Source organism: Urocitellus parryii, chromosome 7 (assembly GCF_045843805.1).
Source record: "Urocitellus parryii isolate mUroPar1 chromosome 7, mUroPar1.hap1, whole genome shotgun sequence".
NCBI lineage: Eukaryota > Metazoa > Chordata > Mammalia > Rodentia > Sciuridae > Urocitellus > Urocitellus parryii.
The window spans coordinates 145,594,807-145,664,448 of record NC_135537.1 but is presented as its reverse complement, the minus strand read 5'-3'; the positions used below and the strand labels follow the sequence as shown (position 1 = coordinate 145,664,448).

At 56.9% G+C, this 69,642-nt stretch overlaps 1 protein-coding gene across 1 annotated transcript; it reads right to left on the bottom strand.

Annotated features, from left to right (window-relative positions):
• Positions 1–9,867: 9,867 nt before the first annotated feature.
• On the bottom strand, positions 9,868–59,025 carry Tmem132e (transmembrane protein 132E). Its single transcript, XM_077800434.1, has 9 exons — positions 58,959–59,025; positions 19,270–20,200; positions 18,316–18,462; positions 17,846–18,038; positions 17,006–17,149; positions 14,990–15,195; positions 12,779–13,067; positions 11,680–11,871; positions 9,868–10,917 (listed from the first exon to the last, which is right to left on the bottom strand). The coding sequence occupies exons 1-9, from the start codon at positions 59,023–59,025 to the stop codon at positions 9,868–9,870; spliced, it is 3,219 nt and encodes a 1,072-aa protein (XP_077656560.1).
• Between the last annotated feature and the right edge of the window lie 10,617 nt (positions 59,026–69,642).

Below are 69,642 nucleotides of genomic sequence, written 5' to 3'. Positions count from 1 at the left end.
TCCGGTGCCTCTGACAGCAGTGGAGTCCCCACCTGGGAGTCTCCCAGGCCAGGCGTCCTTCCCCGGCCCCAGCCTGGGTCCTGAGCCCTTGCTGGCAGTGGGCCCTCCTGAGCCGGGGACTGCCTCCGGCTTCCTCCGACTCAGGGCCAAAGGTGGGGAGTGGTGTGGGCCCCAGGAGCTTGCTGTGTCGGGTTGCCCCACCACCCTGAGAGGACGACGCCCCCGAGGGTGCACTCCACCACCCCTCCCTGTAAGTGGAAGAGGGTGGGGCCTCTGGCCCTGCTCCCGCACCCTAACAGCTCAGTGTGGATCTCGGGCAAACACACATATGAAGTTCCTTCTGGTGTGTGGGGGATACAGTGCTAAATAAAGCAAGGTCCCTGCTCCCGTGAGAGTGACACAGAACTAGCTAAATAGGAGGTCTCGGGGGCTGGCAGGTTCCTTGAGGACCCTGAAGCCAGCTGGAGGGATGGAAGGTGCTAGAATGGAGGGCTGCTGTCTCTGGTAGAGGGCTCAGTGGGGGGCGCTCGGGGGAGCAGAGCTGGGCAGAGCTCAGATCTCTGGCTCTTCCCACTTGTCCCCTGGTCCTGGGCAAAACGGACTCAGGGGCCCATGGCCTTATCTGGGTCTGGGAGGGGACAAGTAGGAGACAGCTTCCTGGATGTGCTTTGGGGACCCAGGGCCCTAGTTGGTGCATCTCCCTGGACACTCCAGGGTCAAGGACATAGTCCACCAGAAGAGACAAAGTCCCAAAGAAGAGGGCAATTGTAGATGAGGCTGTCTCTCCCTGGTCATATCCTGCTTTGGAAAGGGACCCCCCCCACACACCTGGCAGCCCCCGGAGGTCCCCAGCTCCTCTTCTCTCACCCAATGGCAGAGACCTCTCCCTCTGGAAGGGGCCAGGCTGGTGTGCCTGGAAGTCTCTGACCCAGTGATGGCCCTGCCTGGGGGCACTGAGATGCAGGTCCTGGAGGAGGAGAGGAACAGAAGGATGGAGTGGGGGAGGTGTCAGCTGTCCGGCTGGTTGTGTCCTCACCAGCCTGTGGACACAGCCCAGAGACAGGCCAGCAGGAGATAAGCCCCCTACCGCTGGCCTGGGCCTTATCTCAGCCCTGCAGATAGACATCTTCATCTAGCTGGATGCGGAGGCCCACAGTGACTCTTGGGGCTCTGTGCCAGGCTGAGGAGGGGGAGGGGCTGAGTGTGGTTCCCTGGTGTGTCTTGAAGGAAGGTCTGGTGCCTGACAGCTCTTGGAGAAGAATGTTCTAGGATAGGGAGCAGCTGAGGAGCAAGGAGAAGGAACCAGGTTCAGACCTGCTACCTCCACACTTGGGGGAGGGCCTGACCCTGTGAACAGAGTCCAGGGACCTACATTCCCTCATCGATGCTTCCCTGTCACCTGGACCAATGGGTGTCCACTCCCATTCACAAAAGATTCAGTTCAGGCACCTCACTTTAGGGTAATTCCAGGGACTAGGCACCATCAGGAAGGGTCTCTTGAAGAAGGTTTTAAAGGTCTCTCTCCCGGCCACCAGCTCACCTTCAGCCCTCTTTTGAGATGTCAAACAAATGGTTCCAGCTCTTCCTGCCCTGACCCAACAAATCATCAGTATCTTTCTTTTGGGGATTTCCAATGTCTTCTCAAATTCACTGAAGTGCCCCCGAGAAATTACTCAGGTCAGATGGAAGTCCTGCCCCTAAACCCCAAACCCAAACAAGCAACAGTAATTGGAGTAGCAGATGGGAGGGTCGGATCCGACCTCTAGGCCATGCGACTTTAGCAAATTTGTCTTTCTTTGGAAAATGATAGACGACTAGCTCATATTTGCTGAGGGGAGCTGGGGGCTGGCCATTTTCTGTTTTTCGTGTGTGGTGACTCATTTAATCCTTACAAGAATTCTAGAAGGTCGGTGAGGATTTCACTGACCAGGAGCCCAAGTTCAGGGAGAAATCAGTTTGGTTTCTTCTGTGGCCCAACCAGAGTGAGCCTGAGTCCCCCAGCTGCCTTTTCCTTCCCGCCACCTGTGGTAGGGCTCTCCATCTCCAGGATCTTGGTCCCTCTCCTCCCAGAAGACTTCTTGGCTGTCATGCAGAGAATATCCTCCCAGAGAACCAGGGGTTCCCCTGAATGAGGGATTCCGTCTCCAGGTTCCACCTCACCAGGCACCAGCCCCAAATAAATCATTTCATTAGAGTTAATCACATAGTCCCTTTAACTGAAAAGTGCTTCCGAATAGAGGGCTCTCTAGTCAGAGTTAATGAACAGATAAGAATCTTTGTAATTAACTCAGTGATGGCTTGCATGGTAATGGACGTTCTTCTAAAGCTGCAGGACTATTTGTTTATTGCTGTAAGTATAGGGTAGACATGCTCCTGGCCACCCTCTCTCTGACGAGCTCCTGTACACACAAGGACCCCTCAAGGTTATTTATGCACAGCCCCTCCTTGCAGAGACTATAACCCTCCTTGGTTATAGTACAGCTCAGAGGGCTGCCTGGCTTGGCTCCAGTCCCTCTCCATCGGGGCCACCCCTTCCTTTACTTGCAATGCTGGCTGCCACCCTGTGACTTGTGCTTTCCTATTATCTTTTCTGCACTGATTATACAGTCAGGTATGAGCAGCCTGTTTATTACTGCACTGGAGCTGTGGGGCTCCGTCTGCCCATGTGCGTGTGCGCATGTGCGGAGTGTGCGCACGCACTTGCGTGGGAGTCTGGTGGGGAGCGAAGAGGGTGCTCTGAGAGTTTGCGTTTGTGATACTTTCTGCATGCGTGCGAGGAGTGCGCGTGCCAGGAGCGTGTGTGCCAGGAGCGCGTGTGCCAGGAGCGCGCGGGCCTATGCTCCTCTTGCAGCAGAGCATTTTCTCATCTTCTGACAAAGCCTGCCCTTGGGCCACTGAAGGCCACAGGTGCTTTGTTATGTCTTCATGGAGTGGAGTTTTCTGGGGTGGAGGGTCACTGGAGAGTGCCTAGGGAAGCCACCCTGCTGGAATGTTCTTTCCTTTCCCTCCTTTCCTCTGTACCCAGGAGGCACTTCCGCCCCTTGGGCTACTCAGTGCAGCCCCCACTCCCTTGGTGGTGAGGTCTCCATGAGGATGAATCTGGAGCTGAGCCTGGGGGATGGGGACACACTTCAGAAGGAGGACCCCTACCTGGTGTGCAGGTGTGAGTGTGTGAGTGTGAGTGGGCTGTGTGGGCAGGGCGTGTGGAGACAGCCTGGGGACACTGTCCCAGCTTCCCGTCAGCACTGATGAATTGCATCCCACCAGGGGTGGGCTCAGCTCCCTCTGCCTCTAGGAGGGTGGAGTGCGTGCCAAGGTGGAGGCGGCTGGTAAATAATAAGGAGCAGCGGAGCAGGGGCGGGAGGAGGGATCCTTTCTCGCCACCTCCCACCATCTCGAACCTCCAAGGCTCCCTCCCTTCCTCCCTTCCTTTCTGCTCTAGGGGGGTCCTCTCAGGTGGAGTCACCCTTTCAGGACAGGAGCGGGGCTGCTCACCTCCACTGCAGTCCCAGGACCCGCGGGCTTTTCCTTTTCTCCCAGAATTCCTCCTGGTTGGCAGGCTCCCTCCTGGTGGGAGAAGTTCCTGGGAGCAGCCATCCAACAACTATTGGAAACACTTGTCATGGTGGAGGAAGAAAGTCGTTCTAGAATTGCAGGTGTGGGTGCGGGGGGGAGGGCCAATCTAGCCCCGCAGTGGGGCTCAGGGTGGGACCCTGACATCAGGGTAGAACGGGCTGGGCCTGATCTTCAGAGGACCTTCAGCTGCCTGCCTCACCCTGCCCGAGCTGGGATCCGGGGAAGGTGGCTCTGCACGCCAGCCCTGAGCAGGACCTGGAGGGGCTGTAGGATACCCCATTCCCCTGCTGGAAGCCACTCTGCAGATGGGGTCATGATTGGACTTCTGACTGGGCACATAGTCTCACAGAAAAGATGGGTCCTTCCCTGTGGGTACCTCCTTCTCCCTGGGAGCTGAGAAGGGCTGGGAGCCTCTCTGGGCTTCTCTCAGTCCTGGGCAGTAGTGGATCCCCCTCCAGGCCTGTAGAGGGTCACCTCTGCCCCCTCCCCAAGCCCCTCCTCCTCTCCACCAGGCCCCTCCTGGGCTCCAGCTCTCAGCCAGGCTAAATCCATCCCACCCCCTAATCCTCATCCCAGCCATCTGGTGGGCCCTTGCTAATGCCCCCTCAATGCGCTCTACACCACAGCCCCTGGTCCCTTTCAGAATCAACCAGGGCCTTCCACATCTGCTCTCACCCTCTGCTCGGGGGATCACGGAGCACATGTTTGTGTTTTTCTCTGGATGCATCATGTCACTTCCCCTGGGTGTGGTCAGGTCCCTGCAGGGGATTGTGTGTTCCCCATGGGCGGGGGTTTATCTCCCCCTGCAGACTGGAGACCTCTGTAGAAAAGGGCTTCCTCTTCCATCAGACTGGGGGCTCCCCTAGAGCGGAACCTGGGACCCAGGCCTCAGACGGGGAGCTCCCTGTGGGTAGGGGACAGGCAGCTTGGACTTTGAAGATGCCCTGTCTCTCTGGCACGCACCCAGGATCACCTCCCTCACCCTGCTTGCTCTTTCACAACACCCACTTACAACACGGCAACCCCAGCCCACAGGAGTGTAAAGCAGAGACTGGAGAAGCCTGCACCGCAGCTGAGGACCACCAAAGTCCCTTCCCGCCTGCCTCTGCCCACCCACAGCAGCTGTCTCTCCAAGAGGGTGGGGGATGGTGCAGGGTGTGAACGGGCAGGCCTTGGTGGGATCCAGGACTTCACACCTCCAAGTCCAAGAGCCATCAGGACTGAAGGCACTGGGGGGACCCCCTGGGCCCTGGACTCCAGTGGAGGGTCTCGTCTTGCTCCACACGTGGGTGATGTCGGGTTCACGGCCACACCAGCAGACACAGGCAGAGTGAGAATTCCTGCTGAGCCCCTGGACTCCCAGCCCAGTGCTCTGCCAGCACATCAGAACACCTCTCTGAGTCCCCAGACTTCCCTGCGGGGGGCCAGGGGAACAGTGGGAAAATCGTGGAACTTGGGGGGGGGGCATGTAGCCTGGTTCTGCATCGTGGCTCTGCTATGGATTTGCTGTGCGACTTGAGGCAAGTCATATAACTTTTCTGAACCTCAGTGTTGTCGTCTGTAAAACGGGCCTAATGATAGCCTCTACCTTAACTGGTTGTTGTGAAAGTCCATGAAAGGACGGAGACAAAGTGGTCTGCAGATGGTGAGGTCTCAGTAGACGTTGGTGACTTTGTAACACTCCTACTTTCTCTGTGCCTGGATCCGTGGCAAGGTTTAATAATTGCTCACTGAGCCAAAGTGGCAGGGATGGGGGCCTGGATGGCTTCAGCTTTGCAGTTTCTCTGGCTAAGTCCCAGGGGACAGCAGGAATCCTCAAGGGGAAGGTCAGGTGCAGGCTGACACCCAAGTCCCTATGCTGGGCATCTCTGCTGATGCCGCCAGCTGTCCAGACAAGCCCAGCCCCACTGCTTCTTAGAAAAATGTTGCAGGGTCTCTGCTTTGAGGGACTGCCTGATTGCCTGCTGTGACAGTCTGCTGGGATGAGGTCCCAGGGTCACTCAAGCCACGGCAAAGGCCAGTGTGTATGGTTGAGCCATTGTCCTCCATCTGCCCCAAGCATTATCTACCATCTGTACCTTAATTGGGGTCTTGCAGCCTGGCCCCCAGCGCAGGGCACATCCAATCCTTAGGACACTTCTCTAATCTCCCCCCAAGGCAAACTTCTCCAACCTCAGCCCCCTTCACTTGACAATGTCATCGGTTGCCTCAGAATGCAGTAGAGAGTAGGTGGGCCAGGTCATGTCTAAGCTGGAGACCTTGGGCAAATTCCTTGCCCTCTCTGTGCCTGTGTGTCCTCATCTATGATATAGGAGTAGACATCCCTATGTCCCTAGACTCTTGGTTAGAAATACAAGTATGGAAACAGTGGGGCTTTTGAAGGAAAGTCAGTGGATATTATCTAGTCGTGGTGATTTCTGTGTTTTCCAGATGGGGAAATGAGAGCTCAGAGTTGGTGATGTAATAGCTGGAGGTCACACAGCAAATACACTGTCAGATTCCAGAAGCCCCTGACAACCTGACTTGGGAAGTAAGAGTTTCCTTCTCTGGCCCATCTACTGTATTTGTAATCCTATCTGTCTCCCTGCCCCAGAAGTCATTTCTTAAGGGTGACACTGTGCCTGGTACATGGTAAGTGTTCAGTTCATCAAGACAGAGGTGGGGACCCTGGCCCAGGGTGGCACAGGTGGAGGCGATGATTCTGGTGGCCGCTCCCTCCCTCGGCCTGCCTTCCCCGCTCCGGCTGTCGGAGAACTCATTTTGCAGCGAGCTGATTCATAGACCCGGTTCCTGGTGTTCCCCGAGCAGCTGTCTGTCAATAACTGTTCTTTACAAGGTCCCTTGATTCGTTTTCAGAGTTGAAGACAAATTTTTAAAGAGGAGTTCAGTGCCAGGGCCATTCCAGAGGGGCTGTTAACTTAATGTCCCCCCTCATTCCCGCCAAGCCCGCTCCTGCTTGAACTTGGCCGGGGTCAAGGCATCGCTGTTTCTAGCAATTGCTCCTGAGTTCTTGCATGTGGACCCAGAGGGAGGGATGAAGAGAAAGGGACACAGATTACAGGACAAGGCAGCATGCATGTCGCTGGCCATGTTATCTAAGGTGTGCTGTGTGACTTTCGGCCAAAGGCTTTCCCTCTCTGGGCCCTCGTCTCTGGTTGGCGAAGGCACAGAAGCTGCCAAACGCTTCCCTCTGGCAGTGGCCTGGCCTCTGAAACTCATTTGTCAAGGAGGTGGCAGGTCTTCTCTCCTCCTGGCATCTCCACCTGGGATAAACCCTGGGCAAATTCTCCTGTTGAGTACCACTGTATGCACCAGCCCTGTTCCTGCTGCCTGGGTTCATGGCCCGAATGCCTTCTGCAGCACCCTCCTAGCGAGCACCCTGGCTCCTGCCGTCCTGTGTTCCTTCCCTCAGGGACAGGGATACTTCCCTGTAGCTGGACCTCAAGCCTGAGCCTGATTCCCAGATTCATGCTGGGCCCACCACACCTTCTCTCTCTCCTTCTCTCTTTTTGGTACTGGGAACAGAACCCAGGGATGCTTTGCCACGGAACTACATCCCCAGTTCTTTTTATTTTTGATTTTGACACAAGTCCTTGTAAAGTGGCTTAGGGCCTCGAAGTTGCTGGGGCTAACCTCGAACTTGCCATCCTCCCGCCTTGGCCTCCCGAGTCTCGGGATTACAGGTCTGCACCACCACACCTTCTGTAGTCCCCTCATGTTTGCACAAATGCTCTTGTGTTTTCTTACTGCCAGGGGCTCATGTTCCAGGCTTAGGGGGAGCCCCACCACCCCAGGGCATCCAGGTGATAATGGGCAACTGTCTTACCTGTCTTCTCTGTGAGGGCTCCTTGAAGACAGGTGCACAGGGCTTCCCAGACTCCCCCAGCAGGGCCCAGCACATAACAAGAGACTAATATGTTGAATGAACAAATGGCTCCGAGCTTAACGCCCGCAGCCTCCCCACCAGGCAACCTGGGGTGTTCCTCCTCAAGTCACACCTGTCCTGATCTCTCTCCCTAATGAGAGTCTCAAGGGAATGACTTGGATCACTTATGATTTTCTAAACTAATTAGATAGTAGAGTCTGCAAAATCCCAAACCTGGGATGATACCAAGGCCATCCATGGTCTGTAATGGGCTTTAATTTAGTCAGCACACATTGGTGGAGGTTCACCAGGAGCTCACATCAGGGTGGATTTGAACAGTGGGGGGTCTGGTGCTCCTGGAACTCTAGGAGAGCCCACAGGTGAACCCCTGGGGTTCTGCCCTGCACACAGCTCTTCAGCAGCTACCCCCTTGCTGCAGAGCCCATTGGATCCTTGTTGCAAAATCATCCGTTCCTGATCTTCCTCTCAAACCCATGCCTTGCCTGGAAGCTCAGAACTGGTTGTGGCCAGGACCCTTCCTTGAGACCCTCTCTGTGCAGTGGTCTGCCCTGGCATCCTGTCTGCTGCTGGGTGCCATATAGGACACTTTACACATTACCACCTCATGGAGTCCTCACAACACCCCCCGCTCCGGCTCTGCTGGGGTGGAGTCATGGAAACCAGCATCTCCACTTGGTGGGCAAGGGCATGTTTGGGGGCAGAATGCTGCTGGTCCTTTCTGGGGGGGTTGATGGCTATTCTTCCTCCAAGATGGTTGCTGTACTCACCTGTCCATGGGCATAGAAAGCTGGGCCAGTCTCCCCCTGCCTTCCTGCAGCTTCTGTACCCTGTCCCTTGCTTGCAGTTGCTGCCTGTGTGTATGTGGGGGTGGTCTCTGGGTATAAGGGTCTGTGAGTCAACCATGGTTCATTGGTGGGACAAGGGGACACCCAACATGCCTTATCCTACCATGGAAACCCTAAGAATTTCCATAACAATGCCACATGGAAGGGACGGGAGGTTTCCATGAGGCAGTGGAGAGCACTCGGGGAAGCACCCCAACCCTCTCCCCTCTCTTGTTCTTCCGTGGCCTCCCACCCTCAGCTGGCCCTTCCCGTCTCAGAGCCAATCCTGGCACATGCCTAGAAGCCACCTCTTCGTCAGGCACACTTGCCAGTTTGTGGATCCTTTGTCCTTTGATGTGGGCATCCACGGGGCATCCGAGGGCCTAAGGGACCTGCATGCAGGGGCCAGCCAGTGTGGCCTCGTGTCATGTGGTGTGCGCGCACGGTGTATGCGTGCATATGTGCATGTGTGTCCATGCACACGAGCAAGAGACAGAACCAGGCACCATGGAACCAGCCACCATGTCTGTTTGCTGGGAGTTGCGGCTCCCACCCCCAGTCCAATGGCCTCCATTTATTTATGAAAAAAAATCCAACACAGTGGTGGGTAGAACCCAAGAGAAAAGTGGCTGTGGGATGGGGCAGGGGAGGCCCCCCACAGTGCTCCCTGGGTCCTCTTCTCCCCCTGCAGGGATTTCCTCCTGGGGGGCGGGTGGTGGTGTGGCTGCCTGCCCTGCGGTGCAGAGGGAAGGGGTGGTGAGCAGAGCCGAGGCGGCTAAGGCGCAGTCGGGTTGACCTTGCAGTGGGGGAGGCAGGAGGCACCTAGGCCTCCCTGGGCCCTGCTGGCCACAGTGCTCTGGGGTATGGTTTGGCCAGAGAGAGGACTGGGGACTCCTCCCGCTTGGGGCCCCCCTGCCCACAGCCCTTGGTGGGGGGCAGGAGGGAGTCCTGAGGAGGACCCAGAAGGTGCTGGCTTGGCACCAGACCCCACTGTCGAGTCAGCTCTAGGCCCTGGGAGGCACCTGGAAGCCAGCAGATGCCACGACTGTCCACCGACCCCCAAATGTTGTCTGCAGCCAGATCCTTGGCAAGGCAGGCAGCCGCTGCCTCCCCACCCTGCAGGACAGAAATCCCTGAATATTGGTTTAAGAAAAGTCTTTGTGCAGTCTGTGACACAAGATTCCCCAGGTCCCCCTGGCACAGGGGGAGGACAGGGGAGCAGGAGACAGGACCGGGCACAGTGTGGGCCCACCTCCCCATGCTGGACCTCAGGGCCTCACTCCTGGGGCAGGCAGGCTGCCTAGACCGGCAGAGGCTGGAAAGGACAGGATGGAGCCCTGCCTGCTTCCCTCCTTGCAAGCCACTGGAGGAAGAGGCCCTCCACCCCCAGGCGGCAGGAGAGGGTGACACTGGGAGGCGGAGGGGCCAGAATAGGGAGCCATCCAAGTTCCTCCAAGCAAAGCTGCCGGGGCGGGGAGTATAAAACCCACGCGCCCGCCCTGCGGTGTGAACCCGGGTCCCCGCTGGTCCCACCCAAGCAGCCGGTGTGGGGGGTCATCCTTGCCACCCGGGATGGCGCCTCTAAGCAATCTCTTTGATTCTGCGCATGTAATTGTGCAGGTCCGGGGGCGGAGTGGCCCGCTTGGCGCCCGCCACGTCGGGGCAGCCCCAACCCAGGTCCTCTTCATCCTCCTCGTCCTCTTCGCCGGCTGGCACAGAGTCATAGGCCAGCTCCTCCGAGGGCAGCGTAGTGAACGTGGTGAACTTGACCCGCTTGCGCTTGGAGGTGGGAGAGCTGGCGGGGTCCTCGGCCTGGTCCCGGGTGGAGCCGCCCGAGGAGCCGTCGCCGCGTCCGTGCACCTGGCTCTGGACGCTGGTCTGGGAGCTGCCGCTACTGTGGTGGTCCCCGTGGCAGCAGGCAGGCACGGTCTCCAGGGGGTTGCCGGCAGGCGGCGAGAGCTCCCCTTGCACCCGAAGCGGCTGCCCGTTGCCCAGGAACACCCAGTGGTGAGAGTGGTCCATGCTGGTCTGGCCCTCGGGCGGGATGCGCTTGTGTCGGTAGCGCAGCACGAAGACGATGCAGTTGATGAGAAAGACTAGGATGGCGAGGCAGAAGACGCCCAGCAGTGCATACATGCCGATCTCCAGATCGGTCAGACCCCGGGGCATCTGCAGGAAGCCCGTGGGCAGCGGCAAGAAGTCCTCTGTGGGTGGCACCGCGGAGGTGCCCAGTCCAGGGGCCGCCAGCGCAGGGCCCCCTGTGCCTGGAGGACCGGCTCCCCGGGCCTCGTCCTCGCCCCCGCCGGGTCCCGGCTGGCTAGGGCCTGGGTAGTCGTAAGTGGGATCCTCTTCGTCCCTCCCGAAGTGCACTCGCAGGCCCACGGGGGTCGTGGCCAGCACGCTCTTGCGCTTGGTTTTCTGGCAGCTCTCGGCAATCGTGAGCTCGGCGCGGAGCAGCTCCCCGGCCCCCTCGGCCTCAGCTACCACCAGCGGGAAGGCCCGGTCCTGAGTGACGGTGGCCACTCGCTCATCCAGGCTGCTCACCAGTAGCCCGTAGTCCCGTGGGCTGTAAAGGGAGAGTGGGGCCGTGGTGCCATCACTATAGGAGAGCCAGAGGCTCAGGAGGGCTTCCTGCAGAGGAGAAGGGGACAGGAGTGAGAGACTGCCCCACTAGGTCCCGATGGCTATAAGGACAAGGATCAAGGGTCTCTGGCCCCCTTCTACCTTCCCAGTAGAAACCACACCTGGCACGTGGCAGGCACAAGTCTCCCAGGTTGTGTGTGTGTGTGTGTGTGGAGGGGTGAAAGGCATCATGGCATCCAGCCTGGTGCTACCCCAGAGACTGCTTCTGTCCTCTTGAACCCAAGGCAAATTCCGCCTTCAGTTCTGCTCTTATGCTGCGGGAGTAGCCCATATCTGCATTCCTGACCTTGAGATTCCCCCATCAGACCCTTGGCTCATGATAACACACGCCCCTAGCCTCCTCCTTGGTCAGTCTTAACTTCTGAGAATCCCTCTTCCTGCAGAGGAGCAAGCAGAGCCCAAAGAGAAGCAATGGCCCTGGGTCATACGAAGAGCCCTGGGGGTGGAGGACCCCTGCGTCTTGACTCCTGGCTCCATGCTTGAAGCCCACCTCCTCACCCCCTCTGTGCTCCCGCCTGTCGCCTGTCCACAGGAAGATCTCAGGTGGCAAGTGCAGGAGAAGCTGGCCAGACCCCTGTGCAGGGCAGGGGGAGGGGACAGGGCAGACACTGAGGGGTTCTGAGGGCAGAGAGAGCTTCCGTCACCTGAAGACCTGACTAGGGGACTCATGGTGTAAAGGAAAGACAGAGCCCCTAAGCCCTCCCTCCACGCCCCCAGACCCCCTGGCTGGCAGGCCAGGCGGCCAGCTACCTGCTTGGGGAAGGTGAGGGTCTGCTGTGCGGCTGTGGTGGCCAGGATGGTGTGGCTGCTTCCGGGGCTGGGCCGCAGGGAGAGGGTCAGGCTGGCCACCACCTGGGCCTGCAGCTGTGTGATGCTGACCTTCTCCTCTGTCACTGTCAGCAGCGTCTCCCCTAGCACCGCCTCCGTCAGTGGGGACACCACCTGAGGCAGAGCAGGATGGGGATGGGAGAGAGCCAGGAAGGCAGCAGCCCCACCCAGGGTCTCCTCAGGAAGGATGCCCCACGCTGCCAGAAGAAGAGCCCAGAGCGATGGGGTGGGCAGGGAGGCAGGGAGGCAGACTCCTGGCTCTGCCTTAGGCCTGCAAGCAGGAACCAAGGTCCAGGGGTCACAAGAGGGTGGGGGGCTCACAGGAGCCAGTCAGGAACCCGGATGAGAGGGGGGAGCTGATTTTGAGGACAATAACCCTCACACGGTGATAAACAGTAACTGATGTTTGGCCTCAATGTCGGGGAGACAAACAGGAGAAGTGGGGACGGTGGCAAGTGGGAGAACTCATGCTCACGGAAGGGGAAACTCATTGAGTCCTGCTGATCCCGGCCAGGTGGATGTAGGCTCAGTCTTGCCAGATTCATTTTTTTTGTAAAAACCAGAAATCTAGACTGTTTTTTTTTGAAATGAGAAAACCTCTCAATTTTGAAATGTTGCACCAACCGTTTTCTAAACCAAATATGACTGCAGGCAGATGCCAGCCCCTGAGTCCCTATTTATAATCTCTCAGATCCATGAGCTCTACCCAGACACTGAATGATCAGGGAGCAAGGTCCAAGCTGAGTTTCTGGAGCGGCTCTCCCCTGCTCCCACAGCCCCTCTCCACCTGCACACAGTCCCCCTCCCTGTGGGAGGCTGGTCAATGGTTGATGCCTCATGCAGTGAGGACCTTTGCCAAGATGAAGCCTGAAGAACTTGACCTTCAGTGGTATAACTTCAGGCAGAGTGACAGGTGGGAAGGAAGTGGGCCCTGGGGCCAGTTGGGGTTGCTCCCAGGGGCTCTGAGCTCTCCACCCACAGGTAAACCAGACCCCTTTGTGCTCACCCAGCTCAGGCCTACCTTAAAGGGGGTGGTGCCTGGCTCCAGTCCAGCCAGCGTGCTACTGTCCACCATGTGTGCCACTCGGGGGTCGCCTACCCGCATGAAGTCACTGACCAAATCCGTGACCTCCACCAACCAGTCTGGGCCCAGCATGGTGACCACCTGGTCAGTGCCCTCAGACGACGTTGTGTGGAACTGGGTGAAGACCTGCAGGGTGGCATGCTGGTACTGTAGGGTACAGCCCCGGCTCACGCTCTGCCGCCGCTCCTCTTCCTCCTCATCCTCGTCTTCACTTTCCCGGGCTGACCTGGGGTGGGGAATGCGCCAAGGTCATGGCTGGCTGGGCTGAGGGCGCTTCATCCTAGCTCTGACCTGCACAAGTCCCTGCCCTCATCCTTGCCCTGCTGGTCCTTCCAGCTGCCCATGGGTGGAGGCTCTGCAAACCTCCTCCTGGCTCGTGCCTCCATCTCTAGGTTTGTGCCAGGAGCCCCGACCTTTCTCTAACCCAAGCCTCGGCATAGTTGGCATAGATCCCAATGATGACTCCTGCCTTCTTTAGCACTAAGCATGAGCCTGGTTCTGTGCTCAGCTCCAAACTGGAGAAAAGGGGCTCCCGGTTAGAGAGTGCCAGAAGGCCTAGCTGAATCACGCACAACTTGCAGACAATGAACTTGGAAATTGAACGGAGGAGAATTCCAAGCAAGGTCTGGAAGGGGGCAGCCCAGCTTCCCCTCACTGCTTTTAGTAAAAGGTGAGAGGAGAGAGACAAATTGACAAACTGTTAAGCAAAAGGGAATTCTGGGATCTGATGACTTGGGGAATTCTCAACCTAGCAGGTTGGAAAAGATGCTCACATCAGTAGATTCCCTGCCAGGAAGGCACGCTCCAGAGAGAAAGCTTGCGAGAGCTTTGTCAGTATCAACCAGCCCAAATATTCATTCACACAAAGGGCTCTTTCATCTGTGTTGACTAATTTAATCCTCACCACAATCCCATGAGAAGTATTATCTTGCTTATTTTACAGGTAAGAAAAATGAGGCACAGAGAGGTTAGGTGAATAGCCCAACTTTGCACAGCTAGTACTGAGTCAGGATTTAAGCCAGACTGCAGAGTTTGTTCTATCCTCACAACTCAAAGCAGCATCCCCATCACTTGGTAGATGGTCAGAAATGCAGAATCCCAGCTCCTCCAGACCTTCCCCATTAGAAGCTGCATTTTAGCAGGATGCCCTGGTTCACTCAGGTTTCAGAGGCCCTGGTCTGCACAACCTTGCTTTTGCAAATCTCTGTGGAACTGAACTCAGCCCTGTTCTCTCTTGGCCACCTGCTTCTTTCTCCACCCCACCCCCAGATGCCTGCTACTTCCCTTGCTTCTCTTCCTTGCTGGGCCCTTCTCTGCTGTAGCTCTGAGAGAGTGGGTGGGTGGAGCATGGTGAGGACACATGTCGATGCCCTGCAGATGGGCACTCAGGTGCATGAGCCTGCATCACCGCAAGGAGGCGGAGTGTGTGTCACGGTGCCCGTGTTCATGTGCTCAGGAGTCTGCCCTCAGTGTGCCCAGGTAGGGGCAGCTGTGCCCAGGCACTTGTGTTCCTATGATGGCACATCTGCTCCACTGGATCTATCTGGCTGCTCTCTTACCCTGTCTCCTTTCTACTCATCCTTTAAGATTTAACTCAAGCACACACCTGTAATCCCAGCAGCTGGGGAGGCTGAGGCAGGAGGATTGCAAGTTTGAGACCAGCCTCCACAACTTAGTGAGGCTGAAAGCAAAGCAACTTAGTGAGACCCTGTCTCAAAATAAAAAAATAAAAAGGGCTGGGGATTTGGCTCTCTGGGAAAGTGCCCCTGGGTTCAATCCTCAGTACCAAAAAAAAAAAAAAAAAAAAAAAAAAAGATTTAATTCAAGGGTCAATTCTTCTAGGAAGCCTGCTTTGGCTTGACACCCTGTGCACAGGGCATCCCGTGCACCATCGTGTTCTGTGGCACACTGGTGACTGCCTTCTCTGCTGGACGGAGAGCTTGGCAGGGTCAGCTCTCTGGCTCCACATCTGAAACACTGGTCAGTCGTACCTACCACACAGTAGCTGTTCCATAAGTTTGTTGATTGCACAGCTGACCCACAGAACGGGTTTCCCCGGGGCCTTATACACATCTGCAGCTCGGCCTCTGAGGAGGCTGTATCCACCTGTGAGTGTCCCAAGTGTCCTGTGTGTGCGAGGGGCTGTACCTGCGGTCGGGGAGGATAGGTACCCTCCAGCCCTTCACTTGGCTGAGGCGAGCATCCGAGAGCTCGATGTGCAGAGGCAGCTTGGGGACCCAGACTGTCATTTCCAGGGGGGCGCTGAGGACGTCGTAGCGGAAGGTGACCCTGGCGTTCATGGACCCTCGAGACTCCTTTCCGCTCACAAATACATAGTCACAGCTGCTGGAAACCTGGGGAGAGGAGGAGCCGGCCATGTGCCTTGCCCCGCAGGTCTTCCTGCAGGGCGGTGTGGGGGACATGTGCGTGGCAAGCGAGGGCAGGAGGCCTGCTGGAGAGAGAGGGGCCACCAGGTGGGAGAAGGCGCTGATTCCCCTGGGAGATGCGTTTCCACCCTGTTTTTCTAGGAAAGCCCGACTCTGTGCCCACTGGTCCTTGGTGGCGCCAGCCTGCAGGTGTTTCTGTAGGGGCTGGTTCTGACCTGACGGAACCACCCGGTGAGGAGGCCCCAGGTTGCAGGGCCTCACAGGGTCCTTGATGATGGATAGCTCAGGAGTCAGGTGTCTGGCAGGAGGAAGTTGAGGCGGAGGGGATCGTGGTGAGGGGCAGGTCCACGCCTCCTCTGTGCTGCCCCAGGAGAAGGGGCATCTGGGTAATTTCAGGTGAGGGGGCTGCACTAGCCAGGTGTGGAGGCGAGGAAGCCGGGGAGGGGGCATCAGATGCCCAAATGCAGACTCCTGGATGTTTGCCACCAGTAGGGGAGGCTTTGGCAAATGCATGCCCCCCTGGGTAGCCACCTGCATTCCTAGAGATTCCTTGGATGGCAACTGGCTGCCTCCTGAGCACATCTTCCTGGAGACCAGTGCCCACTCACAGAGAGGTCACTGCCAGGACTTCAGGACGTACACAGATGGGTGTGTGTGCTCGGTGTGCCCACGCACACCCCTGGCACATGCTCCAGTGGCTCCTACGTGCGTGGTACCCAGGCGCTCCTGCTGGCACATGCCCTGAATGCACTACCTCAATGGGGCGGAGGATCCCCAGAGTCTCTGCAGTGGGGGCGGGGAGGGTTCTGGGACTGTGGCTCATGGAAATGAGCCCCTGGACCTTCCCAGGTCCCTTAATCATCTCAGAGGGTGCATGGGGGGAAAGTGGGGACAGTAGCCCTGCCAGAAATGCTCATTTCCCACCTGGGCAGGCAGAGATGCCATCTGCAGCCCGGCAGATTCCACTTAGAATGCTGGCCAGGCCCATAAAGAACCTGGGAGCATCGCATGGAGGTTCATCACAAATCCCACTTAGAAGCCTTGATGATTCCCCTCAGTCTCTACAGCTATCACTCGGGTAGGGAAATCTGGGCAACAGAAAAGGCGCCAGGTGAGGGCTTCAGGGAGCAGGTGTCTTGAACAGTTTTGCAGCCAGCCAGCAGTGAAGAGCCCCCATGGCCCTGGGCAAGGCTTCCAAGCGGCTGCCAAGGGCCAGGGGGTGTGGCACAGAGCCTCTGCTCTGACTCCCCTGAGAGCCTTCTGCCAGGGTCAGGGCGGATGAGGGCAGCACCAGGTTCTCCACTCTCAGTGGGATCCAGAGGCAAGGCATGGGAAGAGTGGGCACGAGGTAGCCCAGGTGGGCAGAGAGGACCCCTGCCTCCCTCTCCTGCCCTCCTCCAAGCTTCCTTCCAGGGCTGGACAGCTCTGGCCCCATGCTCCTTCTCTGCCCCATCTCACCTCTGCAAATAGGGAGGAGGCAAAGTGGCCACCCACATGAGGAGAGTGTCCTGTGTTCTGGGCTGAGGAGGACTTGGGGCAGAGCAGGTCTAAGGGAGGGAAGCTCCCTAGGGAGAAGAGACTTGGGGATGGACCGTTTCAGACAGGCACGCGGCCACTCAGGATGCACGAGCCTGGTGCTGTGGGAGGGAAGGGGAGGTTCTGAGTGCTGTTTTTAAGGATGATTGAGATAAGCCACCTCGACTCTGGTTTGGGGGTCCACTCCCCCAGAGGGTCCAACACCATCTTCATCTAGAGGACCCGCCTCCAGGAAGCCCACCTTGATGATGTCCTCGTTGTCAGACTCGCAGTCCACGAGGGTGGAGACATCTAGCACAAGGCCTGTCACTTCGATGGCGATGACTTTCACAGGGATGGCCACGGTCCTGCCCGTCAAGATGGCTGTGTTGATGATCTCCGTATCCTGAGGGAGGAGTGGAGGAGAGGGTATCTGTTTGTAGTCCCTTTCTCTCCAGGGATATGTCTACCGAGACCCTGGACCCTGGCTGCTGCCACTCTTCAGAGGCGTACCCTTCCCATGGGGACACTGGCACCCGTGTGCGGGGATAAGCTACCACCCAGACTCACGCTTCTTCTCGGAGGGTCTGTCCACGTGGACAGCTGTGGAGCCTCACCTAGGCCTCACTCTGCTCCCCAGCCTTAGCCTGTGTGGGCCTCACCATCAGGATGCTCAGAGTCACAGCTAACACATTCACCTGGCTCCTCAAGGTGCCCTGGGCTGGTCCCACATGGCCATTCTACCCCACACTCCTTTTAAAGCCATGGCTTCCTTTGGAGAAACTACTCACATCCCCACTGCTGTATCTCTGTCCACCTGTCCAAGGCACCCTGCTCATCTTCCGTGACAGTGAGAGCCCTTCCCCTTAACTGACCTTCCTCCCACTCCCCTGCATGGCTACCTCCTCCAGGAAACCTCCCCTGAGCAGCCTCTACAAGGTGACTGCCCACCCTCCAGGAGTGCCCATTGGGAGGGTGGAGGCAGTCTCCTGCGTAGTCCCCTCTGTGGGCACCTACAAGCACACACGTACTCAGCCAGGCTCACTCCTCCCCGCCCCCCAGAGACATAGGCAGCCACTGGCCTGGTCGCCTGGCCACTCACCATTGCTAGGGGCAGAATGGCTTGCACATCCCGCTGGATGACCGTCAGCTCGGTGACTGCCCGCTCCAGGTCAGGTAGGGCACCGTGGCCACGGTAGTCGATGTGCCACATGATTCTCCGCTTGACCGAATGGCTGGTGAAGTTCTCCATCTCAAAGTCTAGCTGTAGAATCTCCAGGGGGCCCTGGCCCTCCCTGCCAGGGAGGGAAAGAAGGGGGAACAGAGGATGAAGACCAGGAGAAGCCAGGCAGCTCTGAAACGCTCAGAGGGGACCCCATCCCTCCTCAGCAGCCGCCTTCTATGGCCCTGGGCCTCTTCAGCCCTCTCGAGTAACCTGGCCCCAGGGTCCCACGTTGGGGTCCAGACCTCAGATTTCCCATCAACCAGGTCCCAGCCCTTCACAAGCCCAGCCTTGCCATTGAGGACCCCCCACCCCTCTAGGCGCCTGCTCTGCGAAGAGGTAGGGCTCACCAGGGGGGCAGGGGAGTGCCCTGGGCCCAGGCCACATCCACAGTGGCTGTTGAGTGCTTTGCCCCTGTCAGCAGCTCTGAGGTCACATGCCACTGGACACTTCGTGACTTGGTACCTAGAAGGGTCACACCCTTTTTGGCCTTCACCCTGGAACAAAGAGCGAAGCAGAGGAGGGAGAGGGTCAGGCTGGGACCCAAAGTCTGGGTGCCTGGCCACCACCTCTAGGCTGGAGTTGGGGTGGGGGAACAGGGGAGCTAAGAGACCCTGAGTCCTAGACTTAAGGGTCTGGGTCTCTGGCACCACATAGGTACATATGGCTCATGTGGGGCAGTGTTTCCGTGGGGCCTATCTTATGTCAGAATTGCCCACCATGACTCAAACCATGCATTCCTACTGGGAAGCATCGTATGTTTTGTGGGGGATGTGATATGATCTAAGCATTTTTGAATTCATGAGCTGAGTTCTTCTGAAAGTGTAGAAAAAGCGGGAGTCTCAAAAAATTCTTCTCTCAACCCCAGGACTGAGACCAATGTCCCAACAGGCACATACACCTGTTGTTGGTCTTATGGCTACCATCCAAGGGGGTGCTTTCTGATCTCTGTCTCCTCTCTAGCCTTTGTTTCCTCATCTGTAAAGTGGGTGAGTTGGATATCGGATGCTCCAGGGCCCTTGCAGCCCCATCCTGCCATTCTGGGCCTCTACATGTGTGAAAACTGGCCATATATGCCTTTGACTGTGACAGTAACTCCATTGAGATAAAGGAGAGGCAGAGGTTTTGGTTGCCATCAGAAGGGTTAAGAACATGGGGGCTCACCTAAGTTCACTGTCTGCTGCCATAGATGGGAGAGCTGAGATTAGGATGCTGGACAGGGATCAGCTGGGACCTGGACAAGGTGTCCGGGATCTACTGGACCTTGGAAGGGAAGCCAGACCCCTGACCCACAGCTCTGTTACCTGAGTGTGAAATGCTCCACGCTGGGGCTGGAGGGCGAGGAGGAGTTGGGGGCCAGGTAGAGGAGAATGCTCAGTACCTCCCCCGGCTTGAGCGGCCTGTCGGGCAGGCGGATCATCAGGTTGCTGTCCAGCCTGTGCTCCTGCAGCGCCCTCCGGGGTGGCGGGCGGAAGAGGCTGATGCTCCCGATGCGCAGCAAGGGGTGCTGCGTGGGGCTTTCAGCGCGCGCTCCCATCCCCTGCCCAGGTGCCCGCCGTGAGCCCCCGCAGCCGCCCGCCGCATCGGGGGCGTGGAGGGTGTAGTAGAGCTCAGCCTGCTGGCTCTCGCCCGCGGCCTCAGGCTCCAGCCCATCGGGGGACTTGCGGCGGGCGCTGGGGGGCACCGCGGGGGCCGGGGGTCCAAACCAGGCCAGGGGCAGCTCGGCCCGCACAAGGCAGGTGGCCAGGCCTCCACTGAGACGGCAGGAGCTCTTGACCTCCCGGGCATCCCTGAAGGCGTGCAGGCGGACACAGGGCAAGCGCTCGGTGACCCCAAAATCATCCCAGTCTCTGCCGGCCACGTAGAAGAGCACCTGCGCCACGGGCTGCGAGGCGGGCACCCGGGCGCGGACGATGAAGGCCCGCACCTTCCAGTTGACCGTCAGGCGCTCGGGGATGTCCAGGGTGCTGGAGGGCTGCAGCAGCTCCCGCGCTACCACCTGGCTGGTGCTGAAGGGCCCCAGGGAGACGTTGAGCACCGGCAGCTCCTTGGTCTGGAACACCACGAAGGGCTCGGAGCGCTGCAGGGAGCCGTTGACCACTGCTGGCGATGGGGGCCGCGCCTCCCGCAGGAAGAAGGCCAGACGTGTGTGCGACAGGCGGTAACTGACCGGCAGCACCGGGCTGGCCGGAGGCCCGGGTGGGCTGGGACTGGCAGGGTGGGAGCGGCTGGAGGCTGAGGACAGAGCACAAAGAGACCCAGAGTGGTTAGGAGAGGCAAGCTGGACCCCAGCCCCTGGCTGCCTACCTCTCACCCCCACAGACAGCCTGGTCCACTGTCTTTGGTGGTCCAGGGCCCTGCTACCAGGCACCCAGCCTGGCCCCACCTTTGTTCTTTGTTAATAACCCTCTTGCCCATGTTTCCTTTCTTCCTCTTGGGCCTCAGGGTAAAGCCCATCCCATCACAAAGCCTTGCAAAGCTTTGGTGAAGTTGCCTCCCCTGGTGCTCTGGAAACCTCAAGACCTGCCAAATGAGCCTCAAAATTGTTTCTGCCTCAAAGTGCCTGGTGAGGACCTTCTGAAGTCTTGTGCCTACAGGGCTGAGCCCAGCTCTGGAGCCCAGGAAGTGTAACTCTTCCCTGAATGCTGGGCTCTGTGCCCAGCGCTCCGGGCTCAGCCAGTGTAGGTTTGTTTGATCCCCATTGCAGTCCTTGGAGGTGGGCAATGTTATGATTTCCATCCACTCAATCACTTTCCTGACAATAACTTCTTTTTTTTTTTTTTTTTTTTTGAGTACCTACACTTGCATCTTATAGATAAAGGAACAAAGATGACAGGGACTTTAATAACTTACCCAACTTGCCTGGGCAAAAGAGCCAGGAGCAAGATTTGAACCTGAGGTTACTTGGTTCTCAAGCCCCAGTCCTTAACTGCACCAGCAGTCTCAGATGATGTAGGGGTCCCCAGGGACCCCCTAGTTCCCCTTGTTCCCTCTTATCACACACACAGGGAATCTTGTCTTCAGTCTCCCAAACCTAAACGTGGGTCTTGTGTTTGGCTTCTCCCTTCTCCCAACCCTTGCGCCCCATTTAACGAGAAGCTGCCAAGTTCTAGCAATTCTGCCTGCTGGCCAGTTGTTTTGTCCTGGACTGTCCTCTGCCCTGCATCCCCAGGACCCTGCCCCAGGTCAGGCCTCACTCCTGCTGCAATGCCTAACTGGGTCTCCCCTCACCCCCTCTCTCCTCCTCTCTGGCATCCTGACATTCCCCCCTCCCCTACCACAGCAGCCAGAGCCGCCCTCCTCCTGGACAGGCCAGACCTTAGCGACCCTCACTCCTGTCTCAAAACATGGTGGCAGTGTCAGGGCACAGGTAGGACCTACAATGGAGGCCTGAAGTTGGAGATCCTTTTCTGGATCTTCTCATAAACTCTCTGAGTCACATCTGTCAACTTTAAAATCAGGATGATAATCATGCTGGTTATTGTTATTTGTTCTGCGTTTGCAAATCCGATAAGGAGATGCTCTATCAATTGTTCAGCACAATGCAAACGTGGGGAGGTGTCCCTAAGGAATCTCTCCTGTAGGTTTACAAGATAAAGCCCACACCACCTCACAGGGCCCTCTACTTGTAGACCCAGGACCCTCTTTCCCCTAGGACTCCCTTTCTTGAGCCCCTCCAGCAGGACAACCAGGTAACTGAGTGTCCTTACTGCATCCTCCATGTGGCCTTATGGACCCTCCTTTGCTCATGCTGAGCCCTCTATATCCAACACTCTCCTTATTCAAGTCGGAATCTTCCTCCAGGCCCAGCTCCAATGCCACCTTCTCCAGGAAGCCCTTCAGGATGTGCCTCAACTCTGGGAATTCACTCAGAGCTTTGCCCTTCTCTCCAGGGTCCTCTCCCATCCTGCGTTGGGTGGGAGCTGATTGTCTATGGGGTCTGGCATCAAGCAAGGCTTCAACAAATCCCAGCTGATCTCCTCTGAGCCATCTCTGTTCAAAGGGGAGACCCCTGGTCAGCGCCAGACTGTCTTGGAGCTTACGTATATTTATCATTTTATCACTGTCCTTGAAACCTTGATCGTTTCACAAACATTCTCACCCACTTCCTCCCGAAAGCAGTGAGCTAAAAATTCCCTGCACTTGAGGGTCCGGGTTCTCCCTCCTATTTTGAAAATCTGCAGTTTCATCTCCTCATTCAACAAAATAAGGCAATTGGCCTGAGTGAAGGCCCTTGGGGTCGGTTGTAGGAGGAGAGGTGCTTGGTCTCTCCACTCCTTCTTAAGGGTCCTCATGAGCAGCCCTGAGAACCCACTGGGGAAACACGGGTCCCTGGTCCTCTGGGCACCCGTGCTTTTGCCACCAGACAGTCTCACTGCATTCCCAGGAGACCTCCGTGTCCAGGCCACTCTTTCCTGCTATGCTATGCAGCCGGCAGAGAGCCACCGGGGTAGAAGTGGGGCAGTGGAGTCCAAGATGAGGAAGATGTTGGCAGAGACACCAAAAACCTTCCTGATTGGCATCTGGAATCTCAGAACATGTCCCTGCAGCCTGGGAGGACTTGCCCCAAGGTGGGCTCGTGGACATCCAGAATAGTGTCCCAAGCCAGGTCATAGAAGTCAATCAAAGCAGGAGGACGCAGGGAAATGGGCTGTGGGACTGAGGACACTCGCTGGGCACCTTCCTTCCCATTTGGAGCCTCGGATTCCATCTCTAAAATTTCAGTGGTCACGTGAGCCCCACCCACCTCATGGGGATGCTGATAGTGGCTGACAGACCCAGGGGTAGGACAGGCTCTGTGAGTGGTCAGGCAGCCCTGGGGGCAGGAGGGAATGAGGCACTCATGTGGTGGGAGTGTCCAGGGCCTATGAATGCTGGGCCTGAGGCAGGGATAGTCCACCATGCTTGTCCCTCTGACTTGGAGAAGGGCAGCTGTGGCCAGGAGAATGTGAGTGCTCAGGGCACAGGGAGAGCCAGACAGGCTGGAGTGAAGGAGTGGAGGAACAGTGACCCTGCCCTCGTTGGCTATCCCCAGGAGACCCCAGAGGCTACTAAGTGGCACTTAGTTCCATTTGCCCCTCTCCCCAGCCCAACTTCACGGTGGACCATCTGGACTCCTTGGAAGGCACCGTGGGGGCAGAGGCCACCAGATGGCCACCAGACTCAGAGGGGCGTGAAGGAAGGGATTGGGGAACCGTGTTTGCATGTCCGTATCTACCTCCTGGGGAGAGAAGTGGTCTGAAAACCAAGGTCCTGGATGATTCAACCCATCCTCGCTGTTCTCAGAATCTGCTGAGCAAATGTGTCCGCCTCAGGCCTCTGCATGTGCTGTGTCCTTTGCCTGAGAGCGCTCCTCTCTCTCCCTGTCTCTCTGTCTTTGTTCAGCGCCATCTGTCCTGGCCGTCCCATCTACAGTAGCATGTCCCACCCCCCTTGGTCTCTCTCCATCCTCTTCCTTGATTTATTTTCTTCATAGAATTTATTGCCCTCTAACTTTACACAGTGAGCCCGTGTGGTTCCTGTGCACTAGACAGTGTCCCCAGGGATGCACACACCGCCCGCCTCCTGCCTGCGCTGCCTCAGGGCTTAGAACAGGGCCTGACACTCAGTGGGCCCTCATCAGCATTTGTTGAAACCAACGCTGACCGGGATGCTGTGGGGTCATGAGTCCCTTGTCCCTGAGGTATCCAAGAGGAAAGCAGACGGCCACTAAACCTAGGAGTGCCTCTAGTAGCCTTTCGGCCACCTTGTGGATGAGAAATCGAGTCTGGGAAGGGATAGTACCTAGATCAAGCAAACAGCCAGCATTCAGAAAGGAGCACCAGAAAATGACAGTGTTACAATTTTCGTATTTTTGTCCTTGGGACACACAGCACCCCTGCCCATCACCACTCGGAATCGCTCCGTCCTCTGGGCCCTGGGGTCTCCTCTGTGGCTTGGAACCAGGTGGGTTGTGGGCACCCTGGCACTAATCTCTGCTTTCCCTGCAGTCAAAAGGAAGTTGCTTGACTTTTCTGAGCCTCCGTTTCCCCTAGAAGCGTGGGTAGCCCTGGAAACACTCTGGTGTGACCAGAGGAGAGGGGGAAGTGAGACGGGAGGAGGTGGCAGATCACACAGTAGGTCAACTTCTGAGATACTAAGGGTGTGCTGGCTAACAGGCATACGACCCTGATCTCTGGACATCTTGGAGCACGGCACGCACGGGCCTGGGGAGGAGAAGCTGCTGGAAGGTTCCCAGAAGGAATTCGGATGTGGGGTGGGAGTGGGGGATCAATAACACCGAGACCAAGGTCAGGCCAGGCCGGGAGGTGGGTGAGAGAGAGGTGCTTTAGAGGTGAGCCAGGTGGCAGGGTAGGGTGATGGTGGTGGAAGTGACAGCTTGGACCCACCTTGGACACACTCAACACAGGAGCTGCCCCTCACCAGCCTGGCTGGGAGCCTGCAAACATGGACACACATACTGGCCCTCGCCTGCCCCTCAGGGCTCGGGGAATCATTTGAGAATTCCCACCCACCCGACCCTCTCCCCTGTGCCATCTCCTGTTGAAGGAACTTCTCATTTCTTCTCTGGCTCCTGAGGGGTCTCGTGGTTCCGCTGTGTCCCCCTGTGTTGAGGTCCTCAGGCCCTGTATCTCAGAATGGGACTGTATTTGGGGATGGGGTCTCTAGCGGGGAATGGAGTTAAGGGGAGGCTGTAGGGGCCCCTGATCCAGGGTCTAGGACGCAGGTCTACAGGGAGGGAAGATGATGAGAAGATGCAGGGCAGACAGGACGAGGGCCCTGGCCAGCAGCTGCCCTTCAGACACCTGGTCTCAGGCTGCAGCCTCTGGAGAGTGAGGACGCACTGCAGCCAGCTGCCCAGCCTGGGGCACTGTGTTATGGTGGCTGACCCAGCAAACATGGGGGCTGGCCTCAGTTTCCCCAGTGAGACACGGAAGCACCAGGATGGCGGAGGAATGGTAGCGATGACTGAGGTTCCCAGCCCTCCCCATCACCCTGGAACCCTGCCAGAACTATGGCTGGCAAGTGGCTCTCCCCGCACAGGCGTTGCCAGCTCTGTCCTCCCCACAACCAGAAGAGACGGAGGAATGAATCTGCAGGTGGGGTAGAAAGGCATCGATCCACCTGGACCCCAGAGGGGACTGGGCATGGGGTGGGCGTGGGGTCCTTGTCTCTTTCCATGCCCAGCACGGGGTGGGGTCCCCTCCCCCGGAAGCTCCTCTCATGTCACCTCCCAGGGAGATGGCTCCTCTTCTCCCTGCAGCTCTGTGCTCTGTGTAGCTCTGGCCTGGACACATCAGGGGCATGGCCCCAGTGCGGATGAGAGGCAAATGACCAAAGAGCAAGGGACGCTGGCTCGTGAGCCCCTCTGCAGTGCACAGGTCTCTCCAGCCACGTCCACCTCCAGGAGGCAGAAACCTGCTTTTCTCCCGTGGCCTTTCCAAGTGGACCCGGATATGGGTGACCCGGGAGCTGAGTCCGCTGCGCACAGAACCAGGGGTGGCATACAGTGGGTGCTTAATAAATGTCAACTCTATCTACTTATGAGGTTGGGGGTACCAGCTTCGGGCCAGTGGGTAGACAGAGTCCCTTCTCCTTCATCTCAGGCTGGTCCTACTTGTCTGGGACATATGGGTCCCTCTGGCCACTGCCGGATGAGCTTTTTCCCGGGGGGGGGGGGGCGTGCAGAGGCCAGGCCCCTCCCTCACCTTCCTGAGCACATAGATGGGTCTTCACAGAGTCGGGGGCCAGGCAGGCTGGTGCCCTGGCCATCTCTTTGCTTCTAATCAAGATCAGATACCTCCTGCTTCTACCTCTAATTGTCCCCAAATTAAAACTAATCACTTGTGAATCAGAAAAAAAAACAAAACTGTAATTAGTTTTGGTGAGTTGGAGGCTGAGAGGCCCCGTGGGGCACGCCCATTGGGATGGAGGGTGTTGGGCTGCCCGGGAGAGCGTGGTGCTCCTCCATGGGCCACACCTGAGGTCAGTGTGTGCAGATCCTTCAGCACCTGCTCCGGAACTTGCCGGAATAGAAGAATCATCTGGAACCAACACAACAGCATACAAAGCCTGGGGACCGATCCAGGTGGACACTTCAGAATTCCCAGAGGACAGTCCCCGCAGCCTGGGTGTTTAGCATTCATCCCAGGCACTGTCACCAACACGGAAGTTTGGAAAACAGCGCTAAGTAGGGAGGGTTGGTGGAGGAGCTGAAGAGGTAAGGGGTTGCATAGCGCCATGAGGCTGCGCTGACGGGGAATGACGATGAATTTCCAGAGCCTGGAACAGTGCCTCACCAGATGGGCACCAGGTCCATGCATCCGGGAGTGGACCAATGAATGAGCCAATGAGAGGGAGCAAGAACCAGACTAACGCAGTGGGGAGGGTCCCAAGGGCCCCTTGGCCCGTGACCAGGAGGCCAGGGATGGCTACACCCAGCAACCCTTCCCCAACCCTGACCCAGAGGGCCACAGATTCAGCAGAGGCGCTGCGTAGGAAGCCGAGGCCTGGGGTGCATTGACAGGGGCTCTGGAATGGCCGGCTGCCTGTCCTTGGCTGGTCAGAGGGTCTGACCTCGTGTGCAGCTCTCTGTACCCGACTTCCCGAGGGCAAACAAGGCTTCACAGCCAAAAAAAAAAAAAAAAAAAGCAACAGACTTTGCAGAATAGGGCTGCCGTGGGCACACCCAGGTCATGAGAAACCCCCTTGGGTTTTTAAAGAGAAGGAGTGGTACTTGGTACTTAGCAAGGGCTTTCAGAAATGGGCACGCTCTTGTCCCGTTGGTAAAGGGTAAAGTGGGTAAGCTTTCCAGAAAGCAATTTCAAAATCTGTTTTAAAGGCCTTAAAAAATGTTCATGCTCCTTAACCCAGTAAATCCTGCTGCGGGGATCTAATAAGCAGAAATCTGCTCAAAGGTTTATGGAAAAAGGAGTTCACTGTGATGTCATGCTTATTAGTAAAGAATTAGACAGGACCTAAAATGTCCCAAAGTAATGTTGAGTTAAATAAATGCAAATGCACAAGATGGATAGGTGTGAGTCCATTAGAGATCAAGTTTTTTTGTTTTGTTTTGTTGTTTTGTTTTCTAATGTTTACTCTGTTGAAAAAAAATGCTCACAAAATAGTGTTAAACCCACAAGGAAGAGCACAAAGAGGCTCTGTGGCCAGGTACTGATCTTACATGAGAAACACAGACACAAACATACACTGCAATGCTAATGGTGGTTATCTCAGAGGGGTGGGGATTACGACTGATTGTTGTTATTTTTTTACTTCATGCTTTTATGTATTTTCCAATTGTCTGCAATGAACATGTATTGCTTGTAAAATTACAAAGAAAACAATAGATGAAGGAGAGTGTTTGAAGCTTTTCCAAGAATAAAAATAAAGGAATTAAAACAATCAAACAAAAAAAGGGAAACTGTGTGGCTTTGGAGAAACAAACCGGCATTCAAATCCCTGCTCTGACATTTCTTAGCTGTGTGACCCAGGGCAAGTGACTTAACCTCTCTGACCCTTAATTTCCATATATGTAAAGTGAAGATCAGGGAACTTATTTCATGAAGTTGCCATGATTAAATAAGAAAATGGGTTAGTGTCGTCCCTGGTAGACTCGGTGCTCCCTGTCATCTGCTCCTTGATTCCTTCACTTGTCACTTATTGGTTGTTGGGGTTCTGAGAGGAGGGAGGTGCTGACCTGTTTTTCTCCAGCACTTGGTGCCTGTTTGGCTCATGGCAGGTCCTCTGTCAATGTCTGTTCAGTTAAATAGGACAAGTCAGAGTTGACAGGTGCACAAAGCAGTGTCCCAAGGGCCTCCAAGGAAGCATGGAGGTGGAAGGAGTACTTGCTGTCAGGGGCCCTAGAAGCCAGTGCAGGAAGCTCTGCGGCTGACCTTGGTCAGGTCCCCTCTCCTCTCTGGGCTCAGGTCCTCATCAGGGAGCGGCTTATAACCCCTGCCCCGCATGCCGCATGGGTGGCTAGAGGTGGGCAGGGTTGTGTGTGCAGGGATCTCGGGGGTCCCTGCAGCAGGCAGAGTTCAGCTGTTCCCAGGGGGATAACAACCGCAGGGCCCAGAACACCACCTCCCCTCCCTCCCAGGGCAGGGCCCCGCGCGGCTGTGGACAGATGCTGCTGCTTAAGGTGAGGCTCTAGCCCAGCCCAGGCCAGCTCTGCGGCCACTCCAGTGCCACCTCTGGGTTCGTCTAAGTTGCCGAGATTCCTCCATACAGGCCAGGCCCCGTGGGCGTGCACCCACTGGAGGCTGGAGCTGGCGTGGACCATGGGGGCTGGAGGGGAGAGGAGCCCAGTGTGTAGGCAGAGGAGAGGTGCTTCCCCGGGGCCTGCGGCAGATGTCCACCCAGCCCCGGCCTGACCCACCTCCCTCCTCCAATGTGCCCCTTCCCAAAGCAGCTGGTGCTCCCCACCGTGAGGCTATAGACCCCACCGCTATGGCCCATGGGGGTCCTCCTGCACGGCAGGAGGGCGTGCCCCCTCCTCCAGTGCTGCTCCCCATATTTGAGGGCCCCAGGTGCCTGCAGCCTTGAATGTGAGCAGCCTGTGGCCATGGCCCTCAGGAGGGTGAGAGGAAGGGCCTGGAAGCTTGCAGTCGCCCAGGACCCCCAGGAGCTCTGGCTGCAGGCTGTAAATCCTGGAGAGGCGGCCGCCGCCTCACCCCCATCCTGGCGGCTGCCCAAGGCAGGACTAAGTGGGCTGCGAGGAAGCTGCAGGAGGGGCGCCCCCTCCCCCCTGCTCTGAGCCCTTCCCCAGGGGCTGCCGGCTCACCCAGCGGCCCTGGCTCGCTGCCACCTGCATGGGAACTCCCTAGCTCTTGGCAGAAGGGATGTCAGGTCCCTCCCCGGCATTTTGCTGAGGAGGAACCTTTGGGTCAGGAGGGCGGGGGTGAGACTGGCTTAGCACCCTCCGCCTTGGCTTCCTAAACTGTAAAGGGGGTGGGAACAGCACCCCTTTCACTGGTTGCTTTGAGAAGCAAACGCTGTAGGGGAAGGTCATCCTCAGAACGTTGCCCCTGGCCAGCGCACAGCGAGCCCTCTCTAGATGTTAGCTCTGGTTGGAGCGTTATCACCCTCATTAGCTGAATCCCCACCGCCTCCTGAGCCAGGATCCAGAGGTCCTCCAAGGCCCGGCAGCGGACAGCCGGTTCTGGGGAGGAGGAACCCGAACTGCTCTCCCAGGCTGGCTGCTGGGGCAAATGCCCCCTGCTCAGGGCAGGGGCCCCGCTGTCATCCCAAGCACAGAGCCTTGCCCAGGGTCAAAGCTGAAGAGAGGGCTGGGGAATGAAGGAATGAGGGTCGGGGACCCTGGGGGCCTGTGTCTGCTTACACAACCCAAGTGTGAGCATGAGCGTGAGTGCACACACACACACTCACGCACAGCCCACCAAGCTTCTCTGGCTGGTGCGTCCTGGGTCATCTGTCCTTACCTGGACACCCCTTTTGTGCTCTCTGCCTAGAGGCTGCAGCTCTCGGAAATCAAAGGCCCTGGCAGAGGAGTGGGGAGGGGAGGACCCGTGGCAGAATGAAAGAATGGGGCTCGCTTAGCTCACTAGCTCCCCAAGGGCCCTGAGGAGGGCCAGGGGACCAGGAGGACAGGTGGCCACGGGACTCCAAGAAGCTTTGCCAGCACCCCACCCCCAGGTTACAGCCAGCCCTCCAGTACTCTTGGGTAATGGTGGTGGTGGGGGGGGGAGGGCTTGCCCAAAGCACACAGTGAAATAGCGCTCTCCCTGGGGCTCTGTTCCCCTCTCCCTGCTGGCCCCAGGGGACCCTCCCTGCTGGCCCCTGGTGGAGCCCTCCCACCAGACTGAGAGCAGTCCCAGGGGAGACCAAGAAAAGGCTCCTTGGTCCTGGAGACCAGCTGGGTCAGGATCCCTGCCATCCCCTCAGTCTTGGGGGTGAGAAGGGGTAGCCTGATGGGCTGGTGTGGACCTCTGTGGGCAGGCCCTGTAAGAGGTACCGCCAGGCTTGTGCTGGGCCATGGGGTCCCAAGACAGAGTGACCTGGAGCTTCATGGCCCAGTATTGAGAGGAGAAGTCAAGGCAGAGGAAGGGTATCTGTTGTGGGGACAGAAGCCCTGCCCCTCCAAGAGCATGGTGGCCTAGGTTCTCCCTGTATCTGCTGTGTGAGTAGGGGCCTGTGTCTATTGGTCCCTCTGCATCTGTGACCTCAGGCTTGGGACCAGGGTCTAGCAGGCTTGCAAAGACAAGAAGGCTTTGTGTTTCCAGCTCAACACCCCTCACCCCCAGAAAGAGCTGGGATTTTTGCAAATCTGGAGGGGCCCCTATCTCTCAGCCTGTCCCCAGCAGTGACCTCCCCAGCAACCTGCAGCCCCAGCCCTCAGTCTGCCCAGCTGTAAGGGCTCTGATGTAAGGTCCCTGTGGTGATGGAGAGAGCTGGGTGGGGAGCCTGGACTGGAAGAAGCCAGGTCGAGGGGTTCTTTAGTCCCCAGGTCTGGAGCCAGCCAATGGGTGTGGGTCTAGAGGTCAGAGGAAACTGTCTTAATAGTCCTTTGTTCCCAAGTGTCCCCCCACCAGCTTCCCCTCACCCAGGCCACATGAAGTCCGGGGCTTTCAGTTCAGCCTAGAGCCTTAGAGGAGTTCCACCTTCACTTAGAGAGAGGGCTGGAGAATGAAGGAATGGGGGGGGACCAGGATCTCGCAGCTCCCTCCTCCTCTCCGCCTGTCCTGGGGTTTCTTGGGTTTTAGGGTGGCCACCCATGAGTGACTTGGAGAAGAGGGCAGTGACGGGGGCCTCTTGGAGAGGTGGCCAGCCCAGTCCTCAGCACCCCCACAACAGGGCTCAGGGCAGGAGGAGGGCAGGACAGAGGGCAGCTCTGACAGACAGGTTGAGAGTGGGATCTGGACTCTGTCAGTGGATCAGGGACCAGAACTGCCACCAACACCTGTCCTCACAGGCTGGTGGCTGACCTGCTCTGCTGGCCTGCCTACCCAACCTGCGGAAACTGACCTGCCCCAGGGGGAGGGGGAGGGGGAGGGGAGGGGGAGCACCGGAAAGAAGGCAAGGCTGAGGCTGGAGGCAGGGGAGGCAGGGGAGGGAGAGGCCAGAGAACCCAGGGAAAGAGGCAGGAAGCTCCATGCTGGGGTGGCCAGCCTGTGGCTGAGGAGTGAGGGAGAGGAGGGGAGCCGGGGCAGTGGGAGGGCCCGGGAAGGAGCCTAGCAGGACCTGTGCAGAAGGTGGGTCTGGCCTGGGAACGAGGGGGTGGGTGGCAGCAGGAGTGCGGGGGAGGGGCGCGCTGTGAGTTACACTAAATGACGAATGTGCATTATCCTAATTATAGCGGAGCAAGCTGAGCCTGCCCACTGGTGCAGCCGCCTGCATCTCCTAATAAGCAATTAGCCGCAAACAACAGAAAAGGAAAGTGTGTGTGCGTGCATGTGTGTGTGTGTGTGTGTGTGTGTGTGTGTGTGAGAGAGAGAGAGAGAGAGAGAGAGAGCGCTCACACATGCTTGCCGTGAGTGGGGGTGGGTTTGGAGCTGGGCCTTGGGAGTCCCTGGGGTCTCCTGGGCCCTGGGCAGGGGGACGGGCTGCAGCAGACCCAGGGCGCTCGGGGAGAAGTTGAGCCTCGATGTCTCCTTCTGCAAAACGGGGCCAGCAAAGCCCACTCAGGCACAGTTGTGAGGAGTCTGGGATCCAGGCTCCCCTGGGACACTCCCTCAGGACACTCCCACCTGCCATCTCCCCCAAGGGGCCCTCCATGATTGGCGGGGGTCCCCCTCTAACCGCCCCTCAAAGCCTAGGCCCTGTTGGCCCAGGTGTCTCTTGCGCCATATGATGGACTGAAAGATGTCTCTTGAGCATCCTGAGCATCTCCAACGGTGCCAGGAAGGGGCTGCAAGCCTTTCTGGACCAAACCACTGGCTTTACAAGTGGGAAAACCAAGGTCCAGAGGAGGCAAATCCCTCAGGCCCAGGATCTCACAGCTCCCTCCTCTCCTCCACCGGGGGCTCCACCTCACTGCCACCCATTCTTCCTCTCTGAGGGATGCTCACCTCCCTGCTCCCCAGCCTCAGGTTCCCTTTGGCCCTGAACTGTCTGTCCCTAGCTGCTCCTGAGTACTCTCTTCCCACCTCCCAGCCACCCATAACCCCGGGCCTCTCTTGCTATTTCTTTGCCATGCTGTTCCCTCTCTCAGCAGTGCTGTTCCCCACACATTCCACCCGGTTGGTGTCCTCCGTGCCTGGACATCTCCCAGGTGTCACCCGTTCTATGAGAGCTTTCTTGACAGCTCCGCAAGGGCTGGGTTAGGCCCCCGTGTCTGAGCCACCACATCCACCGCCTGTCCTTTTGCTCTGAGCTGTGACTGTCACTGTGTCAGGTGGAACCTTGCTGAGGGCAAGGACCAGGCCTGTCCCCCTGCGGCCCAGATGCCTGGAACAGTGCTAGGGCTTGTTACCGGATCCTCAAAGATATTCAACAAATAAATATTTATTCAGCCTTTCTTTGCAAAGACCCTGCTGGGAGCTGCCAGGGAAAGAGAGATAAAGAAGAGAGTTTCTGCCCTTAAGGAATTTGCCGGCTAACAGGGAGACCAGACAAGTGCATAAATAACCATGCTAAAAGGTGGGCAGCGCCAGGAGGGAGCCCTTCTCGCAGAAGTGAGAGCTCCCGGGGGCTCCAGGGGAAGCCAGAGCCAGCCACCCACAGGGGGAGCGCTTTCAGAGGGAGCGGTTGCTGAGCAGAGGGTCTTGAAGAGTGGGTGGAAACTCAACCCCAGGCCGGCTGCGGTGGCACCTGGGATGGGGGAGGTCAGGGACACTTCGGGTGGAAAGGACAGGGTGACACGTGGGTACCAGGGAGGGAAGGCAGGTTTGGATGGAGAGGCATAAAACAGGAAAAGCAGAGAGATGAGACGGGCAGGGTGGGCCCTGGAGGGCCGAGGCTTTGAGCGCCTGGTGGTGGAGCGTGTGGCTTTATTCCAAAGGCTCTCGAGGGTTCCTTGGGGCCCCGGGGGCTCTGTGAGCCCCCCCCCCCCAGGTCCTGATGTTCTTGTCGTGGATTTTCCACGTGGGCTAATTCCAGGACTGATGGTCCAGGGCATGGTCTCATGGCAGTGGGGGAGCCACTAGGAGGAGGGGTGTGACACTGTGAGCTGGCGCTTGTCCCTGTGCCCCACCCCCACCCATCACAGGGTGACGTGGAGGAGGTGCTGGTGCTTTGCTTGAGAAGCTGCTGCTATAATTAATCTCCTGAGCGGTCGCTGTGTCAATAGCACATCTGGCCAGCTAACCTAGCTACGGAAGGACCAAGCCCTCTGCCCAGGGCTGGGCATCCCGAGGGGAAGGGGCATCTCCTTTCCTCCCCTGAGGGCTCTTTCTGGTCACAGCTGCATCCTGCTTCCTCTTCCGGTCCTCCTCTCACTCCACTCTAGTCCTCCATCTCCTCTCCTCCCACCCCTGCCTCAGGCCTGACCGGAGCTCCTGCTTATGAGGTGCCCGGAGAGCAGAAGGGGGCAGGGTGGCATGCACAGCTGAGCACAGGACCCTCCCCAGGCAGCCCCCAGAGCTCCTAGAACATGCCTCCTCACTGCTGCTTGATGCAACTCACCCCCCCCCACCTCCACCACCTATTTAAAAAGATACTGAAAAAATACCACCTCCTCCAGGTAGCCTGTCCAGATTACAGGGAACCAGGATGCTTTAGATATCTTTGTGTCTCATGCCAAAGAATCTGAGAGGAGAGCAATTTAGGACCTGAGTCCCAGCCCAGGGGAAGAGAGGAGAGCCCGAGCTGATTAACCACTCAGCTGTGAGTGCCAGATGGGAAGTAGGACTTCTGGGCTCTGTCTCCACCGTCCTCGCCCTCCTGACTCCAAACATCAGCTGGAGTATTCAACTAGACATTTTTGAAGTTCCCCATAGTCCTCAGATTCTGGAAGAGGCCACACAAAAGCAGATGACATCCTCTTCAGCGCTAAGGCCACCTGCTCCCTGGTCTCTACTAAAAAGATAACTCTTATGTGTTCTGAATGCCCACAGCTGGTTCTGGTTGCCAAGCACCTCCACGCCTCAGTTCCAAGAAGGAGAAATGGCAAAGTGGATTAGAGAACTGGATTCCCAATTCGCTGAAGACTCCAACCTGTGGGAAGGGGAAGGTCCCACTCGGAAAGTCAAAGTTTCGTATCACGGGTGCAGATGTGCCGAGTGCTAATTCCATCCTGCGGCGCATTGTCAACAGTAACGAGACGATACCCCCACTCTTTCTGCCACCAGAGAACGCACCTGTGGTCTCAAGTGTACACAGAGACACACTGCAGCAGCTCAGCTGCCACCCAGATCACAGATCTGGAATTCAAACCCAGTTCCATCGCCAAAGCATCCCAAAGGGGTATCCTGGGGAAAGGCGATACGGTGACATAATAAGAAAAATACATTGGATCTTTGTCCCTTGTTCCTGACACGTGGCTTCTAAAACCTTTGAGCTTTCCAAATGATAGAGCGAGAGGACCATCTTCCGATATTCATAATGAACCCCTTTACCCCATTCCTGAGTTTAGGCTAATGAGCGGGCTCTAGGAGGATGCCCTGGTTGCCTGGGGAAGCAACCATGTGCTTGGAGACTTGGCCCCATGGCCCCTCCCCTGACCTCTGGGCAGAGTCAGGAGCTGGAGATGGAGTTGACCACCAATGGCTAAATATGCCACCCATCCTGCCTGCATAAGGAACCTCCATGAGACCATTCCATTGCAGGATGAGGGAGTTTCTGGGTAGTGAACACACCGTGTGCCTGGACGGATGGTGCACTCGGGTCCCTGGGGACGGAGCTCCTGCACTTTGAACTCCTCCCTATCCCTCCCTATGTACCTCTCCATCCGATTGCTCGTTTGTGTCCTTTAACAATATCTTTTCTAATAAACTGGCAATGGTAAGCAGGTTTCCCTGAGCTCCCCGAGCTGTCAGAGCAGATTATAGAACCTGAGGAGAGGCTCCCGGTAGCCAAGATGGAAGGATCACAGGTACCCTGGGCAGCCGGTACTTGCCATCTCATCTGAGGTAGGCAGCGGTCTCATGGGACGGAGCCCTTAACCCATCAGTCCCGGAGGAACGCCTGGCAGCTGGTGTCAGAATTGGATCCGACTGTAGGACATTCACTCGGTACCTGGTGAATTGCTGGTGTGGAGGACAAAGCCCTCACATTTGATGTCAAGGTGTTTTGGACCGAGAACTGGGGTCTCCTTGTGGAAGGGATTCATTCGTTGTCCCCTCCTTCCCGACCTGAGCACCTGTCTCCCCCGCCCAGGTTGTCCTTGTCTGTCTCCCTGTGCCCTCGGGGCCCTTGAGGAGGTAGATAGGGATTCCCATCTCTCTTCAGTTCCCAGCTGGTGTAAGATTTTCCTAAATATTGGTTGAATTAGATCAACCAATATTGATTGAGGGCAGCCTGGGAACGAAAAATGAGTTAGTGATTTCTTGGGGTCAGAGCTGCCTAGCAATAGAAGAGGCGGCCTCGTAGGGCAGAGTTCCAGTCCCTGGGAGGACCACAGGTGCTTGAAGCTTGGCAGTCTCCATCAGGGATGCTGCATGAGCCTTCTGCATGGGTGGAGGTGGCCCGATGCCCTTCCAGCCCAGGTTGTGGCAGGCTCCTAATGGCTGGCACTGCTGCCTACTGCATGGAGGGTGGAGGAGAAAAGGAAGGAGGTCAGGAGAGAGGAGAGGGAGGGATGAGTGGGAGGTGGTGTGGAGAGAGGGGCCCTTGTACTTCACTTGGGCAGGGGAGGTGCAGTCAGGGAGAAAGGTGAGACTGGAGCTGGAGACATTCCAATAGCCGTTGTCTCTGCTCATTAGGGGAGGCCATGGGATCGGGGCATCTAGAATGACCCTCAAAGTCCCCTGGGCTAAAGAATTGGTACCCAGATTGCTATTTTTGGGAGGTGAAGGAACCTTTAAGAGGTGGAGCTTGATGGGAGGAGGGTAGGCCATTGAGGGCGTGTCCTCAAAGGAGATAGTAGGACCCAGCCCCGTCCTCTGTCACGTTTTTTTTTTTTTTTTTTTTTTTGCCATTGATGGGATGATTTTGCTCTGCCACACACTCCTGCCATGACGTGCTGTCCCTTACCCCAAGGCCTAAAAGCAATAGATCTGCCCAATCACGGATGGGAACCTCCGAAACTGGAGCCAAAATCAACTCAATTCTTTAAGTCAGTTATCTCAGGTATTTATCATAAGGATGGGAAGCTGACTGACACAGGGGTGGGACACTGTCCTCAGTCCTAGGTGTTCCTTCCTTGGCAGGAGACCCAGCAGGAGCTGAGGCTGGGCACCCCTCTCCCAGGACCAGGCTTTTGAGCCGTCCTGGAGGTAAGGGAGAGGCAGAGCCGTGTGGCAGATGGGATCTAGAACTCCAAGCCCATGTGATTTGTCTTCTGATTCTGCCCAGCCCTGGCTGTGTGCCTGGCGGGTGTCCCTTCCCATCCCTGGGCCTATGTTTCCAGGCCTGTGTCCTCTCAGCCCCCTTCTGTTTGTGACCCCTGGACCACCCTTTCCTGGGTGAGAGACGGAACCCGTGGTCTCAGTTCTTCAGGGTCTGGAATAGCAGGACCCAGCGGCAGCCAGCCGTGGACCTTGGGATGAGCTTGCCTTCTCCTGAACTGGGCTTGCCCGTGCCTGGCTGAAGCCCAGGAGACCTTAGCCAGCGGGAAACACGCAGAGGGTGGAAGAGCCATCCTTTTGGCACGATTGGGCCTTTTTTTTTGCTAAAAGAAGAATGTACTTCCAGGAGGGCCTGGTGCAGACAGCAAGGGAGAAACGTTGCACAGGCCAGGACTGGCCAGAAGTGACCGGGGGTCCAGCCAGTGGGAGGGCCTGGAGTCACCCAGCCCCAGGCACCTGCAGACTCGCGAGAAGAAAATCCTCCTTGTTTTTAAGGGCATAGAATCATGGCAGGGGCAGGGGGTTATGGCATATGCTTGGCGATAACTAATAAATCTTTCCTAGACGCCTGGAATCCAGCGATGCTGAGGGGCCTCGGAGGGGTCGCTGCAGCCCTTCCCCTGCCAGTATGCAAGGCCACTGCTTAACCAGGCCACAAGGCAGTTCTTGTTTGTTAGCAGTCCAATAGGACACCAGGGCCAGGTCAGGCTGCTGAGAGGCCAGGGGCACCTGGGGCTTGCTCTGGGGGGGCAGGAGAGGCCTGGAAGGGGCTGCCCCATCTTGCCTGGCCACACCCACCCCTGAGGCCAGGGCACTGAGGAACCTGACCTCTAGGTTCCGACCGGAGACGGCTCTCTGGGCCCAACTCTGAAGCACACTGAGGATCTTGAAGCTGGGCCCAGCTTCTCTCATCACACGGTTCATGCTCTGAGGGCCCCAATTGCCCGTGTGACAGTCAGGGACAAGGGACCTGAGTCTGCTCACTTAGGACTTCACGGCTGATTACATAAGGAAATAAAAGCAGGTCTTCAGGCAGTGAGGACAGACACGTTCCTCGGTGCAGCCAGCACGTCTGCGGGCTCCTCCAGCGTTGCCCCCCTCTCCCCCACCCCAGTTCCTGAGCAGCTCCTGGGAGCTGGGTTCCAGGCAGTAGCAGCCTCTAGATCAACCTGGTTTTGAATCCCAGTCTTGCCCCTTTCTGGCTGTGTGACCTTGAGCAAGTTGCTTCACCTTGCTGAGCCTCAGCCTCCTGTCCTTTACAGCATTGATGGTAACATCTACCTCGTGGGGTTGCCTGGGGATGGGACGGTGAGTGCCACACACACACAGGGCCTGGCACCGAGTGGTGCTGTCATAACCCTTGGCAGTGCCATTAGTCACCCATCGTTCTCGTTAGACGTTGGGCTTTCTCGTTCTCAGAGTGCGTTCATTCTTTATCTGGTCCTTTAGGAGGTTATTGTGTTCCATGTGGGGCGAGGAGTAAGTCACAACTGGCCTCTGAGGGGAGGCAGACCTGCAAGAAGCTAACAGAAGCTGTTGGGGGCACCCGGAGCGGGCAGTGGATGCCACCCAGGAAGCACAGTGACCTCAGCAGGGAGCCGAGTAGGAACTGCCAGGAGGAGCCTGGGTAAAGTGACCGGGGCCTCCGTGGTCACCTGCGTGGGGTGGGCACAGTGTGTGTGCATGTCTGGGAGGAGAGTGGAGAAGTGTGTGGTGACACAGACGGGGGAGGCCAGACCACAAGGCCCTGGACACTGCCACCAGGAGCCCCGAGGATCTGCCTCTCCGCCCCAGTCACGGGAGAGGAGGCCATCGCAGGTGGAGGCCATCGCAGGTGGAGGGCTGGGATGACTCCATCAGGTTTTCACTCTCTTGGGGAGTGGGAGGCTGGGAAGAGACTAGGGCCAGGGCAGGCACTCCGGGTGTGATGCATGGTCCAGGGGAGGCCAGCAGGTCTGAGCAGGGTGGTGACAGCGAGGAGGCCAGCTCCCTACCTACCAGGGCCGTGTGGCCTTGGGCAGCTTACCCCACTCTCTGGGCCTGCAAAATGCTGTTGTCGTGAGGATTAAACAAATGAAACATTCGAGGCCCTTAGATGGACGCCCAGCACTGAGTGTGCGCTCAGTGCAAGGTGGCCACTGTGGCCGTCACTTCACAGCCGCACAGCCGGGTCCCTGGTGGGCTCAGGCCAGATGTGGCCAGGGAGTAGAGAGATGGGCGAGAGGGAGTGGCGTGGGGGGATGGGTGCATGGTCCAGGGACCAGGCCAGGCCATGCATCTGGGTCCCACCGTGGCTCTGTCTGCTGGGGGCCACAGCGCCCTTCTCCTCTTCCCGGCACCTGGCACGGCCCAGGGCTTTATGACTGTAACCAGACGGCAATGCTGGGCTGAGCCTGGAGGTCATCTGCTGGCTTCTGGGGAGCACATCTGCTCAGTGCATAGGGCACAGGGGACATCTGGGCCCAGCGTCCCCATCTGTAGTAAGGGGAAGGGGTTGAGTGGTGCTTCCCTGGGGTCCCTCGTCACCCTGGCAGCTCTTGTGGCCTGTGAGTCGTCAGCCTCCAGGGCCCCGGCACCCATGCCTGGGAATGTGAGGTCACACTCATGTGACAGGAAACACGGTGCCTCCTTCAGGAGAGGAGCCCGGCCAAGGGTCTCCTCCACCGTCACTCTCCCGCACCCCGACGGCCCCCCTCATCATGTTCCGCTTTGTGACCACACAGGAGACTTCCACAGGGAGGCCACCCCAGCCCGTGCAAGGGAGCCCAGGCTGCAGAACAGGGACAGGAAGGTCTCCCCCAGAGGCCATGCCACTCCAGCCACTTGTGGCTGGCTGAGGGGCACTTCCGGGAGGACCACCCGGGAAGCAGGTCCCGTCTCCCTGTGCAGGGACCCTCCTGCTTCCACCCCACTCAGACCCCTTCCTGCTTCCCCGTCTCCTGCCCTGGATCATAAGAAGGACACAGAAGCCATCCTGAGGGGTGTGCAAGGGAGGCGTGGGGTGCCGAGCCCACCGTGCACTGCTCCCGGATTCTCTTCTGCCCGAGATCTGCAGCTTGTCCCCTGCTGCCCCAGAGATGCCCATCTGGCTCCACGGGATGGTGTGGCCTTCTACAGGGGGCACAGGGAAGCTACGGATCTTCTGGTCTGTCGGCACGTCCTGCTCTCACCTGTCCAGGCTGGAGGGAGACCGGGAGGCTCCCTTTCCCAGGGGTGGAAGAGAGGAGGCCCCTCCCCCTCCAGCAACTCTTCAAATGCCTGAGAACCGCAGGGTCCCAGCCCAACCCCCTCACATCCCCCATGCACTAGAGGCCCAGAGAAGTGAAGGGGTCCCCCGAGCCCACAATGAGAGTGGATGGGGCTGTGTGTCTGTCTGGCCTCTGATCTGTGCTTGACCCACACTTTAGGGACTAGACCAGGCCAGGGAACTGTCTACTAGGGTTCCACAGCCCAGGGAACTGGCCCAGTTTCCTGGCAGCAGTATTGTTACTTCCAGAAGGTAACTAGCTTCTCCCTAAAGATCCTTTCTTTTGTGCAAGGTGGGATCTGATGGGCTAAAGAAATAGTTATTCTGTATTATTATTATTATTATTATTTTGGTACTGGGGATTGAACCCAGGGGCACTCTACCACTGAGCCCCATCCCCAGTCCTTTTAATTTTTATTTTGAGACAGTGTCTTGCTAAGTTGCTTGAGGCTGGCCTCAAACTTGAGATCCTCCTGACTCGGCCTCCCCAGTCTAAGATTACGGGTGCATGGCACTGTGCCCAGCTTGGGAGGCAGTTTTCAAACTGTGTTCCAGGAGGCTGTGGCAGCAGGGTTCCCCTGTGACAGACCCCAGACCCAGTGCCTTGCAGAAACCGTCAAGGCCACATGGTATCCACAGGAGAGAACAGGATCCTGAGTCTGAAGGCTGGGTTCAGACCCCTCCTCTTCTGCTAACTTGGAGCAGTGCCCTCTTGGAAGAGGTCCTAATTGCTCATATGGGGCAGTTAGAGGGGGCCATGGAGGCCCCTGGTAAATGGGAGGGGTCACAGGTTCAGGAAGGCCCTTGAGCCTGGGGCTTTGGGGTGGGGGTGGGGAGGCAGCCTTGGAGCCCAGTCACTTCCTCCTCCTCCTCCCCTCCTAGGCCCCAGAGGGGCCAGAGGCTTACAGAGAAGCGACTTGGAGTCAACAAAGACAAATTGGTTTAATTGACCCAAATTAGCAGCAGGAAGGGCCTGGATGGCCCAGCTGTTGGTCCATTTAATCACTGTCATCCTGTGTGGTCAGGGACAGTCCCCTCCCCCAAGGCCATCAGGGTCATCCTCCCTGTGAATGGCAGTCTCTCTGGTGTCCTCCATCTACAGGAAGTAGGGCTGGGACTTTGGGGACAAAGACAGCCTCTGGCCAGAGGCCAGAGCTCCCCATAGGGCTCACAGCCTGGCCTAGGACACCGGGACCCTCGTTCTGAGTTCCGCTGGAGTTCTGGGGCACAGTGGCACTGACCGAAGGACCTCCACTGAGACTCTGTCCACCTCCTGGGCTTTAGAGGTGGGCAAAAGGGTGTGCTCTGCAGGGCCCCCTGAGCTGCTCTGCTCCCCGCTTTCAGATCCTCACCAATTCCTTTCCAAAGCTGGGGCCAGGTCAACGGGGACCTCCTGAAAAACTTAGCAGGTTGCAAGCCACAGCCCTCAGTGGCCCCTGGTTCCTGTGGGCTGTTCCTGCCCAGGGTCTGCATTTTGAGAGGGCAGGAGGACCTCTGTCCTCCCCAGGGGCCTCCCACTTCCCGTCTGTTGCCTGGTGGAGATCTTCTTGCCTCCCACAGCAATCACTGGTGGAAGGCCCATGGGGAGCTGGGCCTGGGCCTGGGTGCCAGATCACGGCCTCACCTTCTAGATCCCCTTCTCCAGCGGCACCTAACTTCTTCCCATTTGGAATCTGATCCGCCAGCAGATCTTGCACGCTGCTCTGGGCCCTGTGCAGAGTACCCAGTGCTCTGTGCCCTTCCCAGCTCCATGCTGGACGCCAGCTCTGCCCGGGTCACGCTCCAACCCGGTCTCCTGCCCCAGGGCTCTGCCTGCCTAGACCTCTCAGCCCTTCTCGGGCCTCTCCCAGCTGCTTCTCTCTGTGGCCCTCTTCCTCCGACAGCAAGGTCGTCGGCCATCTCCATGGACGCTCTCCTGGGTTCAATCCAGGTGCCAAAATGCACCGCAGAGAAGACCCTGGGGCGAGGGAGGGGAGCTGCTAACTAGCTTCCCTGAAAGCAGAACATCTCTGTCTCCTCTCTCTCTCCCACACCCACAGATGCGTGTGAACTCACGCATGCACACACACACTCAACCCATATTCCACAGACAGGCTTCAACTTATAAAAGGGCTGCTTATCAAAAGTTCATTGGAAATTGGCTCTTAGAACTCGGAAAACACATTTCAACACATTTTCCTACACAGACCACATTATCAGGAGTCATCAGTAGTAGTTCAGGTTGAATATCCCTTATCGGAAATGCTTGGGACCAGAAGTGGTTTTTAGTTCCACATTTTTTTTTCTTTTTGCCTATCTTTTGGGGAATATTTGCATATACATAATGAGGTATCTTGGGGGATGGGACCCAAGTCTAAACATGAAATTTACCGGTGGCTCGTCGGCACCTGACACGCACAGCCTGAAGGTAATTTCACACGATATTTTTAATGCACCTGCATTTTGACTAGGATCCATCATGTGAGGTCAGGAGTGAAATTTTCCACCTGGGATGTCATGTCTGTGCTCAAAAAGCTTCAGAGTTTGGAGCGTTGGGGATTTCAGGTGTGCGGATTAGGAATGCTCAGCCTGTGGTAGTTATCGGTATTTATATTCCCAGGCTAGCCCACCAAGCGGATTTTTACCCATAATTTGGTGAATATTTATTGATCCCCAATATATACATGGTGAGACTGATTGGCAATCTAAGAGATACCTTGAATTCTGGGTCCCAGAGCAGGGGACCGAGTGAGGCAGAGGAGGCAGGAAGTGGAGAGGTCCCTCCAAGTCACTTAACACCAGGACAGGCCCATCTGCGACATACCTCTGCCTCCCTCCTCCATCCCAGGGTCCTATCCTTTCGTCCTCAGGGTCTCCATGTCCCCTTCCCTGTGCAGGTCCCAGCTTCAGGGGACCCCCCTAGGTCTGTCCCAGTGCCACAGTTCCCAGAGCCCCCCTCTCCTAATCCAGGAGGCTGGGTGGTCCCACCGTCCATCCCTGCTCTGCAGCCTCGGGAAAGGCTGGCTCTGGCCGTGGGTTTCCATCTTGGTTTCCCACCAGAATCACCCGGAAGCAATTTCTGAATCTCTAGGCGGGCACCCAGACCCCAGCATTTACAAAATACTCCTCAGCATGCAGCCAAGACTGAGCACCACCGTCTGACCTGTTCTGTGTCTTGCAAAAGGTATTGTCTTGTCCTCAACCCGCAGATCCCCAGAATCCATAACTGCCCACCCTCCCCCGACTGTGACGTGGCAGCAGCAGCAGCCGACACTCGTTTTGCACGGGCCATCAGGGAGGGATGGGGATATCCTAATGGCCCCAGTGCCGAGGCCACAACCAGACCAGCCCACCGCTACAGTGAGGACAGGAACTCCAAGATGATGTGACTGACCGCTGGCCAACGGGTGGGGTGCTGAGCCACGACCGGATGCATGGTGCTAGGTGTTCCTATGCAGGCTTCTAGGATGCCCCCTAATGAGAGCGATTCATCTTCCACGATCCGACTCTCCATGTACCCTCTTGCTGTGAAGGAACCCCCCACCTCTGTTTCTTCATTAGAGACCTGCTCTGGTCAGTCTCCGGAACCTGCTTCCAATTCCATCTAGAAGGTCTTTGCCTAAGGCTGGCCGTGTCCCAGCTGGGTCCCTCCTTCTGTCACTGCTTGGCAGCCCTGTCCATCTATTTCATAAACATGCCACTTATTTTCACCCACCTGGGCTCAGTCGGGCCCCCTGTGAGCCATCATCCGTGAGCTTGGGACGGTGAGCCCGCGCCCAGGGTGGACAAAGGGTGGCAGATGTGAGGACCTGGTAGAGGCTGGAGATCTGAAGCCACAATTCACATAGCAGCAGGGGCTGCCGAGAGGGGCCGGCGGGAGCTGCCAGCAGGGAGCAGGAGGTGGTGAGAGCTCCTCAGGTCAGCTCCTGTCCACCCCCAGAAAACCCTAAGCTGCCAGTCCAGGCCCTGCCCAGGTCAGCCGTCATGCTGAGCGCCGGCCCACATCCCCAAGCTGGTGGAAGGTAATTTCACGTTTGTAACAATTATTCACATAATTGGGTTCCAATTAAATCAGAGAGGGGAGTGATGGGCTGCGTCTGTGTTTGCTCTCCGCCTTCCTCCTCCTGCACATCAAAGGCTCTTCCTCCTCTGGAGCGAACCCACCTTCTCAGGGAAGTCTCCCGAGCCTGTGGCTCTCATTGGAGCTGAACTCATTGCAGGGTGCCCAGGGGTGCTGGGTGCCCAGGCATGTACCAGCTCTTTTCCTGGACTTCACCCCCACTGGAGACGGAGTGGGATCCCAGGGAACAGCGGGTAGAGAGGGTGGGCCTGCTCCCATCAACAGCACTGCACAGGCCCCTGGGTGGCACGGTAGTGGGTGTCTGGGGGAGGGAGAAAGTGGGCCAAGAGCTGGTCAGCTGGGCTCCTTGGGGGTGTCCCAAGGGCTGCTGGGTAACAGGGAAAGGTGGTACCTCCACGTTCCCGCCAACCAACAGCTCTGATCCCATCTGTATCACGTGTGGCCTATCTTGTCTAGGTAGCGTGTAAATATGTTACGATGTGTTGTATATTGGTTATACATTTCTCTGGCTAAAAATATATTAGAAAAACCACTGCTGGCATACACGTCGATCACATCTCAGACAAGGAGACTGAGGCCCAGAAAGGGGAAGGGTCTTGCTCAAGGCTACACACTGTCCCTCTGCTACAGGGGAAGGCCCCTCACCTCAACCCCCAATGGCCAGGTGACGGTCGAGCTCCACGGGCCAGGTGACTCGGAGGGGAGTGAGCGTGGAGGTTCCCAAGGGAAGCCCTGCCCAGGTCATGGTCTCTAGGTGGAACTTCCCTCCCTAGTGCTGGAGGGACTCTCTTGCCTCTGGTCCCAGGCAGAGCCCACACTGAAGAGAGGTCATGGTCACGAAGAGCGGCCAAGGCCATGGCTGGGAGTTTGTGCATGGCGGTCCTGAGTGCCAGCCCCGAGGAGAACCAAGCCACGTCTGGGGACCCTGGCTGCAGGAGCTCCTCAGAGGGACCATATCTGCAGAAAGACACAAGTTCATTCAGTGTCTGGCAGACAGTAGGAATTCAGAAAAGCTTGGAAGCATGAATGAACGAGCGAGACCTCAGTCTAGCGGTCAGGACCTAGGTTTCTAAGTCGCAATTTGAGATGCAGAACAAGGAAAGCCAGAATCAGACATGGGCCTCAGGGTGTCCCCCAAGCCCTGCCAGAGGGAATTCCCCACTGATGGGGCGAGCCTAGCCTCTTCTGGGGGCATCTCTAGTGTGACAGAGGCAGGCTTCTCTGGAGGAGTCCTCGGATGGATCAGGGAGGCACAGCTGTCCCTAGGAGTCCCCAGTGTGGTGGAGCAGGCTGAAGGGAAGGGGTGGATGTTCTTGCCCCAGGAGCTCCCTGTCAGATGGAGGTCACAGCCCTGACCTTGGCCTTCCCCTGACTGAGGGAGGAGGCCAGGCCCAGGGTGCGAGGCTGATTTTCTGCTTTCTGGCCTTGGAGCTGAGGAGCCCTGCGTCTGGATGCCCTGCAGGAAGAAGCCGGGAGCTGTGGCCAGGCTGGCAGGAGAGCCATCGGCATTCCGGTCAGGCAGCCAGTGGCTGAGTTATTATTATTTCTTTTTTTTTTTTTTTTTTTTGAGCTACTTAGAGCAATTTACAGAAATCATTTAGGGGCTGTTTAGGGAGAAGAGAAAAGATGAAGACTTTTAAAGGCAGGGCCCCGGGAAGGTTTTATGCAAATCAGCTTTGCAGGGACGTGAGGACCAGTCTAGATTCCCAGAGGGGAGCGGGGCAGGAGCCTCAGGGCTCTGGTCCCTGGAATAGCTGGGAACCATGGAAAGGGATCAGGGGGAGCCTGTATTGGACCTGGGCTGAGCAGGGAGCCGGCTTCCCGGCTAAGCCAGCTGCTCCAGGCTCTGTCTCCCCTTCTGTGTATGGGGCATCCTACAGGAGCCCAGCTGACGGCCCTGGGACCAAGCTGAATGGGTAAGACACTGGGGGCCAGAGGCAGAGCCTTGGGACCCATCACCCCAGAGAGGAGAAATCACTCTTTTTAGGCTGGACAAGGACACAACTGGCCTTGGCTGGGCAGGATCAGAGTCTGAGCTGGATGCCTGGGAGCACAGGTTGTGTGTGTGTGTGTGTGTGTGTGTGTGTGTGTAGGTGCAGGCGCGCACACACACACACACACACACACACACACACGATGTGAAAGGGGAGTGGCGGGGGTCACAGAGAGGGGAGTAGTGGGGGAAAAACGAGAAAACAGTCACATATTTAGCGAAGCTGTCCCCATGGTCCCCACCTCCTGCTACTTGCGATGTGGTTAACGGAGATCGAATCTGGGCACCCCATGCCCACACCATGCCTTCTGGGGTGCATCTCCCAGATATAGCCCCCCTGGGGAAGCTGGAGGTGGGGGTGAACTCAAACTCAGTGACAGGCCTGGGAGTCAGGAATCTGGGTCTTCAACCTGCCGTGGCAACTCCTGACTGCTGGGTGACCTGGGTTAAGATCATTCCCCTCTCTGGGGCTTAGTCCCTCATCTTTAAGACAGGGATGGTTCCAGGTGAGAGGGGCATGGAGTCCCCTTCTTGTTTCCCTGGTGTAAGTTTTTTTTTGACTGTAGGGACCTTGCCTCACGGAGCGGCCCCTCTGTGCCACTGTCCGGAGAGACTGCAAGTGTAAATGGTCTGCAGGACAGCTCCCCAGACCCCACCCACAGTAGGGAGGCTCGGGCTGCTCTTTCTTTCCAGTGGCTGGTCCCCAGGATGCAGCCCTAACATCCGCTCTTTCAGCTAAGATTAATGGTGAGCCTCAGCTCCACAATCCATGGAGTCCCCTCAGTCTAAACTTAGGGAGCACAGGTAACTTTGGCCAAGGAGTCCCTGCAGAAGCTCCTGACTCCTGGGGTGTATTTTTTTTTCCTTTGGCTTTGGAAATTGAACACTAGACCACTGAGCCACATCTCCAGCCCTGTTTTGTATTTTATTTAGAGACAGGGTCTCACTGAGTTGCTTAGCACCTCACTTTTGCTGAGGCTGGCTCTGAACTCTTGATCCTCCTGCCTCAGCCTCTGGAGCCGCTGAGACTGCAGGTGTGTGCCACCGCGCCCGGCCAGGCTGCGTTCTTTGCCAGCACCACTGCAATAGCTGGGTGGGAAGGCTCTGGGCAAAATGTCCACCCCTGGAGCTGCTGGAGCTCAGCCTGCCGGCAGCTCACACAGATTTTGGCAGTGGTTGCTGCAAAACGACAAGAATCCCACCAGATCCACTTCAAAGCCCCAGTGAGTCCAGGTGTTCTGGCACCTCTGCCCACCCTGGCATGGATTGCATTCCACTGGCATTGCTCACATCCTTGCCCCGTGACAAGGGGAACTGTACCTTCATCAGCGCACATACATGCCTGGCGTTTGCTGCAGTGCTTGGTGATGAGGAAATGTCCAAAAACATGCACTAAATAAAACAATGGCTACCATTTATTGAACACGTACTATAAGCCAAGCACTGCCCCAAGTCCAGAACCAGCATAAACTTATTTATTCCTTCTAATAACTCCATGAAGAACATAGTCCTCATTCCCATCGTTTAAAGGTATAAATGGTTCTACAGAGAAGTTAAGTGATTTCCCCAAGGTCACACAGCTAGGATTTGGCCGGCCAATGTGCTACTGAATAAGTGAATGCAGGAATAAATTCTTCACCTCTGGTCCCTGTCACCCATTTAACTACCCATCTGTCTTCCTAGTGGCTCTCTGGGTGGAAAGGGTGAGAGGATGGGAAGGAGTCACCTCCACGATTTATTCTTTCATCTCACAAATACGTGCCGAGTGTTTCTGGTTGGGCTCTGGTTCTGATGTTGGGGCACAGAAGCGAACAAGACTCACGTGGCCCCTGCTCACGGGGGGCTTCCATTCCAAAGGGGGTCAGTGTGCAGACCAGTGGACACATACCCAAGTAACATGCCACACGACGGAAAACAGAGTGGAATGAGGGGAAAGAGGTGTCCAGGCAGGGCACCAGATGAGAAGGCCGGGCAGCAAGACCAGGTCCCCACGGCTCTGTGCCTGGCATGCTGGGGACGGCAAAGAAACCATCACGGCTGCAAATGAGCAGCATGGAGAGGTGGGGTCCAGAAGGGGACAACTGAAGGGACTTTGGCCTTCACTCCTGGTGAGGCGAAGATGCTGAGCAGAAGCGGGCTCGACCTGACCCGTGGTTTCCAGGGGGACAGGGTCTCCGGGGTGGGGGAAGCTGGGCACCTCCTCCTCAGCCCTGGACAGAGCTGCTGGACTAGATGGGAGTCGCGGTGGCTAGCATGAACCACACCCGCGCTGGGCAGGGCTGGGCAAGGCAGGACAGGGCAGGGGACTTCCAAGGAGGCCTGCAGGGAGGGGCCTGGGCCCAGCTCACCAGAGCCAGGGTGTGACTCCTGGGGAGAGAGCCACAGGGCCTCGGGCAGCAGCCAGCCCTGTGCCCGCAGCACTGGCCCCGGGCAGCCTGGCTTACTGGACCCCAGATGTGCTGCTGGGGAGCATCAGGAGCACGAGGACCAGATAGGAAAGAAGGGACCCTGGCGCAGGACTCCACGCGGAATGTGAGGTGACACGACAAATCTTTGGATACATTGGTTCAAATGAAGGATTAAAATCAGTGTCCGCTGTTTCTTTTTCTCATGTGAAGACTAGCAATGTTTTAAATCAGACCCGCGGCTCCTGTTCTGTCTCTTCTGGACGGGGCAGACGCCACCCAGCAGCCTGGACGTTCAGGACAGGGACACTGAACTCCATCTGGAGGAGGGAAGGGTTTGTCCCCACACACAGCTGGTCTGCGAGCCAGGAGTGGAGTGAACAGCCAGATAGAGGGAGAACGTGGCGAGCAGGATGGAGCAGGCTTGTTTGAGGTGACCCCTTCGGCCAGCAACACCGTGGACCGTCAGTGACCATGGTGACCATATATTGGGCCGACTGTGCAAGGCAGGGCCAAACCGCTGCTGCCCACTCAACAGCCACACAGGACAGGCAGGTATCTCCTCCCATTGTTGTCAGATGAGGAAACTGAGATGGAAGAGTGGCATGCGCAGGGCCACCTGTCCCCAGCCAGGAGTGGAGGAGCAAGCCCCGGGCCAGGACCTTCAAGGGCCAGGCTGCAGGACCTGGGGAGGCCTGGGCTCCATTGCAGAGACTCCCCGTGACCCTGAGCCTGACATGCCAAATGGGCTGCCTGCGCCGGCCTAGGGTCCCAGCCTTAGGGGCTACCATGGCAGGGGGCACCATCGGGAAGCAGTGGCATGGCCATCCAGGTACTGGATGTTGTGGCCGGAAGCTGGAGCCAGGGAGCGTCCTCCACCCCAACAGGCTGCAGAGGCGCTGGCACTGTGGGCCGAGGCCTGGGGCTGCTTTCTGGGGAGGAAAGGAGGAGGGAGAAAGGAACAGGGGCCGGCCGCTGGCCACTGCTTTTAAAATCCAGGAGCATGTTGCTAGGAGTCACCAAGGGAAAATAAAAGATCCCAAACAAAACAAAAACCCAACCACCAGAAAACGGCTCTCCGGGAAGCCCCCGGCACTGTCTGCTCAGCTTCTGGGTGGTGAATCCACCACCGTTCTCTGGCACCTGGGCTCCTGGGGCCTACACACTGACAGGTCTTGCTGTTGGGCCCTCTGGCTGACGGCTGGGTGTGGAGTGAGGAGGAGGGAGGTCCTGTCTCTCTGGGCTCCCTTACTTGGCCACCTTCCCCAGGACTCCTGAATGCAGGATGAGGACATCCGTGCACCTGCGGCGGCTGGGACTGCTGGGAGCGGTAGGCAAGTCTCTTGTGTTCTCCAGGCCTTGGCTGCTAAAATAATGAGTGCACTTGCAAATGCTGAGCCTCCACCATGTGAGCTGCCTGCCTCCTCCATTTGCCACCCGGCCTCACAGAGGTGGAGACCAGGGAACAGAAGGGCCATCAGGCCGGAAGCGCTGTCAGGCCGCTGCTCAGTGGCAGAGGAGGTTCTCACACTCAGACCGCTTCCCTGGATCTAAAGCGGGCTCCTTGCCATGCAGCGGTATCTTGGATGACTTCTCACGGTCATTCCCATTTGGAGACCCCCCGACTCCCAGAGGGGGGCTGCTGCGGCAAATTCCTTCCGCTTTATACCAATCTGCAAACTGACCCCTGACCCAATAATTATTGGGACCCCTGCTCTGATCATTGCCATTCCCCCTTCTAACCCTTCCAGGCCTCCCCAGCATTCCACTGATCATGAGGTCACAGTCCTGAGAGGCCTTAAGAACGTCCAAGTCAACCACGTCCCTGGGCAGACAGCCTCATAGCCTGCACTTGCCACCGACATCCCTGGCTTCCCCACCCTGCACTCTGAATGCTCTAAGGCCGGTAGCTATTTTTGCCCTGTGTTTCTGTCCTTCTCAGGGAATCAGACCCAGGAGATGCTGAGTGTCCAGCCTTCTGCAGCAGAATCTGAGCCTGGCTGTGGGCTCTTGGAGTGACACCTCTTCCTTGAAGCCTCCCCTGAGCCCCTCTGACCGTTACGGAATTTTCCTTTCCCTCCCTCCCCCCACAACACTCTGTGTCCCTTCCACAGTGTCTGCGGCTCTGCATTTGATCACAATCTCTGCAGACGGAGCTCATCTCCCTGGGACGCCCCATTAGAAGCTCCCTACGGGCAGGCGGTACATTTCCTTCATCTTTCCACTCAACCCGGGGCCTGGCATGCGCTTGTAAAATTAACAGCAACAATATTGACAAATGTCGTTTTTGCACATCGACTGTGTGCTAAGTGTGACTCTAAATATTTGGCATGTCCTAATACATTGAATCATCATAGCAACCTTCCTTATAGATGGGGTAATTTCATAATCATTTGCAAATGAGGAAACCGAAGCACAGAGAGGTTAAATAACTTGCCCCACACCACACAGGGTTTGACTAAGATGAGCAGTTTGGTTCCAGAGCTGAGTGCAGGGAAAGGGTGAAGGGGGTGGAGAGCCATAAAGGGGGGGGGGAGCCATAAATGTCTCCACTATGTGGAATCAGAGCAGGGTTGCTGCTAGCCCTGGGGGGTTGCACTGAGTGGCACACAGTAGGTGCTCAGTAATAATGGACTATTAAGATAACGAGACAGTTCAATGGCTGCTCAGACACAGGTGTGCGGCTGGTGGGGGCTGGAGGCTGAGGAGACTATCCCAGGCAGGAGGACTGGCAGTGCCCACCTGGCTCTCACCCCGCCACTTCCGCCAGCTCCAGCCGCCTGTCCCCAGCCTTCAGACCTCTCATGCCTGGGCTGGCGGCTGGCAGTTTTTCTCCTGCCGAGAACAGCCATAGAAAATTGAGATCATTTCTCTGCCGTGCTGGCAGCTGAGAAAATGGCAATTTTTCCTATTTCCAATCCAAGAGTTCCTTCCTATTGGACAAAGGCCCCATGAGCCTGTCGGGCCAGGGGAGAGTATGGGTCACCCCTGGGCAGGTCACCTCCGACGAGGCGTGGGCTGCAGTGGTCATGCAGTGGCAGGAGGAGGGGGCCACCAACCAAGACCCCTGTGGGTGTCAAACAGGGGCAGTTGGCGAGGTCCCAGCAGCAGATGACCTAGTTGCTGCAGGCTGCTCGGGGACTCAAAGGAAATAGGGCTTTGCAGTCCTTGAACTCAAGAGCCTCCAGTTCATCATGCCCCCAATCAAGAGTGGCAGCAAAATAGACCCAGCATGTGTGTGTCACCCCCACGTCCCCTTAGAAGTGGAGTTTCTGTAAAGGTAGATGATTTGTTAAAAATATTAAAATTTGTGATGGGTGTAGTGGCTCATGCTTATAATCCCAGCAGCTCAGGAGGCTGAGGCAGGAGGACCCTGAGTTCAAAACCAGCCTCAGCAACAGCGAGGCGCTAAGCAACTCAGAGAGACCCTGTCTCTAAATAAACTACAAAATAGGGCTGGGGGTGTGGATCAGTGGTTGAGTGCCCCCGAGTTCAATCCCCTGTAACTGCCTCCCCTCAAAAAAATAAAATAAAATTTGTGAAAGAAATGGGAAGTCGCTTAGCATCCCAAATGCGCTGCAGAGGACAGCTGGCCTGTGGGCTCCACCAGGATGGCTCCCCATCGCTCTCAGCTTGCAAGCTAGCTTTCTCTCCAGGGCCTCTGGGCCCTGTAAGACCCACCCACTCACCCACCCACCCATCATGGCACTCCAGCCCCTCTGGCTTCCCTTCTGCTCCTTGAATGGTCAAGCCCGCGCCCCAGGACTCTGACACTGGCTGCTGCCTCTGCCCTTGGGCTCTCTCAGGTACAGATGTGTGGCTCTCACTCAGTGCACATCCTCCCCTGCCCCCGTCTCTGCTGGGTGATGCTTCATCCAATGGTCATTCGCTTTGATGCTAAACATCTCTCCCCAACGCACACGCTCCTCAGAGTTCCCAATCCCCTTACCCTACTTTTTGCCTTCTAACATATATAACTGACTTATTGGAAAGATTCATTCCCCACCTCTGCCTTCCCTTCCCCCACGATGCAGGTAGGTTCCCTGAGGGCAGGGGTTTTGTTGTGCCCACTGATCATGGCAGCGCCCCAGCTGAACACCTGTTGGGTGACAGGTGGGGGCATCCGTGTGCACATTCATGGATTCCTCTGGCCCATTACCAAATGCTTGCTTCTCGTCAGACACCCCTGGGTGGGCAGTGGCTGCGAAGCCATCACTCCCTGTCTGTGTCCATGTGAGCCTAGGGCCGGTGGGGAAGCCTAATGAAAAGCACAGCAAATCTGCTCGGGAGAGAATCGTGTGGTCTTCTCTGGTGGACGTGCTGTGGCTCGGGAGCTGGGCAGGTGATGGGTGGGAAGGTGCTCGGGTCAGAGGGGGCAGCAGGCGCAGAAGCTCTGACATGGGAAAGAGCATGAGTCGTCCAGGAGAGGGGGGGGGAGGGCAGCTCCAGGTGAGGCTGGAGGAACCCCCACGGGGTGGACCCTGTCTCTGTGGCTCATTCTGTGCTTAGTCCCTCTTTGCAGGACACGGAGAGGTTTGCTAAGAAGACTTCCCTGTGCGCGCTCAGAAAACCTGACTTCCAAAGCTGGTGAGGCCAGGGCTCTGTGAAATGGGGACCACAGGGCTACCTGCACGCTGCGGCCACCATGAGCGTCAAGTGGATCTGAACCGCACAGGCGGCTGGAACTCTCCACCAGGCGGTGTGGGACCGCGGCTGAGCAGGCGCGCACTGAGCATGCGCCTCTCTTCTGGCTCCCACCGACACCTTGCTCCCGCCGTGACAAGTCTGCTGCATCATCTGAACCAAGTTGCCAAAAATACATCCACTTCTGGGCCAGAGCCAGGCTCCCCACAGCCCCCAGGTCTCAGGGCCGGGGCGGGAGGACCGCAAGGGAGGGCCCCTCCAACCTCTGAGCAAAGGGGCGTCTCTCCCACCAGACGCGCGGCAAGCAGGCGACCATGGCCACCTGTGCAGGTTGCTCATCAGATGGGCCTCTGTGGAGAGGAGGCTGCCTCTCTTGTCAAATGGGGTGCTCCCTGAGGGCACCCCACCTCTTCTCCTCTCCTTCAGTAAAACAGAGAGGCTGCCACCCAGTGCAGCGTGGCTCTCCTGTTTGAAGCTGGTCCCTGCTAGGGCTATGATCCTGGGGAGGGGTCTGAGGCAGAGGGGAGGCGTAACCTGGCTGTCTGCTCTCCCTGGGACCAGGGTCTTCCCTGGAGGTCCCCATGTTGTTGGGCCTGGAAGTCTTAGATAGAGATGCCTCTGGGAACCTGACTGCTTTAAGAGACATCCATCCATCCTGGTGACCATGGGCACACTGTTCTCTCAGCCCCTCCTAGGATCAGGAGAGAGATGGGCCCCGGGAGACAGAATAAGCCAAGAAACCCCACACCAGCCAGTCCACATGTCCTCACTGCTCCCAGTTTGAACTGATTAGGAAAGTCATTTATGCCAAGAGAGTCTCCAGTCACTCATCCCCATAGGCCATAGGTGTGGGTGAGAATGCAGTGGGAAGGACTCGAGTTGGATAAAAAGGAGAACTTTCCAAAGGCAGATAATTATTTAGATAATTTAGGCAAAAAAAAAAAAAAAGATTTTCTTCAATTATCTTTTCTACCCCCATTTTTTTTTGCACTGAATAATTCATTCTTGCATTCATTCATTTGTGCAATAAGCACTGAATTATCTAGGTAATTGCTCCCATTTTCCACTCCATCCTGCTGGGCTGTCTGTTAGCCAGCAGAGCCTGGGGTGCCGGGGTGTGTGGGGAGGGGGTTAGGAGAGAGGGGGGCTAAAAGGAGCAAAGGGAAGAGTGGAAAGGGGACGGTCACTTCTGAACTTGAAGCCTGTGGGTGCTGAGGGTGCTCTCAGGGCTGGCTTGTTCCCCTGTGACCGTGCTGGTCTCACTTCTCAGGACCCCCTCCCTGGGCTGTCCATTTGTCCCCCAGAGACTGGTGTGTGTGGCTGGCTGAGTGCTGGTGCTCTGTGACACCCTGCTTCATCCTTGGGGATGGCTGGAGATGGCCCAGCCGGCTGAATGGCTGATAACAAGTCCTGCCTTTCTTAGGATTTAAAAAGACAAGAGAAGGAAAATAGGAAAGGACATTTATTTTCTTGGAAAAAAAATATATATATACGCACACAACCGGTTCATTAATTTCTTATTAAAATTCCGTGTTGAGCACGGGCGAGGAAGGAGTGGGGGAGACCCAGGGGAAGGGGCAGGAGGAGATCATCCCTGCTTGTTAGCGCCCGCTGAGGGCTCCCATGGAGGGAGGCCCAGGAAGGTGAGGGGTGCTGAGGGGGCTTCTCATCACCAAGCAAGGGTGGGACTGGGCCTGGACAGCTCCTCCTCCCCTCTGCAATGGCAGAGGAGGAAAAGAGGTCTCAGGGAGGAGCGAGATTCCTGGGGCCACGCAGCAAGTCTCGATGACAGTCCGTGTTTGAACCCAGGTGTCCTGCATCCTGGGGGCCGTGGCTTCAAACGGCTTTGCCATGGCGAGAACCCAGGGCTGCCTGGTCTCTGCAACTGGGCCTGGAGCTCGTGATGGGAGCTGGGAGGGAGACCCAACCCCTCTGGGTTTCTTTTTTAGTGCTTGGTCAGGTTGATTAAGGAACGCTACAGTGATGGATGGCCTCCCCTGCTAGGTCAGAGGCTGGCTGGAGACTGGAAGCCTCTCTGGAAGAGGCTGTGGAGAGGGAGGATGGCTGGGCTGGGGGGGCTTGCCGTCAACCCAGGAGCCCTGTTCAGGCTGATTCCAGGATTAACTTGGGGGGGTGACCTTGGTCAGCCCTTGGCCCTGTGTGTCCATTTCCTCAGCCATCCAGTGGTTGGATGTGGTGGCTTGTGGATGTCATTATATGACGTGCAGGGAACAAAGCGAGACCCTGCCCAGGGCAGGCAGTGGGCCAGGCCCTGGGGGTGGGGGGCAGCCCCTCTCTGGTCTGGTTTCTGCAGCAGCATCACACCTGCCCCCAGCCCCAGGGGTCCGTGGGGGCTTATCTGGCCCCCAGCAGGGCCCCGGAAACACCTTGAGAGCCCACAGGGGCCGCACCTCCTGCAGCCAAGCACCCAGCCATCCTCAGAACAGATTCCAATAAAGCTCATTTTCTGCCACCAAGTTTATAACACATCTCCACCTACTGGCCTCAAACATTAACAAGGCTGTGTGGTGGCACTGGGCTCCATGTGGCCAGGAGGAGCAGGGGTGTGGGAGGAGGGAGGCAGCACACACCTGGCTCCCAGCAGCGGGGACACCCCAGCCTGGTCCAGTCCTCCTGCATCTCCAAAGGAGGCCCCGGCTTGGGTCATCAGAGGAATGGAATGGGGAGCATGGACACAGCCTGGGGAGAAACTCTGGGCTTCTGGGCCAGGGGCCACATGCACTTGAGTTCATGCACTCAGAACAATGGGGGACACTGGCATTTATATCCTGAGACCATGTCATAACACGACACCTGAGACCCATGTGTCTTGTAGATGCCACTCCAGGGGCATGGCATGGGCCTGCTCCTTCCTCTTGTTCTCTTCCTAGCGTCCCTGCCTGTCTCCTCCCCTGTCCCTCTTCTGCCCCAGGGCCCAGAGCTCTCTCCCTTGCCTCATCCATTTCTTCTGAGCACCTATTATGTGTGAAGCACTGGAGTGAGAGGCAAAGACATGGAAGATGTGACTGACTCCTGACCTCGAAGCAGGAGGTAAACATGCCCATGCACATGCTTCCTGTGTGTGCCCAGCCTGGCTCAGTCCCCCAAAGGCAGGAGGATATGCAGAGGCGGCACCAAGACAGCTCTAGTACTTCTGTTGGGGCAGGAGGGCTGCTAGAGAGAGCAGTCACTGGGACATCTAGGGAGACTCCCCGGAGGAGGTGATAACTGAACTGTGATTTGAAGGGTAGGAAATGATTTCTGGAGGAAGGGTGATCCAGATGGAGAGAACGGCATGTGGAAAGCAAAAAGGCAGGAGAGTGAAGAGTGACGCCTCATGAGGTACATGGAGGATGGAAAGGTGTGTACCAGACATGAAGATGTCCATAGGGACATGTCCATGGAGGGTGTTGGACACAGGGCAAAGCTGACTAAGGCAGCTGATATGATCAGCTCTGCCACAGACTGAACCATCACCTGGTCCTCCCAAACTCACATTCAAACTAAATATGGAGGAGAGTCTCCCCAAAGACAGAATCAAGAAAATGGCCTTCACAGATGATCTCTGGAAGAGGCCTTGAGACTGGCTACAGTGTAGGGGACCCAGATGCCCCCACCATCTACCCTTTGAGCTGAGCTGGGCCCTGAAAGGGAATGGGGGGGGTGTCTCTGCCCAGCAGTCCTGGCAGAAAGAGAGGAGGGTATGGATGGGCCAGAAACCACACTGCCCGTGGAAGGTGGGGACATGAGGGAAGGAGGCCAAGGTCACCCTGCCCAGTGGCGCCAGAGTCAGACAGAAACCCAGGCTACTTGCCTCCAGACTGTCTGTGTGGTCAGAACCCTGTGGCCCCAGGATCCTGCCAGGCGTCGAACAACTGCACCTGCCCCTCCACCCCCACAGCATCCTGGATCACCCAGAAAACCCAACCATGAATGAGGCGTGAGATTAAGTCCATGTGCCTTCCTTATCAGAGGAAATGGTTGGCGGAATGGCCATCAGGCAGCCTTGGAGGAGGAAGGGCCAGGGGACTTTTTTTTTCAGGGGGAGGTTTCTTTTATTTGGGCCTTTCCCATTCGGGGGATCCCCAAGTTTTAAGCATCTTCCCCAGAGCAGAGGGGAGACTCAGACATGGGATGGGGAAGAGGCCCCGTGTCTCAGGGGAGGAGGGGCTTAGAGAGGGAGTCAGACAGTCAGGAGGCGGAAGCCTGCCCCACCTCAAGTGTTTTCTTCCTGCAGCCAGGTCCTGAGCCCCATGCGTGCAGCACTGGGCTAGCAGTGGCTGTGTGACAGAGGAAAATGCCACGGTTCTGCTCACTGCTCCAGGACCACCAGCAGGGAGACCCCTGGGTTCCAAAGGAAAACCAGAGGCAGAGAGCAAACAGTCCCAGGCATTTGCAGGCAGCAGCCAAGGCCCACCTGGAACTGGAGCCTAAAAAGCAGACAAGATGCTGGCAGGTGACAGAGGGGGAAAGAAATTTAGTGCCAAACTGAGGAATTAGGAAGGGGTGGGTCGGTGGAGACCTAAGGACAGTGTTTGAGCTGCGTGAGGTCTTAACTGGGTTTCTTAACTGGGATGGAAATGCAAAATGCAAAGGTGGGGAGAACCATGCCTAGACCCAGTCCTGAGCTCCCAGGTTTCCTCCTGCTGGGCACTTGGATTCCATGCTCACCAGGGCTAGTCACCAGCAGCTCGAAGCTCCAGTGTACAGAGGAGCCCTCCTCTACCCCTTTCCCATCCTCAGTCTTGCAAACCCCAGCAGGCAGAGATTTGGGGTTCAGCTGCACTCCCAGCCGCCCCACCCACTTCCACCTACCCCGGGCTGGCGCTTGCCCTGCCCATTGCTCTCCTAGTAGAGAACTGAGGTTTGCTATCACTGGTGAACTGAAGGCAAAACAGCCCCATGGAGTCACTCCCCACGGGGAACAACCAATCCCCATTCATAGAGAACGGTCAGCCGACTCCCCTCCCCCTCCTGGCCCCAGGACCCTTGGATTCTGAGAGACCATTCTTTTTCTTATTCTTTCAACCTTGAGAATGCGCCCTGGTCAGGGTGAGGGAGGCCGCTGGTTAGAGACCTTGGGCACACACATGGCACGCTTAGGCAGGCTCCTAGGGACTGGGCAGCTCTGGGCAAAAGCTGAGCATGGCACAAGGAGAGTCTTCCTCCAACGTGGAGAGGCCACTACCCCCTCCGTCAAGTCCCTCTCCATCCTGTCCGAGGCTCACCCTCAGCGTGGGGTATCGAAACCTTCTTCACCCCGCCCTTGCTGGTTAGGGAAATGTGTCCCGGGCCTGTTGGATACACGTTGGGAAGGGCAGAGGCTGCTCTTCTCCATTCTCCTCTCTCGGGTCCTCTCCCTCTCCCTTCTCCTCTTGGAGCATCTCCAGCTTGCGGAAGGCCCGCCGCAGCCACCTTCCGTCTGGTCTGAGTTACCACGCTGGGGGGCTATTCAGAGACCCTCTGTCCCCCATCCGTGTCCCCCTTGTCCCACAGCCAAAGCGCGCCAGCCCGGCCCCTCCCTCTCCCACCCCTTTCCCGAGGAGCCCGGGGCGAGCCTGGGGAGCAGACGCAACAGATTGCAGAAAGCGAGAGCGCGGAGCCCGCTCCCTCCGCGCGCCCTGCCTGCGCCCACTGCCCAAACCCCCGCCTCCTGGCTCCGATAAGCCGGCCATTTAGATGCAGCTCACAGGACCGCGGGCGGCCGGGCGGCCGCGGCTCCCGGGGCCCTGTCAGTCCACTTCCCTTCTCCAGGACCGCCGCAGGAAGCCAGACAGCGGGCCGCGCGGCCCCGCACCCGCCTGCGCGCCAGCGGCCAAAGAAGATGCGATTGCTCGGATCCCAACAGCCCCCCGCCCGGCCCGCTGCAGGGGGAACCGCGGGTGGGGAGGCTGGAAGGCGATCCAGCAGACCCCTCTAGATTACCGTAGGCGGACACGCCCCCAGGTTCTCGGGTTTAGACCCTTCTTTTTAACCCTGGGAGAAATGGAGCGAACCCTCCCCCCCAGCCCTTTTCCTGGGCCGGGCTCGGTCCCCTCCGCGGGTCTCGAGCTTCAGCTCCCTCCAGAGGGCTTAGGGGCCGGCGATAACTCAAGCTGCAGCCCAAGACGCCAGGCTGGGAGCGGCGGCAGAGTCCGGGGGGTAGAGATAGGGGTTCTCCTTTCTCCGGTCCTCCCTGTGCCCCCTCCAGTGGCGCCCGCCGCATCTTCACCCCCGAGTCTGCGCCGCGACACTTACCGTGGGCGAGCAGCGCCGAAAGGCAGAGCAGGGCGGCGCCGCCGCGGCCCGACATCCCTGGGGCCATAGCCGAGGCGGGGCGAAGGGGTCCGAGGGGACAACAGTCGACGATGACTTGGCCCCAGGATGGGCTTGGTCACATCCAACTCAGTGTGGCGGTGGCGCCTAGCTGTCTCTGCAGAAGCTTTGGTGACCAAGGAGCGCAATTCGGGGACACTTTGCGGGGAGGGGGCGTCCCAGGCGCCGCTGGCTACACCCTCGGAGCTGGTGGGGGCGCAGCTCCGGGCGGGAGGAGCCTCCACCTCCCTCGGCTGGTGCCCCCTGCAGGATCTGTGAGGCGAGGGGGGAGCCGCACGTGCAGTCCCGGGGCCCGGTGGCCGCGGACGTCCCGGGGGCTGCCTAGAGACCAGCGCCGAATCCCCTGGCCCCGCGGCCCAGCTCAAATTTGAACTCACTTGAGGGTGCAGATTGCCGACGGAAGCCCCGATTTCCTTGGTTTCGGTGGTAACCCCACATGGAGAGCGCAGCTTTCTTCCTCCAAGAGCCCTGCTGCAGCCTCAGTATAAAAATCCTAGGTCGGGTGCAAATGAATGATTTCTTTCGCAAAGAGAAAATCAAGGCAACTTTAATCCATCCAGAGAAGGAAAAGTTTCCGTGCAGTACTGAGACGGGCGACGTGGATCGCCACCACCCTAGGCGACGCCCAGACGGAATGCCCGAGGCGGGTGGCCAGATGTTTGTCCCCTTGCAGGGCTCGCTCCTGGACTCCAGCGCTCTCTCTCACGTCTCGACCAGGGCCCGCGCTCATCACAGGCAGGCCCCGCGCCTCCTGGCCCGGCAGCAGCTTGGTGTCTGGGGCTAGGGTGGTGCGGCCAGAACCGGCTGCCCCAGAGGAGATGAGATGGGGCTTAGAGAAACGAGGGAGCGGTAAAGCCAGCTAATGCGCCCTGATCCGAGCCCTTCCTACCCAGAGCATCGACTCCAGCCTCCAGACCACAAACGTTGTAGGATCGAGAGGGGCTCCGCCAACCCTCTGCAGCTCCCGGCCTCCCCTCCCCGGTCTCGCTGTATCAGCAGAGAGGCGCGCTGCCCCGCCTCGCTCCTCGCCTTCCCTGGGGGGAACCTGCACAAACCTTGAACTTTTCCGGGGTTCAGACTCTCCGACGTCTCCTGCTCCCCGCCGCCCCCGCCCTGTCCCTGGACGCCCGCTCTCCTGCTGTCTCAGTGCAGCAGGGCATCGGCTCTCGCTCTCTCGGAGTCAGTTTGGGCGAAAGGATCGCCGCACCAGTCCCGGCTGCGGGTGGCGAGACACGGGCGCCGAGCCAGCGGCCAGGGCACCCGGCACCTGCGCAGCCTCGGGCCGGGGAGGCGGCAGCTGATGCCTATTGGGCGGAACAGAAAGGTGCCAGCAGCGGGGCCGGCTCCCCATGGACGTGTGTAGGGGGAGTAGAAGAATCAAGGAGCTATAAGGAAGAGGAGGCGGGGGGAACCACAGTTGCACGAAGCCGTCGCCACCGCCGCCACCGCCTCCTCGGCGCTCGCGCCGGCTGCTCCACCGTAAAATACTCGGGAGACACACTCGCGCTCGCCGCCCTCCTCCTGGGTCGAGGATTCAGCGCCCACCGGAGCAGTAGCGGGCGCAGAGCTTGGCGCTCGCTCCCCTCCTTCCCCTCCCCTCCCAGATTCCCCATGGTCACGTGGCCTGGAGCGCGCGGCCCAAGGCTCGCGCGCCACGGAGGCTCCCTCCGCCCCAGCTCCCCCTCGTCTGTCCACGTGTCCATTCCGCATTCCCAGCCTGGGGGCGCGCGCGGCTCCTTAATGAGACTCGGGCAAGAGTCGACCCAGCGATTCCGTTCTCCGTTCTCCTCGCTTTTACGTTTCATTTTTCCTCCCTGACGCAGGCTAGCGCTGGGACCCAAGTGGGGTTGGCTGGCTGCAGCAGTTGCGTTTCTCTCCGGGACATGCCACCGCAGTCGCTGATGTCCCTTTTCAAAGGATGCAAGCTCCTCGCTGGGTATCGGAGGTGTTCTACAGTCGTTCGGCCAGAGGCGCGGGTAGGGGGCACCCTACCCCCACCACCAGGGTCTGCGTGGGGCTTCCCAGGGCACTGGTGGGAATCAGTCTAGCTGCCGCGCCCAGGAGCTCTCGGGCTCAGCTTCGTGCTGGGATGTGCCAGGGTCCCAGCTCCTGGTAGATCCAGTCCTCTGGCAGCAGGGGGTGGAGGCCAGAGAGGAGCGACTGCCAGCTTACAGGTTGTTTTGCAAACCTTTAAAGGGGCTTGGAGTTGGGGCGAGGAACTGCCCTTCTTGCACTCTTGCACAGTCACCCAGGCAAGCGCTGATGAGGGGGAGGGGTGGATGGGATGGCAGTTCATTCCCACCATTAGGCCCTTTCCATTAGTTCACAACCAAGATCAGACCGGACAAGTCAACCGTCAACGGTCAATCAAGCATTGGATCAATAGCAATGATTTTGTAGCATCATTGGGCATCATGCCCCAACCCCCAGAGGCCTGTTCTCAATCCTGCTCTACTCTGGAGGAAAAGGGTCTTCAGTCCTATGCCCCTCTTTGCGGGGGAGCATGGGTCTTGAAGATTACCCCTCCATAACCCTGCACTCAACTAGAATGGAGAGTGTGGGGTGAGACAGGTCTGAACAATGCTGCTTGGGGTACTCAGTTCCAACCCCTATCTGCCTGACTCAGCCCTCTAGACCCTATGAACTTCCTTTTCATCCAGGAAAGCGACATTTTTTTTTCTTTGTTTTGTTTTGGAAAATGGCTCCAGAAAGCCCCCCCCTTCCCTGGCTGCTGTCTGTCCCTGCCTCAGCTTGCCTGCAGGAGCCCCTCCCCCACACCCACATCTGTCTGGAGCTGGAGATGTAGTGTGGGGAGGGTTGGCCGGGCTCTTGGAGGCCCTGGGGATGGAAGGTGCTGGAGTAGTCAAAGAAGATGATTCTCATTAGGCCCTAATGCCTGATGGCAATTAATGTCACCCAAGGGCTTATTAACCATCCCACTGAGAGGCAAGCCAGCAATCAGGCTGTATGTGTGGGAGTAGGGGGAGAGACCCACCTCCTGAGTCTGGAGAGGACTCCAAGAAGAGAGGAAAGAAGGGGGTCCTTCCACCCCTGCCCACCCACCTGATTGGAGAGGACATGGGATCTGAGGATGGCCAGAGGGAAGAGATAAGGCTGCTGCCCCCCCCCCCCCCCCCCCCGGCGAAGTGGATCAAATGTTCCTTCTTCACAATTCTTGCAATTTCCACAGGAGCTGGAGGGCCAGTGGTTCAGCCCACTCTAGAAGCTGAGCACAGTGTTCTGGCCAAGGTATCCAGGAACTCAGACACAGGCTTCTTCTCCCCGCCCCTGACTCAGTTTCCCCTCCTTCCTCCCTCTCTTTCACAACAGTACTGTGATGATCACCAATATCAAAAACATTATAGGTACAACAGTGAGCCAGAAAGAACTAGCCCTTGTTCCCATTCTACATTTAGAAGGGAACTTACTTTCTAGAAGGGAAGGCAGACGCTAAACTTATAATTGAATACAGGGGTGATGCCTGGAGTTATATGCTTTGGCTCATCTTACGCGGAAGACAGGGGCCCATATCAGGAAGGGGTGAAGGTGGCCCCTGTGCTCTTTAGCAGACACCATTTCAGCCCTGTTCTTTCTGTATCTCCTACGTGGATCTACTGTTGATGGACTGGGAGCCTCCTTTCCTGTCCGTGTGTCTGATGTCACCCTGAGATCATCCTCCAAATGCTGGGTGTCTCTCCTCCTTGCCTTGGAGAAGTAAAGGACTGCGGATACCCACCTGGGGACTAGAATAACCAGTGACTCCAACATCAGTGCCCTGTGGAACTGCTCCTTTTGGCAGTGCACACTCCAGGGTTCAGGGAGAAAGCAATTGGCATGAAGAGGGTACTGCCAGCTGCTCCAACTTTCCCATCTCACAGGGGCTTACCCGGTGCTTTACCTCTGCCTTGCCTACCAGACCAAAAAGATGCCCTTGGCTTCACCTGGGAGTCCTAATCATGGATTCTCAACCACCACGCCACTGGAGCCTGGAGAGGGGCAGGTCACTGGAGCAGTTCCACCAGATGGAGCCCAGGCTCAGGGGAGGAGCCATGCCAAATAACACCTTTTTAACTTTCTGCTTTCCCTTCCTGGCTGGGGTGGAGTGTCTTTCTGAATAGAAGATTGGCAGTGGTTGGGGGTCGTCTCAATTTCTAGCTCCTGGGATGCCTGGAACAGCCCTCGCCTCCTTCCAAGTAGATGGACAGATGGCGGAGTTCAGACCCCTGCAGGGATGCCTATCAAGGGCCCAGACTGAAACTAGAACCCACTTCCTCCCCTGCCCAGCCTGCCCCACAGTGGACCTTCACAGCATGCCGTTCAGCCCAGCCCTGGTTGTCAGGATACCTGCTAACGGAAGACAGAACAAACCAATGTGGCACATCACTAAGAGGATGTTCCTAGGATCACTATGGAGCCCCAGTCTTTTTTTCAGCTACAGGAGGACTCCAGATGTCCTGAGTTAGCCCTCTCATTTTACAGCTGCAAAAATTAAGGCCCATTAATTCAATCGACTTATTAAATACTTTGAATTTTTATTGAACTCTAATTTTAGGTATGAAGCATTGTGCTAGGCGCTAGAATGCATAGGTTGAACAAGACCGCCAAGACCCAGATGGTACCAGTTCAAGAGCATCAACAAACCCATATTGAGAACCTAGTAATACTAATAGCTAATATTAATGAGGGCTTTTTATATGCCAGGCACCCAGACAGGCATTTTGCATGCATTAACTGGGTCCTCACAACAACGCTCTTAAATAAATACTATTATTATTGCCATTTCCAGATGAGAAAACCGAGGCTCAGAGAAAGTAAGTTCATTGTCTAGGGTCATGCAGCTAGAAAGCAGTAGCACCACAGTTCAAAACCAGAGGAATGTGATTGCAAAGCCCAGCGATGTAGCCCACTTAACACTTCCAGGTGATGTGTAATGGCTCAGGATTACGTAGGTGATAGGGCCACCATCTCTCCCTGGACATGCTTATGGAACTCTAGGCTTAAACAGGACATTCATCTCAGGGAGGGCAGTGTGGTGAAGGAGGTCAGCACAGGGTCTCTGGCAGCAAGGGGTCTCTGAAGAGAGGGCAGTGCTGTCTGCATCACTGACCTAAGAAGCTTGGCCTCTCACCTCTTTTTCTTGGCACCCAGACTCACACCTACATGCTGTTAGATCTATATCCAGTTTAGCATACAGTTGTGCAGACATTTGGCGAGCCTAACAGTCACCCAGCCTACCCTGCAGCTGGACCTCTTTGCCCCCTAGCTCGAATTCCAGGACCACTGCTGACCCACAGGTCAGAAGGACAGCAGCTAAGGGCAGTGGACATAATGGCCCAGGCTGTGGGTTTCCCAAGTGGATACCTGGTTCCGGTTCTGAAAGATGAGGTAACCTACTAGTCTGCACCAGCTTCCATTACAAAATACCACACACTGGGTCACTTAAACAAGTTCATTTCTGGAAGCTGAAAGTCTAAGATCAAGGTGCTGTTAGGTTGGTTTCTCCAAAGTCTCTTCCCTAGACTGCCAGATGGATACACTCCTGCCGTGTCTTCGTATGGTCATTTATCTGTGCTCATGGATCCCTAGTGTCTCTTCCTCTTCTTATAAGAACACCAGTCGTATTGGATTAGGGCTTCATGCTAATGACCCCATTTCAACTTAATCACCTCTTTTAAAACCTGATGTCCAAATACAATTGCATTCTGAGTTATTTGGAGCTGGGATTCCAACATGTCAATTTCAGGGGGATATGGCTCATGACCGGGACTATAATTGGTCATCCAAACTGAGATAATTTTGAGAATCAAAAGGGGTGCTATTAATTGTTACCTTGGAATGGCAGCCTTAAGTGGACCATTCAGGACACACTGGAACATATGGTTGCCTAACATCCTGGCCCTGCCACGCACTCTGCAGCCTCGCTTTCAACGGCATCTCTCTCAAGCCCTGAGCACATTACCCTCTGCTCAATTTCCCTCTGCATCTTGAGCACCCAGTCATCTCTACACAGTAAATCCTGCCCCCCATGGAGACCTGTTCTCAATTTAGGATTATAGGTCAGAATCTACCTGCTTCTATTTTTGTAGATAAGAAACCCAAGGTCCGTAGAGAGCTGGTGATGGACCCGAGGTCACAAAGTCAGTTAGTTACCAACTCAGACAGCAATATAATCCTCCATCAGGATGGGCCTGGTCCACACTGTGCCCACACCCAAGTTCCCTCACCAGGCTCAGCTTTGCTGTAGACTTGGGAAACCATCTTCTCTTTCCTGAAGGGAATGAGGCTCCCTAGATGATTGATTCAGAGGTTTAGCCCTGGTCAGTGTGGATGTTGGTTCTGCTCAGACCTTGGATTCTAGTTCTAGTCGTTGTATTGATATCACTCATTTATTTTCACCTTGGACTTGTTTCCTCTGTGAAGCCTTCCTCAACACTTCCCCGGCCAACACTCCTATTCTGTGCACCCATAGGCCCTGTGTCTCCTGCATCTAAGCATCTATCAGGTTGTGTTGATTTGTCTGTCTCTTCTTCTGCATAGGAGACCCAGGAAGGTAGGAAGTCTGTGTTGTCCTCATCCTTCTATGCCCCTGGCCTGACATCTCTATAGAACTCAGTTACTGGTCATTGAAAAGTGAGCTGTCAATCACCTCTTATGTGCTCAGAGTTCTGTTAGATGAGTGAATTGGTCCCTGGCCTTAGGGAGCACAGGGTATACAGTCCATGGTGGCAGTGAGTGCCGCCACAGAGGGAAGCATATGGATATCTGGTTCAGCCTAGGGTACAGGTGTGGTTGGATAAGGGAAGGCTTCCTGGAGGAGGTGATTTTGAGTGGCACTGAAGAAAGACAAGTTGTCACAAGCCAGGGGAAGTGGCGAGAAGAGGGAGCAGAGAGGAGATACAGGAAGAGGGAGTACATTTCATAAGCCTGGTACATGAGGGAGCTGGATTTCAGCACCTCTGAGAGCTGGGGTGGAGCTGGGGAAGGAGGCTGGAGAGGCACGCGGGCACACCGTCCCCAGGCACAGAGGCACCTGCCTGGGCTGGCACGCATGCTCAGAGCTGCTATATTCAGTCACAACTTCACACATAAAGGCCAAAGACACTGGGAGGCTTACAAAGCATTTGAGCAGCACATGTGTCTGCACATGCACACCCCAATTCTTGCACTCTTGTGCAACTCTTGTGACCCTTGGAACCATCTGTTCACAGGTCTTTTTACTCTCATTTCCTTAGAATCTCCACCTTTAGTCCCTCTTTAGACAGCAGTGTCCTTCCACTCCCACCCATGCCACTCTGACCCTGGCTGCTCCCTTTCCCTTCTGCACACATGGGCAGTAAGCTGGGACCACCCTGGGCTCCCAGCCAAGGGAGGATTTGGACCTGGGCCATGCAGGCTGGATGCTGCTCTCCCCCTCCATCCCTCCCCACCCCACCCCCTTCCAGCTCCACTTAATTCCAGGGCAAAGCACTGGCCAAACACACACACACACACACACACAGAGAGAGAGAGAGAGAGAGAGAGAGAGAGAGAGAGAGAGAGGCTCTATCTCTGCCACAGCCCAGCAGCTAAATGGCAGCAGACTCTCCTGTGCTGCTGCCCATGACCCCGTGCAGCTGTCGAGCCAACTCTGCCTGGCCCCTGTGGTTGGCACCACCTAAGCACTGGGTGGTGAATGCCAGTCGGGGCTGCTGGGGAAGGTGGAGGAGGAGGAGCCAAGCCTGGACTGGGGAGGAGGCCAGTGCCCCCGGGAGGGGAAGCCCTGTCAATGCAGACACTACGTCTGGATAGGCGGTCCAAGCCCTCTGGGTCTCCGTGAGCCTTAGTGGGTGTCACAGCAGTGGGTACTTCCCCTGGCTTCCCACAGGGCTCTCATTTCAGGACTGGAGTCAAAACCAGGTTCCCCTTCCTGTTCTCCCAAGATGGGAATTCTGGCTTCAGGTTCCCTGCCCTCCCTCCCAAATCGAATCCTCGGATCTCTTACGTCTCAGTGTTGCTCTGGAGCCTTCTACTCCTTCCCACTGCCTGCAGGATTAATTCCAGTGCCCCAGATTGGCACGGAGGGCTTGACACAACCTCCCAGCCTATCCCCACCTCGACCCACTCTCCCCCCTCCCCATGAGCTGTGCCTTTCTCTCCCTGGAGCCCTGGGCCAGGCATTCGCTGGGAGCACACCTGTTCCTCCTTCCTTCTCTTTTTGTGGAGGCTTTTCTTCCAAGCCTGATCCTACCACCCCCAGATGGAATCAATCACTGTCTGCCTCATCGTTAGAATTCACCCCGTCTCTGTCTTAGCTTCCTCTATTCACTTATAAAATCCTTAAGGACAAGGACTATATTCTGCTCAACTTTAAATCTCCCACAACACTGGACACAGTACCGTCCATGAAATAAATGTGCCTAAATGTTTATCGAGCAGATGAATGAATGGGTGGCGGGCAAAAGAGGAAATATTTTGGAGGTCAATGCCCTGCATGGTCTTGGGGGACTCTATTCGTTATTCCTCTGAAACTTCACTGTAATCCTGAGTGACATGTAAATATTATCTCCCTTTAGAGAGAAGGAAGAGGAGGCTCAGAGAGGCAAAGTAACTTGTTCCAGGCTACCCAGCCAGGAAAGGGGCACAGCTGGGATTCTATTCAAAATCTGCTTCCAGAGCCTGGGTCCAATTCACCTGCTCTGAGCACATCTAATTACAAATGCCTCTGGGGCTGATGTTCTGGGACGTCCCATGACCAACCTAGAATCCACCAGCAGGGAACACTCAAAGGAAGTCCGGGGCATCTGTAGAGTGATTTTCTTAGCTGAGGTCCCACTCCTGTCCTGGATGAAGCTGGATCCAGCTGGATGAAGCTATGTTCTAGGCTGCAGCACAGAACAGAGAGATGGATGTTCCCTGGTCTTATGGGGGCCTCATTTCCACCAGTCCTGGGTGGTTCCTAGGGTAGGCTTCTACTGGATGGTTCTGAACCCAACTCCTGGAGCCAGATGGCCTGAAGTTCAAATCCTGCTCCTGCTGTCCACCCCCTGTGTGATCTTGTACAACTAACTTAACGTCAGGTGCTCAGTTTCTCTTCTGTAAACGGGGATATTGACAGTCACTCAGTACTTGGGGGCCTGCGCCAGCTCATGGCAGGTACTCTATTGTGAATGCTGGTTACCACGATCATCCACACCCTATTCCTGCTCTGAGATGCAAGCCCCGAAGGACTCACCTCCTTGCCCAGTCGTCTCCATCTTGCTGTGTGCTCTGGACAGGTTGCTGCGCGCTGCCGGGTGAGACAGGGAAACCAAACCGGGCAGGGAGAATAGTTCCAAGGAAAGCCAAATCAGAGCGACTTTTGTGGTGACAAATGCTTAATAATAACTTTACAAATCTAGTTGAATTACTATGAATAACAAGCCTCTTTTTTTTTCCTCCTTCTTCTTTTTTTTTTTTTTAATGTGTATGGATACCGCTCCCGTCTCCCAGAGAGAACACAGCTACAACCCTGAAATCCACCCAAAAGAATCATTACTGGGAAAACAAACTAAAAATAACCCCCAAAGGGAAGAGTGCCAGCTCAGAAGCGTCTCTTTGGAGGTGGGGGCGTCCAAGGCAACTTTGCTGCTGCTTCTGGGGTGAGAGATGCTAATTTTTAGAATGCTATTTGCCTCCGAGCCTGCAGTCTGAACCCCCAGGCCACCTTTAACAGTCCTCCTGGGCATCCGGCCCCTGTGCCATCATCTGGTGGCTCAAGGAAGGGTGTGGCAGGTGCAGGGGCTCCATTCCCGGTCCTCGAGACTGGCTCGGTTACTACCCTTGGAGACCTGGACTGTTCTGCTTGGCCTCATTTTCACTTCCAGACAAGTTCCCATTTTTCCAGGTAGAGAAAGGAGCCTCAGAGAGGCTGCGTCACTGGTTCAAGGGCATGCAGTTGGAATTTGAACTCAGGCCAGGTCGGCCTGAGGATCATCATGAAGGTCCCTCTAGGAAGAGGTGTATGGAGGGGCTTAGCTGCTCCTGACCTGCACATTAGGGGTGCATGGGGGTGGGGTTCTCCATGGGAAGGAGCCCATGTCTGCCCTTCAGATGGCACTTTCCAAGGCAGGTGCTTTGCCTCCAAGGTCATGGACAGACCGAATCTTGCCTGAGTCTCTTCGCTGATGCTCCCCCACAAGGCAGGGCTGAGTCTTTGCATCCGAAAGGGGGTTCCAGAGGGCAGGACTCCTGCTTAGTCTGGAACATCCTCCAGGTAAGGCTGTGTCCCATTAGTGTCTGGAGGAAGTCTCATAGCAAGGTCCTCTCCCCTCTCCACCGCCACCTCTCAGATTGGGGACTGCCTCATGGAAGAGCTGAATGTCCCCTGTCAGGCCAGGTCCCCCTTGCCAGGGGTCTTCACCTACATCTAACCCAGTCCTGTTAGACCCTGACCTTGATCTCTCTTCCCTCCACTTGCCACCTGGATTCTGGAGTCTCCAATTGACGAGTGACAGCTGACTAATGGGAAGGGCAGTGGGATAAACATGGGGCTCTCCTTGTGGCTACCAAGGCTGTTTGTCTCTGCACAGAGATGAATGCTTGTCCCTGGGAAAGCTGATGGCTTTTCTTCCTGAGAGCACTGCAGCTC

Bases quoted from the DNA above. Each gene is read 5' to 3' on its own strand.
- Tmem132e (XM_077800434.1), bottom strand. From the start codon at position 59,025: ATGGCCCCAGGGATGTCGGGCCGCGGCGGCGCCGCCCTGCTCTGCCTT. The intron at 18,039-18,315 runs GTGAGCCCTACC...CCTCCCTGGCAG, and splicing joins GGCACTCCCCTGCCCCCCTG to GGAGGGCCAGGGCCCCCTGG. The intron at 10,918-11,679 runs GTAGCTGGCCGC...TCTCCTCTGCAG, and splicing joins CCCTCACCTTCCCCAAGCAG to GAAGCCCTCCTGAGCCTCTG.